Source organism: Diuraphis noxia, unplaced genomic scaffold, assembly GCF_037042655.1.
Source record: "Diuraphis noxia isolate RWA-SAM2 unplaced genomic scaffold, SU_Dnox_SAM2 contig0001, whole genome shotgun sequence".
Classification (NCBI taxonomy): domain Eukaryota; kingdom Metazoa; phylum Arthropoda; class Insecta; order Hemiptera; family Aphididae; genus Diuraphis; species Diuraphis noxia.
The window spans coordinates 19,389,673-19,461,761 of NW_028301711.1; the positions used below are offsets into that span (position 1 = coordinate 19,389,673).

At 29.8% G+C, this 72,089-nt stretch overlaps 9 protein-coding genes and 1 pseudogene across 9 annotated transcripts in view; 2 read left to right on the forward strand and 8 right to left on the reverse strand.

The window, feature by feature from the left end:
* Window positions 1–5,462: 5,462 nt before the first annotated feature.
* LOC149060216 (uncharacterized) lies at window positions 5,463–6,691 on the reverse strand (annotated as a pseudogene).
* A 3,922-nt stretch (window positions 6,692–10,613) lies between these two features.
* Window positions 10,614–16,768, reverse strand: LOC149060217 (uncharacterized). The gene is made up of 12 exons (XM_089217500.1): window positions 16,106–16,768; window positions 12,914–13,142; window positions 12,710–12,832; window positions 12,319–12,498; window positions 12,151–12,231; window positions 12,006–12,057; window positions 11,845–11,924; window positions 11,690–11,767; window positions 11,473–11,538; window positions 11,145–11,392; window positions 10,922–11,081; window positions 10,614–10,761 (listed from the first exon to the last, which is right to left on the reverse strand). The coding sequence occupies exons 2-12, from the start codon at window positions 13,110–13,112 to the stop codon at window positions 10,631–10,633; spliced, it is 1,398 nt and encodes a 465-aa protein (XP_089073626.1). The 5' UTR covers window positions 13,113–13,142; window positions 16,106–16,768; the 3' UTR covers window positions 10,614–10,630.
* LOC149060218 (uncharacterized) lies at window positions 13,475–15,835 on the reverse strand. The gene has a single exon (XM_089217499.1). It carries the CDS (start codon window positions 15,617–15,619, stop codon window positions 13,475–13,477), a length of 2,145 nt encoding a protein of 714 aa, XP_089073625.1. The 5' UTR covers window positions 15,620–15,835.
* An 11,772-nt stretch (window positions 16,769–28,540) lies between the features above and the next one.
* On the forward strand, window positions 28,541–28,952 carry LOC149060219 (52 kDa repressor of the inhibitor of the protein kinase-like). The gene is made up of 2 exons (XM_089217743.1): window positions 28,541–28,762; window positions 28,839–28,952. Exons 1-2 carry the CDS (start codon window positions 28,607–28,609, stop codon window positions 28,950–28,952), a joined length of 270 nt encoding a protein of 89 aa, XP_089073869.1. The 5' UTR covers window positions 28,541–28,606.
* A 1,323-nt stretch (window positions 28,953–30,275) lies between these two features.
* On the forward strand, window positions 30,276–31,787 carry LOC149060220 (uncharacterized). Its single transcript, XM_089228335.1, has one exon. It carries the CDS (start codon window positions 30,276–30,278, stop codon window positions 31,785–31,787), a length of 1,512 nt encoding a protein of 503 aa, XP_089084461.1.
* Window positions 31,788–41,270: 9,483 nt separating this feature from the next.
* On the reverse strand, window positions 41,271–43,706 carry LOC107172638 (uncharacterized). Its single transcript, XM_015522933.2, has one exon. The coding sequence runs from the start codon at window positions 43,704–43,706 to the stop codon at window positions 41,271–41,273; it is 2,436 nt and encodes an 811-aa protein (XP_015378419.2).
* A 78-nt stretch (window positions 43,707–43,784) lies between these two features.
* Window positions 43,785–44,600, reverse strand: LOC107171098 (uncharacterized). Its single transcript, XM_015521328.2, has one exon. It carries the CDS (start codon window positions 44,598–44,600, stop codon window positions 43,785–43,787), a length of 816 nt encoding a protein of 271 aa, XP_015376814.2.
* A 4-nt stretch (window positions 44,601–44,604) lies between these two features.
* On the reverse strand, window positions 44,605–46,068 carry LOC149060221 (uncharacterized). The gene is made up of 2 exons (XM_089228347.1): window positions 45,670–46,068; window positions 44,605–45,618 (listed from the first exon to the last, which is right to left on the reverse strand). Exons 1-2 carry the CDS (start codon window positions 46,066–46,068, stop codon window positions 44,605–44,607), a joined length of 1,413 nt encoding a protein of 470 aa, XP_089084473.1.
* Window positions 46,069–57,121: 11,053 nt separating this feature from the next.
* Window positions 57,122–58,614, reverse strand: LOC149060222 (uncharacterized). Its single transcript, XM_089228358.1, has 4 exons — window positions 58,421–58,614; window positions 58,081–58,213; window positions 57,840–58,009; window positions 57,122–57,623 (listed from the first exon to the last, which is right to left on the reverse strand). The coding sequence occupies exons 1-4, from the start codon at window positions 58,612–58,614 to the stop codon at window positions 57,122–57,124; spliced, it is 999 nt and encodes a 332-aa protein (XP_089084484.1).
* Window positions 58,615–70,844: 12,230 nt separating this feature from the next.
* Window positions 70,845–72,089, reverse strand: part of LOC149060223 (uncharacterized) — a 1,512-nt gene continuing 267 nt past the window's right edge. Inside the window, exon 1 of the mRNA XM_089228362.1 lies at window positions 70,845–72,089. This exon is cut by the window's right edge and continues 267 nt beyond it. Within this exon, the coding sequence (XP_089084488.1) occupies window positions 70,845–72,089 (1,245 nt within the window).

Below are 72,089 nucleotides of genomic sequence, written 5' to 3' on the forward strand. Positions count from 1 at the left end.
TCAATCATCTGTAGTTGAATTTTCACACAAATATTCAAGTTTATCAACTACAAAATATATAATTTATTTCAGTCATCCACAAAATTGGAAATCAAATTAATTAATATGAATAAAAACGAATATTATAAAAAACAGTTAATAAAGTGAAATTTAATAATAATTGAAATCGCAATAGGTACATATTATATACATATTTTATAATGTTAATATTCCAAAATACAATATACATACCTAAATAAATAAAAATTAATTGAACCACTAGAAATTATTAATTTTAATAAGTATAAAAATATCTACGTTTGTAAATGTTATCATTTTAGTTTTTATATTTTGTTATACTGGAATGGTACGGATCCTGCTCCCATGAAATACTCTGCGTAAAAATCTCTAACCTCAATTCCTTGAGATCGTACTCCCGGTCCTCTATTAGGTAAACCATCTACCAAATAGCTTGTATCCATGTCCTCGAAATTATACCCATCTCATTTGCGGACAAAGTTGTGTAATATACAACGAGCTTTTATGATGTCGTCCGAAAAATCTGGTTCAACCAATAAAGGCGTATGTTAGACTCTCCACTTATTTGAAAGTACGCCAAATGCACATTCAACCGTCCTTCTTGCTCTTGAAAGCCTATAATTGAATATACGACGAGTATTTGTAAGTCCACGACCTGGATATGGTCTCAGTAAATTTTTGTGCAGCGCAAAAGCTTCATCAGCAACAAAAACGTAAGGTTGAGGAGAGTCGTCGGTATTTGGTAAGCACTTAGGTTCAGGAATATTAAGCTGATTGGCATACAATTTTTTCCAAATGGACATTGCTTAAATACATTCGAATCAGATTCTCATCCAAATGCCCCAACATCAATACACACAAAACTTAAATTTGAATCTACTACAGCCATAAGAATAATAGAACAATACTTCTTATAATTGAAAAAATATGAACCTGAGTTTTGTGGATTCTTACACCTTATGTTTCCCATCGATACTCCCGAGACAATTAGGAAAGTTCGTACTTCTATAAAAATGTTCTGATATATCAAGCCATTGTTCCATAGTCGGTGGAGACATTTCTGTCGGTTGTAATACTTTCCAACAAATTTGACATGTATCTTTGACAATTTGTGCTACTGTACTCTTCCCAATATTAAAATCAAATTGCAAAGCTTTAAAACAAGTTCCAGTTGACAGATATCTATTAAGAGTGGTTCTGGTGCTACAAAAAAAAAAAAAAATACCACTTCGCTGATATGTTATCGTTTTTGAAACCAAATTTAGATAGAAGAAGGTAAATTTAACATAATTATAATATTATATAAAACTAGATTTAAAAATTGACTATTTAGAATTGTACAAAAAAAATTTATATCAGATTTAAATTTTTGATTCTGATGAATGTATTAATTTTACAATAATGTAAAATATTCTTTTTATGTGTGCCACATTTTGCTTTTTTGGGACAGTAAAAATGCTTTACATTCAACAGCATCTTTTCTGGCATGAAAGTGAATCCAGTTGGTATTTTGGGGGGTCAACAATAAAAATTTCCAAAAAGTATTCAAAAGCGTTAGGAAAAACCAAAAATAAGCTAACCAGTTTTCAATTTTATTTTATAGCGTAATAAAAAAGCCGGTAAGCGTGAATCCACAATAATTTGAGCGTCTGAACTCTGAAGTTAAAATGTTGACAAAATTCAGCAAATTCACGAATATTAGCAAATTATTTTGAGCTAGAAATTCATAAAAACTTTTCTATGTAGGTATATCTAAGATAAGAAATTTTTATACAAAAGCTCCCTTAAGTTTTCCTACATTTACCAAAAAAAAAGTTAAATTAATTTTTTGCGAGCGTTTGACGTTAGAAATTGGGCACTGGACACTGGACCCGTCGACTAACAAATTATCGTAGATAGGTATACAATGATTTTCTTATTTTGTTATTATTTGAAAACTATTAAGTTTTAGGTACCTACTTGAAATTTTCATAAAATGTTTATTTTATTATTTTTTACACATGCTAACATTTTTCTATAAAATGTATTGTCACTTTAAAGCTATTAGGTATAAGACATTTACAACTTTCAATTATTTTAGTTTTTTATTCTATAAATGTAAGTACAATTTTATTCGTTAGGTCAAAAAGCTCGAAAATTCAATACAAGGTTTGTGATAAGTGATAAGTGATAAGTAGTTATAATCGAATTTGATAAATAATATTCATCCCCCCCCCCTCAAAGTACCAACTAGATTCAATTTCCTCCCGGTAGAGCTTCTGCAGTAGAAAATTGAATCATTTTGTTTCTTGATTAAAGACGCAACAAACAATTCAAAAAAGCGGGTAAGTCGTGGATGTCGCTCTGCTGTACAGTAAGTTACAAGTGGGTTACCTACTGTAATGGATGAAATTAAATTTGAATCCAATGATATTATATCATTGTATACGAAAAACGATTCTGAGCGGAGACGGTTTATCTGTCTAGGATATATTATGTATTATTAATAATTTTCAAATCTTGGATTTATAAAGAAACACTTTTATGAATTTCTATCTAAGATAATTTGAACATTGCCGTAATTTTTACGTATTTAGTCAAAATTTGAACTTTAAATGCTTATAAAAAAAAATTGTGACTAAATATTTCTTTTATTTTTCAATTGCTATTCTAAAAATATATAATGAGCCTTGTATTAAATTTTCAAATCTTAGAACTAAAAAGAAAAACTTTTATGAATTTCTATCTAAGATAATTTGAACATTGCCGTAATTTTTACGTTTTTTTTTTTTTTTTGTTTAAATTGTGCCTATGTATTCTTATACGTTTTTAATCACTATAAGAATAACTTATGAGGAACTTTGTATTAAATTTTCAAGTATTTTTATTGGGCCAAAAAAATTTTATCGACACTTTAAAAAATGTTTTCAGTAAAATTAAAAATTTCAGTTGTCTAAATATCTCAAAAAAGTCAAAATATTTTGAACATTAAATCATGTAAAGAAAATGCCAATCTAAATAACTGGTAAAATTTTCAAGTATCTATTTGAATAATAACAACTATAAACGCTTATAAAAAATAATTTTGACTAACGATTTTTAATTTTTTTTAGCTACAATAAGAACAACTAATTAGGAACTTTGTATTAAATTTTCAGTAGTCTATAAATAACTCAAAAAAAGTCAAAAATTTTTGAAAATTAAACAGTTAATAGATAACACTAACATAAACATTTGGTGAAAATTTCAAGTATTTACAGTGATTATTTTTTGAATTACAACCATATAAAAAAATCGATTTGGTCGAAAACTTGGTTTGCGTAAAAATACCCTTTCTGTTTTTCTGTCATTTTTTTTTGTTTTTCTCGATTTTTTGAAAACTGCTGGAAAATATTTACTTTTGACCTCTATAACTCACCAAGGATATTCACTTTTACATCAGAAACCACCCCTAAAGTTTGAAATCGAAGCATTATTTCGACTAGTTATGCTGTACACAGACACAAAATAAAAATATCATTGTAAAATCAATACATTCATCACTCCGTTCAGAATCTAAAATGAATACTACACGTCTACACATCATGTTAAAATCAATACATTAATCTAAAATTTTATATTATACGTTTAGTGTAAGCGTCTATAAATATTTTAAAATCATAAAATAAAAAATATTAATCAGAACTAAAGTTATTTAATTTACAGCATATACATACTAAAAATTGAATTCCTTAATATAAATATAAATTATAATTATAAATAATTATTAAATACTTTTCTAAATAGTTGCATCAACTGTTTTCAAAGCAAACTTTTAAACCATCTGGACAAACAAGAAACCACTGACGCAGATGAACATTTTTTTAAATCTTTACTTCCTGAAGTAAAGAAATTGAATGATACCAAAAAATTGGAAAATAAAAGAAATTCATAGTCACAATTTTTTTTTATAAGCATTCAAAGTTTGAATTTTGACAAAATACGTAAAAATCACGAAAATTCACAAATTATTTTAAGCTAGAAATTCATAAAAAATTATCTTTTTAAATCTAAATTTCAAAATTTAATACAAGATTCCTTACAAGTTTTTCAATCTTTATCACTAATAAAAATTCCAGCGGAATTTCAAATTACATTTTTATGAGCATTTGAAATTTAAATTTTTACAACATTGGATTTTCACTTTTAGCGATTTCCTTATTTTGGTGTAACTCTAAAACGAAAGACAGCAGATATTTGAAATTTTCACTGAATGTTAATATAGGCATTTTATATATTCGATAAAATTTTCAAAATATTTAAATTTGTTTTGAGCGGTTTACTGACATTTTAATTTTTCAACTTTTTTAGTTTTTTTTTCTATAAATATCGATAAAAATTTATTTGTTCGGTAGAAAAGTTAGAAAATTTAATTCTAACACATTGTAACAATAGCAGTTAAAAAATATTAAAAATTCGTAGGCACGATTTTTTTTTTACAAGCATTTAAAGTTCAAATTTTGACTAAATACGTAAAAATTACGGCAATGTTCAAATTATCTTAGATAGAAATTCATAAAAGTTTTCTTTTTAATTCTAAGATTTAAAAATTTAATACAAGGCTTCTAACATATTTTTACAATTGCAGTTGCAAAATAAAAGAAATGTCCACTGGAAAGTCAAATTAAATTAATCATCTCTGAGCCAAGATTCACTAGCGCTCCAAATTTTTCAAATATATTACAATTATAGTATATTTTATAATATAATGTCATTTATACCAAAATATGTAACCAATTTAGTATATTTTGGAATATTTCTTAAATTGTGAGAAAAATTGTCTATTTATTTTTAATAGAGTATGGTAGTGTGACGTCACGGCTGCGTATTTTGCAAATGTAGGTACGCTCAGAACCGGGTTGCTCTGATTGGTCCAATTTGAATTGCTGCTATCATTATAATTATTATTATTTTATTATCACTACTAATAATGATAAGAATTGCTGCTAAATAATTTTAATTATTCAAATGTATATTTATATATGATAATAATAATAACGTTACGCTTTTTTTCTTATACATTGTAATTTATTTGTTATTTGTTATACAACATTACAACCTATTTTTTTTAAACTTGAAAATCATTGTAATTAACTATATTGTAATTCGCTTTTAAATATATACTATTATAATAATGTTTAGTTAATAATTTGATTTTATAATATTATTACTAACATTTAATTTTTTCACATCATAGTCAATTTATATAGTCTCATAATCCCCAAGAAAAAGGGGCCTATTATTACAATGGAATACAATATACATAATATATTATATACTCATTTTAAAAGTTCAATAAATTTTTAACAAATTATTAAAAATACAAAACTTGTTATTAGCATTTTATTTTATATTTCAAACAAAAAATAATAAGTAGGTGAACATGAAAGTGAAATATATATTGAATATTTATTAAATTTGTTTGTCTAATGACATTTAACGTTTGCTTGATTATTAGTGACACTTTGTGCTAAGTTATGTTTACGTTTAACCGTTTTTTTTTTTTTTTATTCAAAAGAGAATTTCTTCCTGCAGTACTCTTTTCTGTAGGTGGTCTACCAGCACCAATCCGATGATTACCTTTATATGATCCTCTTCTTCTAGCCACAGATGTTGGTTGTACTCGAATATTTCTTCCTCGTTTAGAACTAACAACTTTACCAAACAATTACCCAATATACTATTTCATTTTTTCATAAAAAAAACATTTATCTTACCTTGAAGAATTATTTATTATATAATCTACAGCTTGAGATGTTGTATCAATGTTTTTAATTTTTTTTTGTAAAAACTGATAAATGTTTTATTGCTGTTTCAGATACATCTTGTTGTAGTAATTCACCAAGTCTATTAATTGAGTTTGTAAAATCTTCCCATTTCTCTGTGAATTTGTCATTTAATGACTGATTATTGTTCTGAGATATTGAAAGTCTTATATTTGGTTCATTTTCAATATCACCATCTTGTAAATTATTTGAAAAATCATTAGAACATAACTGTAAGTTAGTTTTTTCTCTAGCTGTCTTCAAATTTTCTTTTTCCATAATGGAAGTTTGTGGTGTTGGCAACTCATTCAGATCCTATTAAGTAGTGTTTGAAAAAAATTAATATTTAAAATAAATTTAAAATATGTAATGAAGTATCTCAAAAAATGGTTTTGGAGGGCAATCTTTGATTCCCAGAGCTAATAAGGCAAGTTTATACCTTTCATTTAAATCAGTTACTGGGCTATTTGGAAATTCTATGTTATAATGTTGTTTTAATAAAGCTTGGTGTTTACAAAACCCTCCCTGTTTGCCACTGTAACAACTACACCATCCAATAATGGTATTTACATCATAAGTCTTTTTACTATCTTTAGAGCTTGGAACTTTGTATAAAATTCATCAATCTGTAATATAGAATTCGGGTCAACTGATTTCATTTTTGTCAATTGTAGTTCATAGTCTTTTTGATTCCTTCTATTGTAAGCAAAGTTTAATAAACGATTAATAAAGTATTTATCCCAAATTATTGAAATAAACTCAACCAACGCAACAACATTGTATGCTTTAGTACGTTCTAAAATAATTTCTTTCAGAATTCTAATTGTGGCCTCTGAATAATTATTGGTTTGATTATTACGAGTTATGAGATTTTCATTTCTATAACTCATTGACCATTCCTGACTTCTTTTTAAATTTTCATTAAAGCGATCTTTGAATAATTGATTTCCTTCTAAATGATTAATTTCATTAACTACATCTTGAAAATCTTCATGGTTCTTAGCATATACAGCCTAAAAATTGAATTCCTTAATATAAATATAAATTATAATTATAAATAATTATTAAATACTTTCTAAATAGTTGCATCAACTGTTACCTGTTAACAGGTAATATATTACTACTAGAAGACATCAACCATCGCCATTTGGCTTGTAAAAAATGAAATATACAGAGAATCTGAGTGGTTTGAGGCCAAATTTCTTGAATTGCCTTTTTTTCAACCATGAAATCGTCTGTCATTATAATTTTCGGATACTTAATTATGTAAGAAGTAAAAACGGGTTAAGGTCTACAAAGAATAGTGGGAGGGGTTCTTTTGATTGGGATTTTAGGATGTTAGTGACATTTTTTACCATAAACCCATGTTTTTCAATTTCATCTTTAATGTAGTCAGTAGGAATTGTATGGTCCAGATTCCTAATAACAACTCAGTAGGACTTTTCTTCGTGTGACTGGTACGTGTGGTATTCAAGTTTATTCTCGTTGAACAATGATATAACGGCACGGTAAGAACTGGCCGAGTGAAGGTTTATTTTTATGGTTTTTGAGTTGGACTTGCAGAGGAAGCCCTCGTTTTTCGTTATTTGTTCTAAGTTTTTACAAAGAGTGACGAAATTAATCGGAGATGTCAAGAAAATTGGTGGCGGAGGAGGTGGTGGAGGAGGTGACTCGTTGATTTCTGTGCCTGTTACGATATCCATATTATCTATATTATTTTCGTCTGTGTTGAGTAGAGAGTAACGGTTTGGTGAAGAGAAGTGAGGCGGATCGCTTGTTTTTTTTGTGAGAGGCGAAGTAGAGTTGTTGGGTGACCTAAGACCCTAGACCTTAACCCATCTCCAAACAACCAAGACATCTTCAAGATAAACAATTCATGTTTCTCTAAAGTCAAATTCGAAGCCCCACACATCAGACGGGATCTAGTCCAACGCCATCGCTGTCAACAGTACGGCCACACTAAATCATACTGCAATCGTCTGCCTAAATGCGTCCGATGTGGCGATAACCATACCTCAGACCAATGCTCCAAACCCAAGGACCTCCCTGCTAAATGTGCACTATGCAGTAATGCTCACCCGGCAAATTACAGAGGCTGCACGGTACACAAGGATCTCCAACGTCTCCGAAAGAAACATCAACCAAACTCCATCTCAAGAGAAATAGCCCAAAACTCAGATTCATCTCAAATCCAACACAACAGTCATCCTCATCACGAAGCAAGTCAACATCTCAACAACGCACCCACAACTACTCATAACGAGCCCATTAACACCCAGCACACATCATATTCACAAGGCAGTAATAGGTAACAAATCAAAATCAGATTTTAATAATACGAACGACCATATTCCCAATCAAAAATTATCAAACCAACTAACATCGTTCATTTCCGAATTTAAAACACTAATTTCTCCCCTCATAACACTTCTCAATCCTCTAATAACCCATCTTACCTCATTAATAAACAAATTAAGCTCCAACAATGGAAACTAACTTTAAACTCAAATTACTCACATGGAACGCAAACGGTATTACAACCCACAAACTAGAACTCCAGACAATCCTTAGTGATCTTAATATAGACATAGCCATGATATCCGAGTCTCATCTTACCCCGTCAAAATCTATCAAAATACTCGGTCAAAGCAATCACCCCGACAACACGGCTCACGCTCTCTTCCTAAAATCAGTGAAACTTACATCCAAGCAATAAGCATTCTTGTTCCCGTAAATAAACATATAAATCTGACACTCTCTTCCACCTACTGCCCCCCAGGACCTAAAATTAGCTCAGTTAATTTTACAAATTTCTTCGAATCTCTAGGTAAACATTTTATCGTCGCCGGTGACCTAAACGCCAAACACTCCTCTTGGGGTTGTTTTTCAACTAATACAAGAGGCAGAACCCTGCTCAACTCTATAGCCAACTCCAATATAAAAATTCTACCCCCACCTCACCCCACCTATTGGCCTTCTCATCGGAACAGACGTCCAGATATTCTTGATATCTTTATCAGAAAAACACCAAACAACTGCATTACCACGGTCACTAACACTAATGACCTTTCATCCGACCACTCACCTGTTATACTGGAGTTTGAAATACCCTCTGAGAACCCTACCACAAATCTCCAAGCTCCCAAAAAAATACACTGGCCTACTTTTAAAAAACTCGTTGAAATTCGCACTCAACTCAACCCATCCCTAAAGTCAAGTGACGATATTGATGAAACAATTCAAAAACTCACGATAGACATTCAAGATTGCACACACTTGGCAACATTTCATAGTCCAATCCACCCACAAAAATACCCACTACCGAATCACATAAAATTTCTTCTCCAAGAAAAACGAAAAGCCCGGTCCCGGTGGCAAAGACACAAATATCCCATCGATAAACAAACCTTCAACCAACTAAACAACAAACTAAGAAAAGCGCTCTCACAACACAGTTCTAGAACTTATCAAAAATACATACAGAACTTAACAACTCAACACTCTTCCCTCTGGAAAGCGACAAAAAAAATTCTTAAAACCGTTTCAACTCCCTCTTCCCTTCGGAAAGAACATAACACATGGGTTGTCTCAGATACCGATAAAGCAAACCTATTCGGCCATCATCTATCCAAAACCTTCACACCACATAATATAAATCTAAATCACACCCAAAACCAAATAGTCACACAGTCATTGGACTCTGCATTACCAATGTCACTCTCAGCTAAACCCACTAATCCCGGTGAAATCGAGTTTATAATCAAAAAACTTCACAACAAAAAAGCTCCAGGCTACGACCGGATCACAAATCTCACCGCTAAAAACCTGTCAAAAAAACTCTTATACTTCTTTCGTATATCTACAACGCAATGTTACGTTTATCTTATTTCCCCCTAACCTGGAAATTTTCCGAAATTATACTAATTCCAAAACCCAACAAGCCTCCAGATAAAGTTACATCATATCGACCCATAAGCCTATTACCAACTCTATCAAAAGTATTCGAAAAGATCTTACTAAAAAGACTCATTCCTCTTGCTATCTCAGCTAACATTATCCCAGATACACAATTCGGTTTCAGACCGAACCACTCAACGATCCATCAACTTCACAGAGCCCACACAGCATAGATATATTTAATAAAAGCCTATTAAATATAAAATATTGAATATTGAATTAAGAAATATTAAATCAACATTTAAAAATATTTGAATAAATGTTTATTAAAGCTTAATTAAAGTTTAAATTTCATTGTTTGAACCCTTTTGTAATGTTGAACTAACTTTAAAAACTAAACTTTATTTAAAATTGCTTTGTAATACCTCAACAATATTATATTTTAATATTGCATTAAACTTAGATCTTATAGATATGTATTCATTTATTGTATAGAAAATACAATATTATATTATTATAAATACATATAATACTAACAAGTACCTTAGAAGGTGTTTATGAAGGGGTGCAATTCCCCTCTAAAATTTGTCTCCTATTATGCACTTGAAAATTATTTTTTTCATCGTTATTATTATTATACACCATTTATTAAGATTTGTATAACCCCCCCCCCCCACCATACTGAATACTAATACATTATAATATTAAATAAATATTTTACAACAAAATTGAAGAGTTGGATTTAGGAATATAAAATTGTATTATTTTGATGTATGAACAATTTATTATATATTAATTATATACTCATGAATATAATAAAATATTATAGCATGAAAAGAAAAAACTGTAACTTATGGTATTTGTAGCCAATATAAAATTATAAGATTAATGAAAAAAAAAAGATATTACAAAAAATACTGATAAACAACTAATTATATATTTTCAATTATTTTTTCATTTAATCTTTTTACACTAAACGGAGCTTGTGCTAAATGGTATTTTAATCGTTCCTCCATTTCATTTTGGTCGACGTTCTTTACTTTGTTTTGATTTTTAACAGCATCTATAACCAAATACAAATATCTGTAATTTAAGTTATAAAGAAAGGTTAGAATCTAGAACTGCTACCTCATCAGTAGTGGTGTTGCATTAATAGATTTTAATTTTAAGTTCAAATTATATTATATATTTAATAATTAGATATCAAATGGTATTATTCTTACCAAAAATAACTGAACATAAATTTAATTTACAAAACTTCTGTTTTCCCTTTTTGCCAGTAAATGAAAAATTGGATAGTAAGACATCAGTAAATAATTTATAAACTATTCTTTTTATAATAGCTTTTACAGAATTTCCTCCCAAATGTGACAAATCATTTACCTAAAATAAATATTTCATTGTTTATTGTTATGTATAAAAAATTTAAATTAATTATTTGCATACCAAATAGTCACGCATATCTTTATCTCTTATTTTTTCTTCAATAACTTCAAGATATTCAAGATCGTTTATTGGCCAGTTGAAGTCGTCTAAGAATTCATTGTTAGATGAACACTTAATAATGCTGTTTCTTAACATTGATGTACTATCTAATTTAGATAGAATTTCTTTTTGTTGCATACTTAGATGTTTAATGTCAGTTTGAATATATACCATATTTCTTAATATAGACTTTAATATTTTTTGAGTACCTATAACAAGTTTGAAGTTTAAACTAATACAGTTTTAATTGCTAGTAGGTATTGATATACCTATTACGCTATAAACTAACCATTATCAACTGCTGAATTACTACAGTTTTGAGAACCACTGTCAATTGTTTGTAATAGTGTACAACCTATAATAATACAATTGAAAAAATCACTAAATATCACTATAGAAAATCAGATATTTTTGTATGTAAAAAAGTTAACTAATATATATAACCACGGGCTTAGTAGATCTTATAAGGCCGTGAATATAACTTATTATAATATTCTTGTTTTTACTTTTTTTTCTGTCATTGGTATTGGACTTTGTAGATGTTTGTTCAGTTTGTTCACAATTATGCGTAACCTTGCTTATAACTAGAAAGAACAAATAAATAAATAATAATATTATTATAAATCCAACAATTGATTTCAAATAATTCACATAAACCTACAAGGAGAAACTTTATTTTCAATAATTGATATTTCAAAAGATTCTTCATCTGACAGCATGTCAAAATTTATTTTGTTGTCTGTAAATTAAAAGAAAAATATATACAGTAGGCACCTAAAGCTTATAATAATATATAAAAATATATCAAACTAATATAAGTAAATATATTTACATGATTTGTTTTTATCATCACAAAATTCAAGTTTTCTTGAAACTAAAAAGAAAATCAATTGAAATATTTAAACTATTTGCACACTTTGGTAGCTATAAATTGTTTATTGTTTAATACCGATATTTTGGAACATACCTGTACTAGAGATAACTTTTTTAGTACTTGAATCAATTGTTTTTAATGATATTTTATCAATAGATGCACTTCTTATGTGGTCTATAATAATCAAAGTCAAAGTTTAGTATCTATTTATAGACAATTTATTTGGAAATGCTTATTAGCTATCATTTTATAATAAGTTACCTTTAGCAGCAGCTTTTAAAGGAGATGGTGACCAACCACTAATTGAAACAGGTGACTCATCAACTGAAGGCTGCTTAGAAGCTGCAAAATGTTGATGGACTTCAGTTTCGCGTTTCTTTTTATTATTTCCAGGGAAATGTAGAGACTTTTCGGGCAGATTATCAGGGGCAATATAATTTTCTATAAGTCATTAATCATATATACAGTACTATAATTTATTTTAGTAATTAAAATGCAAATAGTATAAATCATATTAGGTATATTATATTGATATACATTAGAACATTATAAAGCTATTTCAATAGATAGTATATAGGTAACCTTGTAAAAATGGATTATATATTATTATTTTAATAAATAATATCAGTTTATTATTTGCTATTATATTTACCTGAAAAAACAGGGCATTCAATTGATGATTTAAGTTTTTTTGTCTTAGGTTTAATTTCATCTTCATCAAGATCGGAAATGTACATTGCCTTTTTAGCCTTTTGTTTTGCAATTGCTAAAGATTCTAAACAAAATAAAAAATCATACATTCACACATAAGATATTATAACTATATACATTATATTTGTAATTACACAATTATTACCTATTCCTGAGCTCATTACTCTTGCTTCTAAATACTCATATTCAATTGTATTTGGTATGCTACACTGCTCGATCAATCTTTTGTTATTGTGAGGTTTTTTTGGCCAAGCGCAAGTACCATTTTTATCTGAATACCAAAATCTTGGAACAGCTGCTACGCTATTATCTCCAAAAAAATGGACAACAGAAAATGTTGCCATTTTTTCAATGTTTGGGAAAACTAAAAACAACTAAAGTTATTTAAATTTAAAAAAATAGTAGCAGGTATGAAAAATTAATTATATCAACTTTCAACAAAATTTAGAATTTTAAAATATAAATAGCAGGAATAAATTAAAAATACCAATATCCTTTTAAAAAATTTAATGCTTAAAATATCAAAACATAATAAGTACCTATTCAAGTTCAATCACTTATAGAGTAATACAGTATTTCATCATAATATTATAATTATTGGTATTGAAAATAATTTTATACAATATTTAAAATTAAGAACATATTTACAAAAATACTAAATTATATAATACAGACAATTAATAACTACAATGTCTTAATTAAAGTACTAATTATTTGATGAATGTAAAATAGGAAAAGCAACTTTACCAAGACTATTGTTTAGAATAACATATTTTGAAAAAGTACATGTTTCTATATCAATTGTATAAAGGTGATTAGACAGTTCATTCACAATAGCTATACCTATTTTCATACTATTAATTGGTTTTTCATAAAACGGATGAATTGTGTTGAATGATTGAGCTACAAATACTTTTTTCTTACTACTTTTATGAACACATATATTAACAACTTTAAAAATATTAAGTTTGCCTCCAAAAGTATAACCTATGTAAGCATCAGAAAATGATTTTACATTAATTTTTATATTATCTTTTATAGCAATTTTAAACTCCGGTTTTATGCAGTCTTCGGGCAATGGTCCACCACTATATATCTTTAAATATTTTATATTGATACTAGACCTAGACCTTGTATTCAATTCATACTCACCAAACATTTGAAATTCATGGTATCGTTTTACAACCTGTTCCAATGGTTTCTCATGTTTTCGTATCATTTTTTTTAGAGTTTTCATATAGTTTTCAAATGGAAAACATGAGCAACTATCAAGGGAACCAAACTTTTTATAGTCATCCACAATGTGCAATAAGTTGTGTACATTAAGTGATATAAATTCCTTACCATATATTTCACAAAATTTGTCAACAAAATATTTTAATATTTTTTCAACAAAATTAACAAGGTCTGTGCTTACATTTGGTGCTAAAAGGATTCGAAAACTAACATGTAAACATAGAAAATGTAAGTAGTATTCATTATTTATAATGGTTTGTAAGACAACTGGGCCTGTATAAAGTAGAAATTGACGAAATTCAGTTGCCTTCCACCTAGCAACTTCATTCAGCCCCCGAGGAACTCTAGAAAAATCACTACAAACTGAAAGTCTCAAAGCTAAAAGTTCTTTAGTAATATCGTTGACTTTTTTACTCTGCAATCTAACCGAAACAGGAGCATTCTTAATACATCCAAGCCACAACAAAATTAATTTTTTTGTAACTCCTAAGCAAACTAGATGCATGTAGTCAATGCTAATACTATTTACTATATCTATACCAGGTATTTCAGTTATAATAGAAACTTCATCAGTCATATGGAATTCTTCATCAGTTCTATTTAAAAAATCTATGTGAGTTCTCTTAGTAATACAATCTGTACCGGGAAAACAGACTCTATGTTCAAAATAAAAACCACTTATTAAACACCTAGTACAGGAATAATAACCAGTATGTCCTTTAGTTTTTAAGATGAAACTCTTTGCAGGTAAATCACAACATATAGCATCTATAATTACTTGTTTTATACCGAATGCTGTTTGAAACCCTGTTTGATATAATTTTTTTGTTTCGTTCACGAATTCTAACAAAAAAGGATTGCAGTTTAGAGGCTTATCTTTACCCCAGTACAACCCAATTAAAAAAACGTGAGGTTTATAAACAGGATGACGAACATATCCAAGTATTGGCCAAAAACAGCTAGATGAACTTTTGGTCAAGGGCAGACCATCAATCCCTACAACTATTTTGATTTTATCTTCAACAAAATATTCATGGTCAGAGTTAGAAATACTCTTCAAACTATTATGTATTGAGAAATAATAAAAACTACCAGGTGTCACTGTCTGTATTTGTAAAGGTTGGACAGATGATTTAGTTTTTAATATAGTTCTGGCATCTACAGGAAAATAATTATGACACTTATGTATTTTTAAAACTTTCAATAATGCACTCAAAGCAACTTGAGAAATATTATAAGATACAGCCCATTTAGCCAAATTATTTAAAATTGATGAATCTGTTTCATTATCTATGGAGTGATATTCATTTGGATATTCATTAGTATTATTTATTTTATTCTCATCATCCTCAATATCAGAATTGGACGAAAAACTAATTGCATCATATTCATCATTACACATATTATTTATCGTACCATCAAGGTGAATTAGATTTGGTACCAGCAAAGAGTTTGATCCGGAATTTAGATCTAAACTGGCACTATAACTAGATACATTTGGTTGATCAATACTTTCTAGTTCACTATGAATAATTTCATTATCCAGTTCTATCAATTCTAATTCCTCTAAATACCTTCTGCGCTTAGTAGATTTGCTAATGGCCGAGTATGACATAATAAAGTATAGAATATACTTTTAAAAGAATTCAATTAGAAGTTCTAATGCAATGAATTTCAAATAGAACTAAAAAAGTAATAGTGAATTAAGGAACATAGAACACAGAGTTCAATACCTAACAATCTGCAATTAGACTTAATAAAATACAAGCATAGCAGATACCCAAAACATTTTTAAATATAATACAAAACTGATAAAATAGGTAATTATTATACTACCATGTTTAACATTAGATACATACATAACATTATAATTTAAAGTGTAGTGTATAATTCAAGTACAACTAAAAATTCATAGATACCTATTAAGTACCAACAGTATAATATATTTAAAAATCAAACTCTTATAGGTTATAGGCGGGTATAAAGAAATAAGATTTTGCCAAAAATCAAAATACCTACATAACTATTATAGGTACTGAGTATACATTATATTATATAAGTATAATAGGCACTGACTTATTACTTAATAACTGTAACTTACCGTATTTTCGATGATATTATAATCCCACAAAAATAAAATAACGCACTGAACGCAGCATGTAATCACAACTCACAAATTTGAAATCACAACGACGACTCGACGACACGACGCAGTGAAATGAAAAAAAAAACCGTTTATAGTGTTAAATGTCGATAACGCGCGTGATGTCCATTACTCCATTACACGCGAATAGCATACGCATACGGGCACACTGACACGACAACTATAATAGACACGAGTGCACGAACACAAACAACTTCAGAATAACCTGATAAGATGGGCCTTATCGATAAAAATAGTTACCACAATAATAATATAATAATATATTAATATGAAATATAATAGTAATGCCCAAAGTATATAATATTAGACATAATACCCGGTTAAATTTATAATAATATTATATAAGCTGATTACACATTAGGCGATTCGAATCCGCGTTTTAAAAACGTCGTAATTATAAATAAACACGGACGATTTACAAACGTTTTTAAACCTAGGACGCTCGCGTCCAAGTGAAACGGGCCTTAATGTACCTATATATTTTATGTCCTACGCGTAAACTTTAGATTTGGCCAATAATTCATAATAATATTTAAAGTTATTTTTATTATACTTTCATTCCTTATAAGTTATAATCATACCTGTGTATCGCTATTTAGTATTTATTAAAATTATGAAAACTGCAGGGACATAATATATACGAAATTATTATATTATAGTAACAATATAATAATGTAATAGATACGCAATATGTTCTCCGCTCATCGGTCTATAGTTTTAATAAATAAAGTAAACACCACAAATATAAACCTGTACAATAGATAACATATATAGAGCGGAATATATATATAATGCGCAGCAAGACTATTATTTAGTCATACAACACTGAATATAATATGTGCAGATCTTTTTTTACGGTACGCTTCCCTTATAATAAGTTCTTTCACTAAAAAAGACACTGAAAAAAAATTACCACCTACTCACATAGAAAATATAATTAGTATATAATTATTATAATATAAATTGGGTTTTGTTATTTATTAAATAATATATTTTAAAAATTAAATCAAGATTCATTTTTAACATTGAATAATAATTGTGTTTGTTTAATATTTAGTTTAATTAATTGATAAAATATTATTATTTAACGATAATTCAATATTAATTATTTTATATTTTTTTAAATGCTTTTAAATATTTAAATTTAAATATGTTTTCTTTAATATTTATTAAAATTTTAATAAATTTTAAAATTTAAATATTTAAAATTTAATTTATAACAAATATTTATTCAATCAGTTTCATTGAAAAATGCTGTGTGGGAGTAGTCGACACTATATCCTCGTCACTAGAAAAAAAACATTACTGTGCTGCCGTCTTCCTGGACGTAGCGCAAGCGTTCGATAGAGTCTGGTTCGAAGGCCTACTGTTCAAACTAAAAAAATTTCTGCCTGCGCCTTACTACCTACTTATAAAATCGTATCTTAGTGACCGCACTTTCATCGTACGACAGAATTCATGTTACTCAAACTACTTTGACATTCTCGCCGGAGTTCCCCAAGGTAGCGATATTGCCCCTTTTCTATACAATATATTCACCCATGACATTCCCAAAACTTAATACACTGAACTCGGTTCCTATGCGGACGACACGGCAATTTTAGCAACCAATGAAAATCACATTATAGCCTCAAGTATGTTACAAAGACACCTCAATATTATACACCTCTGGACAAAGAGGTGGAAAATCAAAATCAACGAAACCAAGTCCTCCTTCATAACATTTACCTTAAATAAAAAAACTTGTCCTCAAATTACAATGAACAGCTTTCCAATCCCTATTTACACACAAATAAAATACCTCGGTCTCACCCTTGACAGTAAACTAACCTGGAATCCTCACATAGTTGATAAACGAAAAGCCCTTAACTCCCGTCTACACCTTCTAAGACCATTATTAAGATCTAAAATGAACATTAACACCAAATTACTAATTTACAAGTCCCTACTCAGGCCGCTATGGACATACGGCATTCAATTATGGGGAGCCGCTAAACCCGCCAACACCAGATCAATACAAGCCTTCCAGTCCATCTGTCTCCGTCTAGTTACCTCTGCTCCTTGGTACATAACTAATTCCAACCTCCACAAAGACTTAAAAATACATACCCTAAATCAAATCTCTAAAACTTACTACATTAGATTTCATAATAAACTCCAAACACACACTAATCCACTAATCAAAAAATTATCATCTAAAACTCTACCCGACAACCCTCAACGAAGGTTAAAAAGAAAATGGTGCAGGGACCTCTTGTACTAAAAAAAAAACCCCCATATTAACCGTCAGTAAATAAAGTATCACGTGCTGGGTGTTACCACTGGGTAATTCCCCAAAATCATATTACTCATTGTTATCTGTTTTGTATTCTTCTATCTCATCTAATTAATGTACATACTTGTTGTATAGATTGTAGATTGTCTTTTTACTCAATAAAAAAAAAAAAAAAGAAGTAAAAATGTTCAGTAGGTGTATATAAAAAAAAAATATTATCACAACATTTTAAATATTCAATGATTTTATTCATTGTTTTTGAAACCTACTATAAATCATTATTAAAAATTAGTAACTTACCCCATGAGTGATATCAATAAGAGCTAATTCTTTAAGGACATAAATGTCATAAATAAGTTTTTTTCTCACTAATATAGTTTTAAAGAATTAGTTAAAGTTAAACCATATAATAATACTTTGAGATAAAAAGTTATTTATTATAATATTATATAGGTACCTTGTACCTGCCTAGTTAAAGAGTTAGTCTTTATTCTCTACCTTCTAGCTATTATGCTATAAGTGTTTTTAAATAAGATTAAATCCAATTGAAGATATATTATTAAATTCATTATACATTAATATTTAATACATAATATATTTGGTTTTCAATGTATTTATTGTTAAATAATGTACTCGATTATAATAAATTTATATTATGAATATTAATTTATTATATAATATAATTGTATAATTGTTTCAACTATTTTAGATTGTTTAATTTTTTAAACATATTTTATAATTTATATACCTAGTGAAATAAACGATTAAGTGGAAAATATAAAAAAATTGAGATAAGTGTATAATAACTATAACTGGTATTATTTAATATAAATAAATAGTTACATATTAGAATAAATATTTATAAAATGAATAATGTTGTTTGGAATACATAATAAATAATTAATTACCGTTAATCCATTGAAACATAAGGGAAAATTATCCATTAGCATTTTAAATTCCTTTTCATAGGCCATAGCCGTTTGTTGCTTGTGAATTAAAACCCCAATTGGCACTGCACCACCCTTTGTAGCTGTTAAGAGAACAGTAACAGATGTCATGGACACATCACAGCTAGAAGTTGAATCCATAAATATGATTTCAGAACTATTTTTCAGTTTTTGTGCTCTTTCATTTGATGGTGTTACAACAAGGACTACCCATGGATCTGTTTTATCCACTACAACATGTATGCCAATAAAGTTTATAAATATTGACTAGAAAGTATAAACTTACTACTAAAGTTTGATGAATTATTAATTCATAAAATGTCTAGTATATAATATTACCTTCCCTTAAGTATTATCTTATTTTTTTATTATTTGCAAAACACTAATGAATTAAATATATTATACAGTTAACATTATATTATAAAAAAAAAAAAATATGTTTCTATCAGTCTTGTAATGAAAATGTTCAATATATTTGTATGTATTGAAAGTAGTTAAGTACTTTTTAATTATGTATTCTAAATTAATATTTTTTTATATTAATAATAATATTATCTAAAGATAGTAGGTATTAAATAGTCAACACATTTGAAAAAAATATTGAGTAATAATCTCTTCAGGTACAATTTATAAAATATAAAAGTATACAAATTATTTATGTACTATTTTTTCATACAAACTGACTTTAAAAATATAATTTAAATAAAGACCATTAATCTAATAATAATATTTCCATGTGTTAAAATTCCTTATTTAAATGCCAAATAAAATAAGATTAAACCTATTACACATTATATATTATAGTATATAAATTATAAATATATTATAATATGTAAAATAAATTTATAAAATAGGTTATGATATAAACAAATAATGTAAGACAATGTTATTATACTACCTTATTATAATACTTAGCCATTTTTATATATTCAAGAATAATACCTTGGTTTAAATAATCTGGGATTTTTTCTTCCAATCTCTCAAAAGGTTCCTTAAAACTTCCATAATTTTCTTCCAAATATTTATGCCACAATCTATATACAGTCCAAGGTCTTGGGTTTAATGCACCATTAGCCAATGAAATTATATAATTTGGAAGAGTACGAAGTCTAGATATATTCTGTTTCATTGCTTGACTAGGAGAAAGTCCATCAACAAAATATTTTAGAAAAATAGATTTTACTTCTGGATCAATAAATAATCGCTTTAGAGCATCAGCACTACCACAGCTATGGCTATGAAAAGGATTAATTTTAATAACAGTGTTTAGAGGAGGGTCTCTTTTTAAGTATTCATCATTTTTCTTAGATCCTTTGGTCACAATTTTTATCAAAATATCAATAAATGCATCACATTTTTGGTTTTTTTTACTGTTTTCCACTTTTCTATGTGAACTAAAACTGCACACCCATTTGTTATGCATTACAAACCTATAAAAGTCAATACATTGTAGGATGATTTAAAATTTAAAAAATTAGACACTAAGACTTTTTACTTTTGGCCCATCAAATTAGATATTCATATCCCATTAGACAATATAAGAAAAATAATATAGAAAAGTGAAAGATTCAACTTTTGAAGCAATTTCACTACTCCAAAGATGATGACTGACATAGAAAAAATATAATTTTAAAATAATATGCATTTATCATTCCACTCAGAATAAATAATTTAATATTTTATTTTTTTTTATATTTAATATTTTTTTTTACCTATAGGTATTAGATACTTATAGGAAAATAAATTATTTCAGCACTCAAATTGCAGGTTATATCTTTACCTAACTAAATACTAGGTAATTAAAATTAACTACTTCAATTGAATTGAAATTGATTATACTTTTAATTTAATAAATAAAATATACTTACCGACTACTATTTCCTTTATTCAACCTATTACCCTGTATCCAATAACTATCATCAAATTTTCCAAATTTCCTAATAAAACTTTTAGCATCATCTTTATCATCCATATATGTACGTAATGTCAACACATTTTTAGAAGATAGACATTCTGAGACAACTAACATAAATTTGGAGCCTTCAAAGTACTCCAATAATGATTTTGTGTATAATGTGTCCTATTCAATACATAATATGAGACACATAATATTACTAAATAATATGAACTAGTGAACTACTATATAATAATATAATATAATATTGAATGCATTTATTAAATACTCAATTATACACTTAGTAAAATATTTGAATTACCATTATTATTAGTTTAACAATTTGTAGGATTCTTCGTTGTTTATTAATACTTACTACCTATATAAAATAGGTTGTAATGTTGTATAACAAATAATAATTAGTATTAATTACAAATTAATTACAATGTATAAGAAAAAAGCGTAACGTTATTAAGTAGTAAGTACTTATTATCATTAATGGTGAAGATAAAAGTAATCTAAATGGTTTAGATAAAAATTGTAAATTCAATTACTATAATATAAGTAATCTAAATATATCTTTGAATAATTAAAATTATTATTGTTATAATTAGCGGCAATTCTTATCATTATTATTAGGCAAACAAATTTAATAAATATTCAATATATATTTCACTTTCATGTTCACCTACTTATAATTTTTTGTTTGAAATATAAAATAAAATGCTAATAACAAGTTTTGTATTTTTAATAATTTGTTAAAAATGTATTGAACTTTTAAAATGAGTATATAATATATTATGTATATTCTGCCCTGCTACCAAGAATTGCAGTAACTCCAAAATTGTGAAAAGTGAGGTTATATAATATTCTTATTAATTGAACGATCCCGCGTCTTTTTTTACTAAGGTAGAATGCAGTAAAAATCACTATAAACTCCTTGAAAATCGATTATTATTTCAAAGATATTCTGGAATTCAGGTAAAATACTAAGCAAAAGTGCAGTAACGCCATATACTAAGAACAAAAGCAGTAAGTCCATGGATTTACTGCATAATTTCTTAGGAATCGGATTTTTAGAAGTTTTACATGCTCTTACTGCATATTGCCTTAGTTATATTGTGTGTTTAAATGGCTTCTTTGCCGTAACTCCATAAAATAACTTTTTGACATAACATAGGCTTCAGGATCTTTGAATTTAGATAATTCTAAGTTCTAACCATGGTTATACTTCATAATAATATTGTATTTGATTAGATAAGATTGATTACTCCTAATCTAACAAGTAACAACTGACAAATATGATACTATCTGACTGTTTAGGCGGTTGATAACAAAACAACACGAGTTGTCGTTACACGAGTTCCACACTTCCTGAACATCTTTTAATGAAGTTGGTTTTAAACAATATATTGACTGATTTATTGTTTACATTTTAATTACTAAAATGACTTCTAGACAACGCGTTTTAAAAATGTTAAATAAAGTCGTGCCTAGAAGAAAATTAAAGTATGATGCTATACAAATTCTTACAACAGTTGATGAATCAAAACCAATATCAAAAAAAAGTGTACAGTTAGAAAAACTAGGTAATTTTAGTAAATAATTTATATTTTATAGTTTTTACATTTTACAAAATGTTTAATCGAATAATTGACTAAAATTAAAATAAGAATTACCTATTTTGCTATAATTTGTTAAGTAAACAGTATTTTTTTATGTATTGATAATATTTTTATTTTTATGTATATTAGTTGGAGTAACTACAACTTCTGAAGAAAGTGAGCAATTTGAATTATTTACAAAAGATGGAAACCCTAGAAAAAGGAAAAAATTTTGTACAAGTCTTAAACAAAGAAAAGAAAAGAAACTGGAAAAACTTAAATGTAAACACCAAGTACTTCCACCATGCAAAGAAACTTGTAGGCATAAATGTATTGAAAAAATACCAGAAGAAAGACGGATTGAAATAAATACTATGTTCTGGAAGCTCGGTTGGACAGACAGAAGAACTACTATTTGCAATTTATGTGAACGCTTAGAAGTAAAGAGAAGACGTGGAAAGTGACAACGTAAAAATAAACAATGTAGTTTTGAATATCATCTGGTCAATGAGTCTTCAATCAATGTTAAAGTTTGTAAACAATTTTTTCTTACTACTCTTGGTTTCAGCAAAACAAATGATAGAGTTGTTTTTGATGTTTTGAGTAAAACTGTTGGTGAGTTGACTCCTCCTTCTAACAAATGGCACAATAAAAAATGTATTAATGTTGAGTTGCATGATTTAGTTAGTAAACACATTGAAAGCTTCAACCCAACTATTTCTCACTACCGCAGAGAGCATGCTCCCAATGTAAGGTATCTGCCTAGTGATGTAAACATAACATCAATGCATAGAGATTTCAATGAAAAAAATCTAGATAGTCATGTTTCATATGATTTCTACAGATTGAAAATTAAAGAAAAACACATTTCATTTGCTATTCTTGGTCACGAAGAGTGTGAGTCTTGTGAGTCTTTCAAGTTGCATGACCATAATGAAGAAAATATTAACTCTAAATGTGACATTTGTATTACAAAAATTGAGCACAGTTATCGTTATAAAAACGCAAGAAAATTGTATAAAGAACACAGCGATAAATCATCAAAACAAAAAACTGAATGCTCTACAACTGCTACAACCGCATATTATTCAGCAGATTTGCAAAAGGTAATAATGTTACCAAGAGTAGACTCATTCAAAAAAGTGATTTTTGTTCGAAGATTAACTGCATACCATGAAAGTTTTGTTCCACTGGGTGACAAATCTATAAATGACACATTTTCTTGCATTTGGCATGAGGCAATAAGTGGCAGAAACAAAGAAGACATTATTAGTACTTACTATGCGTTTTTGATAAGCTTAAGAGATATTCCACATGTAGTGATTTGGCTTGACAATTGTTCAAGCCAAAACAAAAATTGGACATTGTTAAGCTTTTTAATTTTTTTTATTAACAGCAATCAAACGGCAACAAATATTATTGACCTATTCTTTTTTGAACCCGGTCACACGTTTATGAGTGCTGATAACTTTCACCATCAAGTAGAATCATCATTAAAGAAACGAAAAAAAATATACGACTTTAATGACTTTTCAGATGCAATTCAATATGCCAAAAAAGATAAAATCATTGTGAAACAAATGCAAATTGAGGACTTTTATTTATGGAATGATAACAAATCTCAATTAAAAACATCAAAGAGCGCCAATAGAGTTTTACTAAGAGACATCGTAGCGATTAGAGCTGAAAGAAGTAATTTTAATTTACTCTATAAAACAGACCTAAAAAAAAATGATTACCAAATATTAGATTTTCTTAATAAAAGACATTTAAAAAAGACTGCCATGCCAGGACACAAAAATGAACCATGTGGTATTCCAATCACTAAGAAAACAGATATCCTTGATCAATTAAAACAGGTTTTGCCAGAAAATCGAAAACCATTTTGGAAAAACTTACCATCAACAAATAGCAATTGATCAGTTTTTAATAATTGTAAAAATATGTGATTATAATATTATTATCAACTAACTTATGGATCTCGATACAAGTCAGTATCTAGTCACTATCCTGTTAAAACAATATTTTATTAATCTATCTATGTTGTAACAATATTTTATATTAATCTACCTATCTTTCTATATTGATACAAGTCAGTATCTAGTCACTATTTAGTATTTTTATTGTTATTAACTTTTTTATTATATCCACTAACCTATGTTATAACAATATTTTGTTAATCTACCTTTATCCCTTGATACAAGTCATTATCTAATCACTACTTTTGTTGTTATTAATGTTAATATTATTATTATTAACATAAATCAGAAAATAAAGAAATTATGTTTTAAAATGTTTTATTACTAATTAGTGTTTTTATCTAATAAATTTACAAATCAATCAATAATATACTTTTGTTAGGTATAATTATGGTGTTTTAGTCTTTATATTTCTTGTACTTGGGTAATTAATTAATTTTATAAATATAATTAATAGGCTTTTTTTTATTGGGAAAAGATTATTAACTTAATCAACTTTATATTTTAGTTTAACTTAATGTTTCAGTAGAAGGCTGCTGCAGAGTGCACATAATATAATAATTAAGAATTATAGGAATGGATTTACTGCATTTTGTAAATTTAATGTGGGTTATTTCCTAAGTAAAAATGCAGTAACTCCTATAATATGTTTAAAAGTGGTAAAAAACATACAAAAAATGAATAAAGTACAAAAAATATATATCAACAAATAACTTGAACATCTATTAAAAATGATTTATAGAAAAAATCGTAAAAAAATAATAACTTCTGGGTCAAAAATTAAAAAAACCTTTAAACACGATTTCCCAACATTTCACTTTTTGGAGTTACTGCAATTGTTGGTAGCAGGGCAGTAATATTGTATTCCATTGTAATAATAGGCCCCTTTTTCTTGGGGATTATGAGACTATATAAATTGACTATGATGTGAAAAAATTAAATTTTAGTAATAATATTATAAAATAAAATTATTAACTAAACATTATTATAATAGTTTATATTGAAAAGCGAATTACAATATAGTTAATTACAATGATTTTCAAGTTTTAAAAAAATAGGTTGTAATGTTGTATAACAAATAACAAATTAATTACAATGTATAATAAAAAAGCGTAACGTTATTATTATTATTATATATATATATATATATATATATATACCTTTGAATAATTAAAATTATTTAGCAGCAATTCTTATCATTATTAGTGATAATAAAATAATAATAATAGCGGCAATTCAAATTGGACCAATCAGAGCAACCCGGTTATGAGCGTACCTACATTTGCAAAATACGCGTCACGGCTCATTATCATCAAATGCTGATAAGGCTTTTGGTTTCTAACAAGCGTTTTTCATTATATAATTTTAATGAAAACATGATTGTAATCGGACTTCCGACTTAGAGCTGCCTAAATGATAAAATTAAAACAATATCGTATTTTTTGTATGAGAAATACGATAAAGGTTTATATAAAGGATAAATTAAGCTTAAAATGTGGATTATTTACTAAAACTTTACATAAAACAACATAGGTATTGCATACAGTAAGTTTTTATATGAAAACCTAATTGTTTGGAACCAAGCGCTCTTATCAATACTTTTTCTTATATCATCTTTGGTATTTCTATCTAACATAGCGTTTATTCTCTCGCACATATCTTTGATTCACGTATCTCTCTCTATGCGCGGTTCATTCTTTTATTGGTTTATGGTTTCCATTTCGTTCTCTAAACATGGTGGCTAACCTGTAACGCTGGCAGTTGTTTTCTTACTGAAAAGATCAAATCAAACTATACGTTATTCAAATATCCAAATTTCAAGTTTTGTTTTACACATTACACTATTGTAATTATTATTACTAACATAATGTAGCGTCCCAGCATACAGGAGGACAACGGCTGGTGTTGAGGTAGATGTATTGAGTGTAATAAGTATAACAACTTAATTTGTGATTAATTATTAGATATTTATTTGATTACTATGTAAATAAAACACTTTTTATACAAATGATTTAGTTGCAAAATATTCTAAGTCCGAATAATTAAATTGGACTGGTGTCTGGCGTGAAGGTGCTTGCTCTGACTCTAGTGGCTCACGTCTGAATTGGGTCTAATCGGGGCTCTCGTATATATTCCAGATAGTCCTACTCCCTGCGTTTCCTCTCCTATCGATAAGATAAGTATGTGTCCATGGCCGAGTCGCGCAAAAGCGTACACGTGTATTTTTATGATATTGCAGCTTCCCACGCTCGTGCGACCGGTCGGTCCACATCCTGGTTATTCGCGATACGTAATCTCCATAACCAGGTGACATTACTCCTCTCTTTAGATGTGCCCGTCTATACTACGATTTCATATTTAGCATTTCGGAGAATTAAATTTAACGAATCCGATACTACGATTTCACCTCGGGTTTCATATTTAATATTTCGTATAATTTTACGATGCCGAATTTCCGAGAAGTCTAGGAGTTTGGCCTTCGACACAGCTTACAATGTCTACACTAACATAAGAAATCGTACGCCCCAAAGGACACTGACGTACACTTACGTGTATATGCGGTTTTATGTGTTTTAGCGGGACGTCAGTACATGGCAATAATATTTACGTGTCATTTTTGAAATGAACAAATTAAAAAAATCAGTGAATTATAAAAACCTTTTGAAACAATGGATAGAACCACATAACAAAAAAGATATTATTTTAACAGAGGACAGCGATTGTGTGCTGTATTGCCAGGTATGTAATAAAATTATAACTCGATTTGGGAATTTGCCATGTCTAGATATTTCAGCTAACTGTGAAATGTCTAGATACCTATTACAAACATTGTTGTACCATCTGGTAAGTGTTTTGTTTGTATAAATTGTGAATCACAATTTTTGACACATGTGGTCATTGACATAAGTATTCGCTACCTACTAATTAAAAATAATTTACTTACATTTTCAGGGTCTGCAAACAGTTAAAGTAGTTAAAGTAACAAGTCTATGTACCTCACACAGAGTAATAATATTGAAGATATAATATATATAACGGTAACAAGACCAGGTAAGTACCATAATAGGTGAGTACTAACATTTTTGTATGTTGTACAAAATGCGGTTTTTTTTAATCGTAACATGATATTAGTTTAAAAACTAAAATTATTAACTCAGACTTTGTAGTAATATTTTATTTTTTATGTATTTTTTTTTATAATAAAGGAATCGTTTCATCAATCACCATGTCATCCATGTAGCTGGACAGTTTGGCTTCCTAAAACATAATTAAATAGTAATTGTATTAGTTTGAATTTAATGGACAAAATAATTTACAACTTATGCTAGGTTTCTGAACATGTTAAGTACCTACATCAGGGCCGGATTTAGGGGAGGGCTGAGTGGGCTGCAGTCCAGGGGCCCCCACAAATTCAGGGCCCCACCAATTTTATGATACTTAAATTAGGATACAGAAAAAATATTATATTTATTATTTATATATTAAATACTCATTGTAGCCGCAATCGGCTTTAATATTAATACGTTTTTGTATATTAAAACGCCTTTACGGCAGGAAGGCAGGCCACCCAAAATGCTGCACTACTTACCAGTGGCGTACATACGGGGGGGGGGGGGGGTCGGGTTTCGGGTTCAACCCCCCCCCAGGACCCAAAAAAAAATGAGTATTCAAAAATGAGTTCAAACTTTGGCAACGAAAACTTAAATGTCTATCAGAAACGGATAGACCAAAAAATGCAATGGACGCTATTTACATATGTAATGAAGCCATGTACCCAAATATATTTAAGTTACTTAAAATATTAGCAACGTTACCAGTTTCTTCTGCCACTAATGAAAGGACATTCTCAACTCTCAAGAGAATAAAAACTAACTTACGCAACTCTACTTCTGAAGTATGTTTAATTTAAATAATAGTATTAATGATTATAATGATTCAACTTAATTTAATGTTGTAATTAATTTTGATAGGGAAGACTTAATGGTCTAGCTATGCTATCGATCAACAAAAATGATTCAATTACTCCTGATGAAGTGCTGGTTGAACTATCCAATAAAAAAAGGAGATTAGAATTTTTATTATAAATAATTAATAATATAATATATATATAATTCTCTGTATTTACTATGTACATATTAAATAATATTTAACTGCGATGAGTTATGTAAACCTTTGTAATTGTTTTGCTGTTTTGCCTATTAATATTTATACGTGTAATGGGTTTGATTGTTAGGAAAATGGGTATTTTTAAAGGGAAAGTTTTAGTGTTGGTTATTTTTTTTAAACCCCCCTCAGATCAAATTTGAATGTACGCCACTGATACCAGATAACTAATAAGGAATAGTGAAAAATAATAGTATAGTATGTATAATAATAATTGAGTTTGCCAACAAGTAGAGTGTATAATTAAACAAGTGTAAATAATGTAATATATATATAATAATTGAGCTTATGACAATAGCAGTGTATAAGTAATAAATAAATGCAAATAAGGAAAATAATAATATCAGGCCTCACAATGGCTCAGGTAGTAAGGAACAATATAATTTTAGTGAGAATAATTGGATAAAGTAAAAGCTCGTCGGCTATACAAAAAATTATAACTATACGGGGTGATTCTTTTATCATTGAACACTCATTATTTAAAAAAGTATTTACTTTTTTCAAAATATTTTTTTACATAGTTTCAAGTTGTTAAAAAACCAACGTTTTTAATAAAAAATCATATTTTTAAATATTTTTTATCCTTATCATTTTTTAAGTCTTTTACTTTTATGAATGACAACATAGAGTTGTAATATCATATTCCAAAGCAGAATATTTTTCTAATTATTTTGATACGTAAAAATCGAATTTTGGACGAGTAGTTTATGAGTTATAAGCAGGGTTCGGATTTTATAGCATTTGCTACTTATTATAGGATAGAGATAAAAATAGCAGAGTGGGCTATAAATTTGTTTTATACACCAGGGACTCTAAATATGAAATTTTATTTTGCTATTTTTTGCATATTTGAAGAATTTTAGAATTTTAGTGCTATTTTTAAAGTTTTGGTGCTATTTTTTGCTAATATTCTTAATTCAACGCTTTATTTTATATTTTTCATAAATCTCGTTTATATTGAATGACAAATAGTATTCATTAATGCGAGTCAATAAGAAAAATTCCCACATTTTCGTTTCATATTATATAACATGTAATAAATCTATTTTTAAATAGTCCGACGATGTCGAATCTTATCTTCTTATCTGTTATTGTTCCACATAATTGTAGATTCTATAATATACCGTCGACTGTTGTATGTATTTTAGCGTCAGTCGGTTCTCCGTATCGTTTGATTTCGTTTCATATTCGTTCATTACTCGATTGTGTATTATTTGTTTTTCTGTTTCGATATTAAACGTATAATGCCGAAAGATAAAACATCGAACTATTCGAGACTAAGACATTTTGTGTCCGAGTTTGGCGATGAGGTTTTTTCGATTGACGCAAGTATTCTGTCTTGCAAATTGTGCGAATGTAAGGTTAATAGTGACAAAAAGTTTAACGTCACTCAACATTTAAAAACGGATAAGCATTTAAAAGCCATTAAACGGGAGCAAAATAAAATTGAAAAGAAACAGCAGTTACTTACAAATATTCCACAAAAATGTACTTTTAATATCGATCTATGCAAGACTCTTATTTCTGCCAATATACCATTAAACAAGTTATCCAATGTAAAGTTTCGACAATTTTTAGAAAAGTATACTAAAAATAATATTCCAGACGAATCAACACTGAGAAAATTGTACGTTGATGATATTTACAAAGAAACAATCGAAAAAATTAGATCTCAAGTAGCTAATAATCGCATCTGGGTGAGTATCGATGAAACAACGGACGTTGAAAGACGCTTTATTGCTAATGCTATCATCGGTACTCTGGAGATTGAACATTCTGGATCCATTTTTTTACTCCACTCGGAACAATTAGAAAAAACCAATTTTTCTACCATAAGTAAAGTTTTTGACAAATCTATGAGCAAATTATGGCCAAATGGAATACAGCACGACAATGTACTATTATTTTTATCAGACGCGGCACCATATATGAAAAAAGCTGGAAAATCATTAAAAGTGTTCTACTCAAAAATGTTGCATGTCACATGTGCAGCACATGGCTTACATAGAATTGCCGAACAGGTTCGTGACCACTTTAGCACTGTTGACAAAGTAATCGCAAATTGTAAAAAAGTATTTAAGAAAGCACCTACTAGAGTCGAAATATTTAAAATAGAGGCTCCAGGTGTATGTTTACCACCAGATCCCATAATTACAAGATGGGGATCATGGATTAACGCTGCCATTTATTACTGTGAAAATTTGAGCACTGTTCGCGGTGTTATTGAAAAGCTCGATGAAGATGATGCAGTGAGTATAAAAAAAACTAAAAAATACATAGTTAAACCCGGTATTCAGAGCAACCTAGCGTATATAAAATCAAACTTCACAATTCTCGTAGAAGGAATAAATAAACTACAAACAAAAGGCCTTTCTTTAATAACAGCGTTAAAAATAATTGAGGATATCGAAGAATCGTTCAAATCATTACGGGATGAAGCAGGTACAATTGTAAAAAATAAATTTATAACTGTATTTGAAAATAATTATGGCTTGACATCATTAAAACGCATTTCTAAAATATTGTCGGGTGAAGAGGAAAATAGCGAATTAGACGGAGATCTTGAAGAATTGACTAGTGACGATATAGTATTTTTTAAGTATTCACCTATTACATCGGTTGATGTTGAACGTTCCTTTTCGACCTACAAGTCATTGTTGACTGATAACCGCTGGAACTTCAAATTCGAAAATTTGGCAAAACACTTAATTATACAGTGTAACTCAGGTAAAATAAATAAAATATTATTTAATTAATAAATAATAATTACTTGAATTTTATTCTTATTTACTCAGACAATTTTGAATAGTTGCGTACAAACGATGTCATAAACTCATAATTCAAGGTATCAAGTTAATCAGTACACCCAAATTTTTTTAAACTGTAAACGATGATTTTAGTTTTTTTATAAATAAATGATTTAATAAGTTATATGATAAATTGAATAAAATTTTGATTTGTATATATTTTTATTTGTTGCTATTTTTGATGTTTTTAGGGCATATTTATAGAGCATATTTTAAGGTTTTTTTGGTCATATTATAGCGCATATTTTAGGATTTTTGGTGCTATAAAATCCGAACCCTGGTTATAAGTATTTAAAGTTTAGATTGGCGGAGTGGAGTGGTACGGGGTTACCCCGCAAAATGTTTGCCCACTACTCCGCTTGTGAAAACTTAAAATACTTATAACTCATAAACTACTTGTCCAAAATTCGATTTTTACGTATCAAAATACTTAGAAAAATATTCTGCTTTGGAATATGAAATTAAAACTCTAGGTTGTCATTCAAAAAAGTTAAAAACTTAAAAATTTATAAGGATAAAAAATATTAAAAAACATAATTTTTTAATAAAAACGTTGTTTTTTTAACAAACTCTGTAAAAAAATATTTTCAAAAACTTTGATACTTTTTGAAATAATGAGTGTTCGATGATAAAAGAATCACCCGGTATAGTATATATTATAAGTCATAAGACACAATTATGGTCGACCAATACTCACAATGTGGCTATGTCAGGTAATGCGCGCACCGGTTACGTAATAATAATTTAATACAATGAAAAATGACAGCCGCGTACGCGATTAGCTGGCCACAGCCACTAACGATGAATTCAACCACAAAAAGAAACACAGACAGACGTGAACACAGCAGGAATGGATGACTACGAACACCACGACTCACAATGATTGTTGGCAACAATAATGACCACCCTAGACTGGGGAAATAAATATGAAAACATTGACAATATAAATTGTTCGAACGATATTTACCAACAACCAATTCACGAAATCACAGACAACGTGGTTTTCGACAGCAAGCAATAAAATTGTGGACAAGCGTTGACGACACGGAGCTCTATACCTCACCAGCTGCACGGCATAAGGAGAACAACAGAGCGAGCCGTTCCGTCAAACGGTTTTAACGAACCGGTCCCGCAGACAACGTGAAGTACGAAACGAAAGCTCAATGCCACCTACACAAATGAAAACACGCGAACTTATGGAACTGTCGGAAACACTGAGGAGAATGACTAGAGAAAAATGAATACATGAAAACATAACCGAATTTATTTCGACCACACACACACGATACGAAATAACGAAACATTTTAAACCAAAAAATGAGATAACGCTGCACGCACGCACCGGGCAGTTATCACACAACAGCTGTTGTCAACCGCACCGCGGTGGCGCACGATACGAACCGACATTGTGGGTCCCCACAATGCATTCCACCTAGGGGCCACCACATACCAAAATTCGCCCCTGACCTATATCCCAATATGATCTAGGATTTGTTTTAAATACATTTTGGTTAATAAAATGTATAAACTATACTAACAACCATTATTATACAATATATAAATATACCCATAAGTGCCATCCAATTCCTCTCTTTTTATAAGCTTATGTCATGCATATTATATTTTAGAATATCACTAATATCAGAGCAAATAGAAAATGTGATAACAATTTAATTAGAATGTAATCCCACTAAAAAAAGTCATTATTTTACCAATACCAACAGTTATTAAATTTATCAACTTTTATAAAATAATTTCAGAAAAAATTAAACCAATTTAGGGGAACATGGGTCAAAGTGGGGACATCGTAATATCTATCTGTTTAATGTATAAATTTGATAATATTTTTAAATTTATAGCTTCCTTGATCATCTAAGATTGTGTGATAAAAGTTTTGAACTTAACTATCGATTATTTTGCGATTAATCGATGAAAAACTGTTCATGTGCCTGTTATCATTTACTTGATAATAAAATTGTATAATTTGTTATTAACATATTAAATTATTTTGTGCTTTGTTTTAGATGATTTTTTTTTTATTAAAAAGTGTATATTATGAGCTTTATGATTAGCATACTATATTTGACTTTAGATATTTGAATCGAATTAAATCAAAGGCTCTAGGTAAGTTGATTCATTGGGGAAAAGTGGTTTATACCTGAATGGGTTACCTGAATAAATTAATCTATTTTCTTAAATGTAAATTATGCGTTTTTAGAAGGGTTAGGCATTATAAAAGAAAAACCAACCAACATTCCTGGTCTGAAGAATCTATGAAGTCTGCAATATTGGCATACAATAATAAAGACATGGGATTCAGAAAAGCTTTTTGTTCCTAAAAATATTTTAAGTTTATGTAAAAAAATAAAAAGTTACAATTTATGTTATTATTTTTTATGTTAAGTTATACATTCAAGTTAACTATTGTTTTTTTATAAAGAATTTGTTTTGTTTGTCAAATTAATTAAAATATATAGAATTTACATGATTTATTTTTTATTTACCCACTTTGCCCCAGGTATGGGGCAAAGTGGGGTAAAATGTACTTTTTTTTACATCCTTTTCAACTTCGAAAAATAAAAATAAAAATTTTCATAATAAATGTTTAATCATTAACAACAACATAAATATTGTGTAAACAAAATTTGAAATGAAAAAATTGATTTTTAAGTGAATTACAGGCCTTCAAACATTAGCGTCCCCACTTTGCCCCATGTTCCCCTATGTACCTATCTATGTGCTATATGTAATTTTTATTTAAAAACATTATATATAGTTAAGTACTAAAAACTTACTTTTGCCTTTTGGTGCCCCTTAAGAAGCTCCCTCAAATCAGGTTCATTTGGTTCCTGAAATTAAAAATGTTGTATTATATGTACCTAGAATGTATATTGTTATTTATTATTTAATAATTACTATTGTTCTTGGTGTCCACCAACATGGGCTATTGTGCCTTCTTCCACAGGTACGGCATTCTAGAATTACAATACATAATTTCAACAGTCCATAAATTCAATAAAAATAAAATAAGTAAAGTAAGTTTAATTAAATATACAAACCGTTTTTAACTATATTTTTTTGAAGGTATAAACACCGGCCAATGTGGTGTTTATTGCACGTATAGCATTCTTTATGTAAAAAAAATAAATTAATCAAGGAATTAAGTGAAGGAAATTAAACTTTAGGCATGCTTATCGCCAATGTTGTCTTTAAATTCAATAAAAATAAAATGAGTAATAAGTAAAATAAGTTTTAACAAATTTACTAACTTTTTTTAATCTCCATATTGTGGGAATGGTTTACCCTGCAGTGGCCTAAATGTTTTTGTTTGCAGATTTGACATTCTTAAAAAAGTTAAATGTTGTATATTAAATAAATTACCTAAATTAAATACTTATTATACATACTTGTTTTGTTTTGCTTATTTATTTTTTTTTTCAAGTTTAAATCATCTAAAAAAAAAAAAAAAAAAATGAAATCAAGCACTTGAGTAAAGATATTAAATTGTGGGTATGCTTACCGGCGGTATTTGGTGGTGGTACTGGTGGAGGTTTTTGTCCCTCCACCCCATAATAATAATTATGATTTATTGTGGTCATCTATATTACACATAAATGCCAGAATTATTAAAGTAGGTAATTTATTCTTATGCAATTTTAGGCATTCATATCTAACACAACAATTCATATTTCATTTTATTTCAAATGACACTATTGTAATATTGTTTTTAACACAAATATAATTCAGATAGAAATAAAATAATATTATAGTATCAAACCTAAGTTTAAAGTTAACTACATGTTTATACAAGAGATGATGTGCATCTATGAGACCAATGACTATGTAACAACACATATACTTAACTTATTGAATAATTATTTGGAATGAAAATTAGTAAACATTAATTTAGATTTTTAAATTAATTTAAAATTTATAAATATTTTAATTTTTGTGGTATGTTTTATACAAATTAAGTTGTAGAAATAATTAAAATCACAAGTGTTTTTCAATTTTTTATTTTACAAAATATTTCTATGATGTAAACTCGTTTATAAATCAACTTTTGTATGGAACACCAATTAAAAGTTTCATAAAAATCGTAAAATAGTTTAAAGAAATTCTAATTGTATTAATTAATGTTTATGTGTTCACTTAACATTTAAAAAATGTATACTATAATACAAATTGAAATAAAATTATGTGAATATTTTGCTTACTTTTTCGTCGTGATCTAGCTGTTCTTCGTTTGAAGTTAGAATACAAAATCAATGAAAAACTGCTGTAGGTGCATGAAATGTGTGTTCTAAAATCAATTAGCGAACCGTCCCTGATCTAATCTGTATCGCAAGTACCATTGTCATTTTTTTTTAAGATTATTATTATTTATTGCCTTCATACGACATAATATATTTGCGGTTTTTACCTAGTCTGTTCGACGTGGTCTTAATCTTAAATATGGACATGATTAATAACTTTTGGACTTTTGAAATTGCAATAGTTATCCCGATTAATTGTAAAAATGCAAAACTACTCTATTTAGTCATATTATATCAACCGAAAATTAATCTACTGCAGTTAGTTACTAATAATTATAAAAAATAAAATAAAATAAGTACGTATCTTAAGCAGGTGTTACGGTGTTATCGACTGTTACTCTGTTTCTCTCATTTCACAAATCTAGGGAAAAAAAGCCCCGCACCGATTTACATAATTAAATATAATCATTACATTTATCTATGTAACAACTTCTTTAACATAATATCTATAACAATTAAATATATATAATATTTTAAAATACTAATATTAAATATTAATATTTTCAATTTTGTATATATTTTTATGTAATAATTATGGCTTGGATTTATATGTATATACATATTTTTACTGTGACTCCATAAATTAAATTAGGTAAGTGACAAATTCGTTTCAAGCGATTTCCAATATTATGAACTATATTTTATTTTACATATTTTGCTATAAGTACAAAGTACTTTACTATAATTTAATATCACACAATACAATATTTAATACATAATGAAAATGAGTTATGTATTCAGTTAGTACGGGCCTTTTTTATCGTATTTTTATATCGGGGCTTTTTTTCAGAACACCCATTTTATAGTATGATACACTACACATATCATAGCCAATGTTAACTTAATATTAGGTATTATATTTGAAGGCAAATGTATATGATTTTAGTCCAAAAATTATTTAGAGAAAAATACCCCGCATGCCCGTATCATTATTATATTGCTCGTTGGATATTGGATAGTTTGATAGGTACTTTATATGTCTAGTGTCGATGTATATTGTGATCTAATTGTAGGTATATTACCTTATACATTTACTGTATTGAAGAAGTACTCTTTTGGACTTTTGGGGTATTATTTGCAATATTGTTATAATAAGTTATTGCACGTTACACGTAACGAAATAGTACAATACTGGGTCTCGGATATACTTACCACCTATCTTTTTTACAGCTTTCTACAATAATTCACTACATAATATTTCATTTTCAATTATTATTTATGAATTTTGTAGCAATCGAAGTGTTAGTTGTATATTTGAATATTCTCATAAAATTCCCTACATTATCCACAATAATTCTCTAGCTAATGTTATAATGTAACATATACATCAGAGTTGGGCAAAGTTTTATCTAGATAATTATTTAAATATAAAATTATTCGATTTTTCACAACTATTCGAATAAAAAAATAGTCGACTTTAAAAATGTAGTAATAACAAAGAGTATATTGTTATATGTCAATATTTGAATTATAATTAGTTACCATCACTATTATTTAGTAGCTTAGTACCTACTATTTATTATGTTATTGTATTATTGTAATTGTTATTTATTAGGAAATAATATTATTTTTAATTATAAATGATATATATGTATTCTATTATAAAATTATTATTAATACTAAAATAATACGATTATTAAAAAAAATTAATTTTATGTTCATTTAAGTTTGAAATTTAGTAGAATAATCTTAGTTGAAAAATTGTCCAGTATATTTTTATTCGAATAATGCCTTACTCTGGGGCATGTCCAAGATGGTACATTTTTATTTTTATCGCAGTTTTTGATTTAATTTAAATTTTTTTAGAAATCCAACAATTCAGTTGCAGTCTATTTTGGTTTTTCGTATTTAGTTAAGGTAATTTTGTGTTATTAATATTATTATTATTTTTTTTTTTGTGTTTCTTGATTTTAAACTGTTATTGTTTGTTTTTTTAGGGTGACTGCAGAAGTGTTATATTTCGATTTTATAGTATAAGGTAATATAGTTTTTTTAGTAGTTAAGTTAGGTTCTTATTAAATATTTTGTATTTTGTTTTTTTTTTTATTTATTTTTTTTTTTTTTAATCTTGTTCTTTACTTTTTCAAAATGGGACGATTATCAAAACGTGCACTAAAGAATAAAGAATCTAAGGCACGATCTCGTGAAAATGAAAGCTTTCGTGTACAAGAACTTGAAGATAATAAAATAAGAAAAAAATTATGTCTTGTATCTCAAGATGTTATGATTGAAAAAAAAATTCTTAATTTGAAATGTACAAAAAAACGACTGCTAGATCCGGAGAAAAAGAAAAAAATCAGATTACCAGTCGTAAGAGCATGAACAAACAATTACAAGATCCAGTTATTAAAAAAAAACCAGATCACCAGTCGTAAAAGCATAGACAAACGATTGCAAGATCCGGTTAATAAATTAAAAAACCAGATCACCAGTCATAAAAGCATGGACAAACGTTTGTAAGATCCGGTTAATAAATTAAAAAACCAGATCACCAGTTGTAAAAGCATGTTGAAACGATTGCAAGATCCAGTTATTAAAAAAAAAACTAGATCACCAGTCGTAAAAGCATGGAAAAACGATTGCAAGATCCAGTTATTAAAAAAAAAAACCAGATCACCAGTCGTAAAAGCATGGACAAACGCTTGCAAGATCCGGTTATTAAAAAAAAAAACCAGATCAGCAGTCGTAAAAGCATGGACAAACGATTGCACGATCCAGTGAATAAATTAAAAAACCAGATCGCCAGTCGTAAAAGCATGTTGAAACCAATTGCAAGATCCAGTTATTAAAAAAAAACCAGATCACCAGTCTTAAGACCATGTTGATGCGTCTGAAAAATTTTGATTCAAAAAAATTGAATCAGATTTCTAGTAAAACGAACAGATTAAAAAGACTGAAAAATCCAGTTTACAAAATAATGTATCAAATTAAGAATGCACAAAACATGAAAAAGCAAAGGATACCGTCTGATAGTAGTCTTTGTCAAAATGTATCTACTAAAAAGAGAACATCGAATTCTACATCATATAAAAGAAGAGAACAACAAAAATTAAAAGAAACGAGACAGAGAAAAGATGTTTTGATTTCTGAATATATTTTGAAAAGGGCACAAGGTTTATCTGAAAAGTGTTATTCGTGCCATCGCTTACGTATTTTTTAAATGCAAAGTATTAGTTCAAAAATTAATTGCTAGCAATGTGCAAATTGTTATGCAAAAAAGCAAAAAAGGAAACACAACTGCTAACGACGTAGCTAATCCAATGGTCTTAAATAAAATGATAGATAATGATCAAGGGTACCGAATGCTTCACACCGTACAAAATTCACCTTCATATCTAGCTTCAATGAGAAAAAATGTTTTTGCCATGGTACGTCAAGAAGGTCAGCCGACTTTATTTTTAACATTTAGCCCTAGTGAATCAACTTGGGCGGATTTATTAAAAATTCTATACAAGCTACGTTACTCAAAAACATTATCTGATGATATTGTTCTGACTTATGCTCAAAAATCAGATTTAATTCGACAAGACCCTGTTGTTTGTGCTACTTATTTTGATCATAGGTTTAGAGCCCTTTTCAAATTGATTAAATCAAAAAATGTTATTTTCAATGAACACAATGTAAAACATTTCTTTTATCGGGTTGAATACCGACATAGAGGAAGTCCACATGTAAATATGCTATTGTGGTTAGAAAATGCACCTGTTTTTGACCCAGCCAAACCGGAAACATTTAGTGCATGTGTTACGCTAATTAATAAATATATTACATATATGGTAGACAATAGCAGTCCTGCGTGTTGGCTCGCGTTTAGCCTTCTATAATTTTAATAGGGAAGACTGTCACGGCTCAGGAGATAGGCAATTTAATATGGCCTATTGATGCTGTTGAGTTGCTTAAATGTTATCACTAATAAAAAACTTGTGTTGATTAACTATGAAATTTTACTGTACAATATAATTAAAGAACATAGATTTATAACATAATATAAAAAATGTATCGCCTATGTGGCAGAAAAATACAAATAATAATATACACAATATGCCTATGCGGTTAATGCAAAATATATGCCAACTGGCAGAATACTTATAACAATACAATGCAGCCTATATGGCTGAATAATACAAATAATAAATATACAGTATGCTAAATACAACTATAAAGAATAATAATACTAATAATAATATAATTAACCTTTTAAGGCCCGTCGGCCATTGTAATAAATATACAAACTCACTGGTGATAGGTCAAGTAGCTGATTTCGTTCGACCGTGCCGGGGACGTAAAATAATAAATATAAGGTAATACAACCCGCACACGTGCGACTACTTGATCCTATCACAACGCAGACAACTTAGAACCAAACATACACATGACGCCTGCAGTAGCATAAAATGTGACAACGGGAAAAATTGAGAAGATGCCAATAACAAATACGAATGAGCGAATACAACCTATAACGAGGAAATAATTAAATACGAGAAACTAAATTGTCTTTTGAACGATACTCACTAGAGATATGATGATGGGTAAAACAAAAACGTGGTTTATAGCAGGAACAAAACAAGAGAATGACCATTTGACAACTTGGACTTTATATAATACGACAAATACGAGAACGGAGAACATGACAATGCAAAGTCAGAAAAGGAAAAGAAACGACAAAAAACGGCGATCTAAACGAATGAGACTTAAAATACGAAGAATGCCAGTGTCAACACTGGGAACACAACAATATTAGGTGACAAAACCATTGAATGATAGAATTTATCACACATACACTGGGTGGTCAGCACACGACACCAGACACCATCGTCGACCGCGCTGCAGCGATGTGTGATAAGAACAAATATAATAATATAAACGATAAAATTATAGAATTGCCATTTCGGCGCTAACATTTTCTCCCCGCTTTGAAGGTACGCAGGACTTTCAACAAACATGACACATTAAATACAAATATTATATCAACTTATGTCAACTAGAGCTACTACTAGTAATAATACAAACCAATATATAATATTCAGTCTTAAAGATACATGAGATGAAATAATTTGACATAATAAAATAACAGTATGGGCAAAAATACAATAATACATAATAGGCGATGAGTTGATTAGACAAGCTCCTCTTCATCCTTGACATTGGGTAGAACAGCAAGTTTTGTAGCTGGACGCTGGAATTCTCTTCTCGCTGAGTTACGTACAGTGACAACACGCACCACTCCATCTGACCCAGGATGAACTTGAATGACTCTGACCATAATCCACTTCATTGGTGGCAAATTGTCCTCATTTGCAAGGGATCCAACTTCAGTATTGTCCTTTTTTGAGAGCCAGCAACCTCTCTTATGGAGTTGTGGTAAGTACTCAGAACTCCAGCGATTCCAAAACGTCTGAGCTTGTACCTTTACGAGTTCTAATCGCCTTATTCGATTCAAGGGTATGCCAGTACTGTCTGGTTCAGCAGGCAATGTAAGAACACCACCTACCAGAAAGTGACCCGGAGTCAATGCAGTAAAATCTGATGGATCATCCGACATTGGTGATACAGGGCGCAAGTTTAACACAGCTTCTATTCTGCATAGCATGGTGCCCATTTCCTCAAAGGTAAGAAGGCCCATAGTATTCACTTTTAACAAATGTTTTTTGGTCGACTTGACCGCAGCCTCCCACAACCCACCAAAGTGGGGTGCTGACGGTGGTATATAATGCCATTGAACATGGTGATGCGACAGCTCTTCTTCAACTGTACGTTGCCCCTTGATTTTTATGAAGTATGAATATAACACCTTGTTGGCCCCTACAAAATTAGTTCCATTGTCACTGTAAATGTGACTGCAGTGTCCTCGGCGTGCCATGAACCTGATCAGGGCAGCCAAGAATGCATCGGATGTGAGTCCATTAACCAAGTCTAAATGCACAGCACGCGTGACGAAGCAGACAAAGACAGCTATATAACACTTGACGCTCACAACTCTTCTGATGCCACTGCGAATGAGAATAGGACCACAAAAGTCGACGCCTGTACGAGCAAATGGCCGCTCAATATTTACTCGCTCCCGTGGAAGGGGCGCCATTAATGGAGTGATGAATTTAGGACTTGAACGGAAACAGGTAATACAATTCCTCACTGTTTTCTTCGCAATTAACCGCCCACGCAGCGGCCAATACCGTAGATGTATATTAGCTAGCAGGCCTTGTGGGCCTATATGAAGCAATCTATTATGTTCATGTTTAAAAATGAGTTGAGTCATATTGCTCTTGGATGGTAATACTATGGGAGATTTACTATTAAACCCAATGTCAGCATTCGATAGTCTGCCACCCACCCGTATAAGTCCATCAGTATCCATGAAAGGATTGAGGGTGCACAGAGGAATACGTCGCCCTACCATTTTGTCGACTCTTAAATCAAATACTTCTTGCTCAAACGCACGCGTTTGAAGATTTTTTAGCAGCAGTGTAATGGCCTTGTTGATCTCAAGAATGCTTAGAGGGTCAACATGTCGTGTCGAAGGTTCGCTGTTGCGAGCATTGCTGCCAAAACGTAATAAATAGGCGGTGATTCTACTCAACCTTGTCCATGAGGAGTATCTATCATTAAGGAAGAACTCTGTTTGCTCATTAACAACAAGGATGGAATGTATTACTCGAAGTTCAGGCATTTCTAATGGTACAACAACATTACTGGATGGCCAATTACATTCAGCTTGAGATAACCACTCAGGTCCATGCCACCATAAGTTGTTATCGGATAGAGTTTCAGCTTGGCAGCCGCGAGTAATTATGTCTGCCGGATTACTTGTAGTTGGCACATGACGCCACTGGGTGGTACTTGTTAAGTCTAGGATCTGTGCCACTCTGTTCGATACATAAGCCTTTAATGGTTTGTCAGTATTGATCCATGCTATGACAATGGATGAATCAGACCACAATTTGACGTTGCTAGGGCTAAAAGAGATACTGATGCGCTCCAGTTCTCTGGATACCATGCTGACCAATTCGGCTAAAAGAAGTGCACCACAAAGTTCTAGCCTAGGGATAGTGCTTGCCTTTAGTGGAGCAACTCTGGATTTTGAACAATACAATTGACTTTGCCCGGTTATGGTTGATAGAATATAAATGCATGCACCGTAAGCGTTTTGTGAAGCATCACAGAACCCATGCAATTGGACTGATTCACTATTACTGAATGGGACATGACGTGGTATAAGTAACTGTTCCAAAGATTTAAGACTTGCAAAGAATTGAATCCATTTTTGTTGCATTTCTGGTGGTAGTGGCGTATCCCAACTTAATTTCAAGGCCCACAACTGCTGCAAAAAGACCTTTCCTCGAATGAGAACAGGTGACACAAAACCTACCGGGTCAAATACCCGATTGATATCAGATAACAGTGATCTTTTGGTGTGTTGAAGTGGCTGAGACCATGGTTTGAAAATGAACTTGAAACAATCTAACCTCGGCTGCCACACAAGGCCTAGTGTACTTATGGTTTCTTCGTCACTAATTGACAACATATAATTAGATTGACTCTCTGAATTGGACATTTTTGACAATACAAATTCAGAATTAGAACACCACTTACACCACTTCCTATGTGAAAATCCAACTTTATTGAGCTCAGTTTACATCACTTGGTACAGGTTGTAACATTCTTCTTCGGTCTGACAGCCGCTCAATAGATCATCAACGTAAAAATCTTGTTGTATAGCACGCTGAGCAGTTGCATCTTGAACCATATAACTTGCCTCAAGTAAACACCGTGTGGCTAAGAATGATGCAGCTCTAGTACCATATGTGACAGTGAGAAGTCTGTAATCCTTTAATTCCTCATCAGCATTTGATCGAAATACTATTCGCTGTAAGTCACAGCCTGCAGGTGCAACACGGACCTGGCGATACATTTTTTTAATGTCTGCAACCAAAGCATATCTATAAAGACGGAATCGCAGCACAATGGATAACAATTCAGGTTGAACGGGTGGTCCACACACTAATATGTCGTTAAGACTTAGGCCTGATCTTGTAACTGCTGAGCCATCAAACACAACACGAGTCTTTGTGGTTAGGCTGTCGCCCTTGGTCACAGTATGGTGAGGGAGGTAGTAAGTAGGAAGGTCTGTGTCCTTAGCCTCTTCCATATGACCCATTTTAATGTACTCAGACATGAATTTTTTATATTCTTGAGCCAGCATAAGATCTCGATTCATCCTTCGCTGAAGGTTGAAGAAACGCTGCTGCGCCATAAATCTTGAATCGCCCAGCACCTCAGGATCACGCAGAAATGGCAATCGTACCACAAATCGCCCAGAATGATCCTGGGTTACTGTACTAGTAAAATGTGCTTCGGCTATTGACTGGTTTTCCTTGAAACTACAGGTGGGGCGGTCGGTAAGAGCCAGAGACGACCTTGATTGACACTGTATTAATAGACTTGACATGCACCTATGATAATTTGGAGATGGGCATTGAACCAGTTAGCACCCATCCTAAACAGGTGTTATGTAGAACAGTACCCTCTGGTGTTTTCTTGCTTTCGCCGATTAATAGTTCATAAAATATTTCAGCACCAATTAGTACATCAATATTGCCCGGTTCATGGAATCCAGGATCAGCTAAACAGTTTAATATTGTGTCGGGAATGTTTAATTGATGGATATTTACACTGTGACTTGTTAACTTGTTTGTTATTGAGTTGATTACATGAAAATTGATGGATGCTTCATAGTCACTGAGTCGTGAACACATGGTTGTGCTTATCATTGTGCCAGTCTTAGCAGCTACAGATCCAATACCAGCCAATGATACTGAGCCTTGAGTTTCACTAATATGCAGTCTTGATGCACACTCCCTGGTTATAAGGCAGATTTGCGACCCGGAATCCAGTATGGCACGAAATGCAATCTGTTGACCAGTTGAATTTGTTAAGTTGATCACTGCAGTAGCTAACATTATTTGTCTTTGAACAGTAGGATTGTTGTTAGCTTGCTCAACATAGGTTACCATAGATTGGCCTTGCGGTGACGATGGCTGTTCATTTGCTGAAGGAGGCTGGTTGTACGGTTTATCATTGTGCAATTTAGTGTTGTGTCGTTTTCCACACTTATTGCAGTTGCCAACACGACATTGGCGAACCTGGAGCCCTGAATATAAACAATTATAACATAACTTGTTTTTAAAGACTACGTCTTGACGTTCAGTGAGGGACATTTTATTGAAATTTTCGCACAATGCTAATCGACGATGTTCGGGACACACTATGCATCTTCTTTCCTTAGATGGACTGTTGTCCTTTTGATGGGCAAATAAAACCTTTTTTTGCATTGAGCGTTGGCCACTAAGTGGTTTAAGTTGGGTGGACTGATTACCAACCTCACCGACTTCATAAGCAGAAACTCGATTTGCCAGAAATTTTTCCAAATCACGAAATTTCGGGAGTTCCTTTGATGTTTGCAGCAGCTACCATTCACCAACGGTAGTAGGATCTAATCGGCAACATAATAAGGTCACCAACCATGCATCCCACTCATGTATGTTTTGACCGAGTGCCTGCAATGCATCAACTTGGGATACTACATGGTAGTGTAACTGACGTAGTTCGCTGGCAGTAGGTCTATGGACTTGTGGTGTCTGAAATAATGACCGTATATGTGACTGTATAATGAGTGATTTGTTCTCATATCTTTCAACTAGAGCATTGTAGGCTGTGGAATAATTTACATCAGTTGTAGGAATGGTACGCACTACTTCCGTAGCAGGACCGACCAGACAAGATTTTAAATAGTGTAAACGCTGTACATCAGATAATCCTTGGTTGTGATGAAACATCGCATTGAATGCATCGAGGAATGATACCCAATTTTGTAGATCACCATCAAAGGTAGGAGCAAGAATGAACGGAAGTTTCATGGAATCCCGAATGATAGGCTACGATGGTGTACTGGAGGTGTTGAATGAAGCCTTAGAATAGCGCTCAACTAAATCTAAAATCTCAGCCTTAAGTGACAGAAAAAATCATCAACACCAGTTCTGTGATCTAGCATTTCAACCGTAACTGCTGCATGACTTTCAATATCATCTTGACAAGATTCATATTTGGACATATATTGCATTAGACTGTCCAGTCTAGTTTGAAGTTGGTTCAGAGATTTGGTAGCAGGGTCATACTTGTCTATGAATGTTTTAATTGCATACATAGACCTTTTGGCAGAATCTCTTTTGTTGATCATCTTGGTTAACTCAGGCAGAAGTCGTTCGTCGTTGACTCCCATCTTGATAGAAGGTTGAAGATTTTACAATTGTACAATAATATAAAATGACGCACTAGTGATGGAACTAATTAACATATAATATCCACAAACGATACGCCATTAATGTATAATAGATAATTGAGATCTAATTGATAATAAAATAAATTTTTTTTGTATATGCTAGACTAGTAATAGTCGGCATAAAAACTTTGGGGTATATTGATCAGCGATTAAGATCTATACTTAGGGTAAATAAACCATTTGGTGACATAAATATAATAGTGTTTGGTGATTTATTTCAATTAGCACTAGTATTATCAACACCATTGTATGACAGTTTTGAAGAAATTCTGTCTAAATATCCAAGTGCAGTTGAAATCTTATCCATCAAATCTATTTGGGAAACATTTAAGTTCTATGAGTTGACTGAAATAATGCGCCAAAAAGATGACAAAGAATTTGCAATAATGTTAGTTGGCCAAAGGACAGTTAGAAGAAGCAGATGTGAACTATTTCCAAAATTTTATAACCCAGTTAGATGTTACTTTTCAACCACGAGTAATGCACCTCTGGGCTACTTATAACGAAGTTGACGAAATGAACAAAAGAGTGCTTAACTCTATGAATCAAGTAGGTTTCATTTCTGAAGCGATTGATACTGTTGGTCTGCCAAGAACCTGCCACGACAAAAGACTATGGGCTTACCTTTAAGATTAGTTTTAAAAGAAACAGCCTAGTATATGGTGATAGCAAATATTTCAACTGAAGACGGCATAGTCAATGGCTCAATTGGAGATCTCATGCAAATAAACAATGGACAAACTGTAGGAGGTAAAGAAGTTGCTAAAAGAGTGTGGATCAAGTTCGATGAACCAGAAGTGGGGTCACTTACTAGACAGCAGATTAAAAACAAACTGAAACCAAAAGGCGAACACACAGACGATATGTGCAAGTGGACACCAATTGAGATCACAAAATTATAATTTCAATTGGGTAATGCAGAGCACCATAAAGTAACAAGAATGCAATTGCCTTTGGTAGAAGCTTTGGCATTGACGGTACACAAAAGTAAATGTGCCACATATCAATCCGTAGCATTTCATATACCCAAAAAATACTTGAAATGCAATATGTTATATGTTGGATGTAGTCGAGCAACTTCAGCTCAAGGTTTGCGTATCGACTACTTTCCTGCGAAGCCACCAAAACCTTCTTCAAAAGTTGAACATGAGATGTCCAGACTTAAGACATCTAGTTGTGCCCTTAATCCGCGGTTTTCTAGAATTATAAAAGACAACAACCCACTATCATGTATGTCACATAATATAAGGTCATTAAAAAAATATGAAAATCACATAAATGCGGACAACATTCTTTTACAATCTCAACTAATGTTTTTTCAAGAAACCGGTTCAAAATCATCAGACACATACAACATTAATAACCATATTGAATGCTGTAGAATAGATAGTATACACGCCAATGGCAAGAGTGGTTCAATTTATTTTGTTAAAGAATCTATTCCAAATTTAACTAGCAACTCAACACTAATTCAAGACAAAAAAACATGTACACACCTAGAAGCAATTGAAGTATTCATTGAAAATATAACCTACATTAGGATATATTCATCGCCTAAATTTCCAATACAGAAGCTTTGTAATTTCATTGAGCAAGTAGTTTCAACCCTAACAAAAGTTGTTTTCATCGGTGATTTCAATATAAACTTCAATAAACTACCAAAACAACTAGTTCAAATATTAAAGCAATACAATTACAAAATATTCGTAGATGATATAACTACAGATTACGGAACAAGCATAGACAATGTCATATCTAACGTTTAAATTGCAGCTTTGGTGTATAAATTTCTCATTAGTGATCATAGGCCTATTCTCCTTTTGGACAAAGAAACTTACAATGAAATTGAAAAAAGTTCTGTGACAGTTGATGATCAAATTATAGAAAAAGTTGTTGAAAACAATTTGATTGAGCCAAACGTCAACATAATTAATGAAGGCACTCCAGAAAAATCAACAAGGGCCAGGAATAATATTAACTTTGATGATATTGAATTCTGTCGTGTTGATAGTGGCACTGTGATGGTACTTGAAACTAAAACTAAATCAATCGAGGTATGCAATAATGATAACTGTGATGATATTGAATTCATTCATGTCAATAAATGTACTATTATGGTTCCAGAAAATATTAACAGCTCTAATATATTATTAGAGTCAAACGAAAATGTAACTACATCAAAAATTCAAAAAATAATACCTAAGACAGAAAAGCCAAAAAACGTAATATCAAGTAGCATTTGTGGCTTTACAAATAATGATAATGTCTCGTGTTATGCTAATTCTGTCATACAGGTACTTTTTCATTGTGAATCACTTGTACACAAAATTCACAATTATGAACTTGGACCAATAATTCAACAATGCCTAGAGGAATATAGTAATAACAGTATTTCCTCTAACACTAGAACAATCAGAGAATATTTTGACAGCGAGACAATAATGTATACTCAAGTACAACAACAAGATTGTGTACAATTTTTAGAAGCACTTATGAACCGTAACAGACATACATTTGATTCATTATTTGGATTTCAAGAATTGTATAGCAGTCGTTGTAATTTGTGCAGTACAACAACAACCAGTGATGCACCAACGAATTTGATCCTACACTTGGATATTCCACAAGACAGATCACAAACTCTGCAAATATTATTGTCAACTGATCAAAATGTATGGTCCAGCATATCAGACTACAGATGCAATAATTGTAATAACATTGGTGGTTATGAAAGAAAACATCAGATAATATTAGCCCATGAATATTTGATTATTCAATTAAAATTATTTACTACAATTTTCTTAAACGGACAATTTGTTTCCAACAAGATAACCAATTCAAAACTTTGTGGTGTGCCATCTACTACTTTAGAAATTGATGGGGCGCGCTACAAACCTCATGCTGCTATATTCCATATTGGACAAAATACAAGCTCTGGCCATTATTTATTTATTTATTTATTTATTTGTTAACGGGCTGAGCCCTATACAACAGTTTAACATAATACAATAATATATAATTTAAATAATTAATACTATGACACAATTAAATTTATATAAGATAATAACTGCAGAATAATAAGTATAATAATGATAATAAAAAAAATAAAAATAAAATATGTATAATAATAAAATGTATCAGTTTTGATGAACGGTGTTCTCATTGGCCAGCCGCATCATGTCTAACGGATTATTTCTGCCATAGTTGGTAGTGTGCCCAGGAACAACGAAAGGAGCATGGTATCTAGTAGTACGGGATGGAACTTTGAAATTGACTAACGAGAGAAGTGAGGGAGTATCTATACGACCATCAACCAGTTTATTTAGAAAATCTATGTTAGCGTTAACTCGCCTGTCAGCCAGTGAAATGAGGCTGAGTTCCTGCATAACTAAGAAATAGTCGTGGAGAGGATGATTTATTTTTAAGACAAAAGCTGCGCAAGATAAGAACCGTCTCTGAACACGTTCTAGTTGACAGGAGTCAGATACCGTATAAAGGTCCCATAGGATCGATGAATACTCTAATAGTGAACGGACCAATGAACAGTATAAAGTAGCATATCTGAAACAAACACGTTCTAATTGGGTTTCTGCCAATGACACTGTTGTATGGTAACTGTGTTATCAATAGTTGTTATCTTGTATTATATAATAATATCAGTTGTTTATACATATAGTCAGAGTCATTGTAAGACAGAAGCACATGTTAATTGTTAAGTGCAAATTAATAAAATTTATATTATGTATCAGTGTTAAATAATAAATAATAAAATAATAAGTCTATAATAAATAGTACATTAGTATAGAACATAAAACATGGCGCAGTCGAATGGTCAAGTAGTTCCTGCTCCGTCGCCACTAGACATTAGTGAACCAAGTATGGTAATACGTAATTTAAGGTTATTTAAGTCAAAATTTCAACTTTATTTATTGGCCAATGACTTAGATGAAAAGTCAGATAAACTCAAAGTTGCAATACTTTTAAGTGTAATTGGTGATGAAGCATATGAGTTTTTAGAATCTATCAATATTACTAGTGATAATAATCCTGGCTGTGTTAAAAAAATATTTCATGAAATACAACAGTATTATGAACCTAAGGGTAACGTAATAATTGAACAATTTAAATTTTTCCGTCGTTATCAGGAAGAAGGGGAAGCGTTTGACAAATTTTTAAGAGACATACGCAATCTAGCCAAACGCTGTGAGTTTGGTAATTTGGAAGAGAATATGGTACGAATCAGGCTAGTACTGGGTGTCAAAGACTTGGGTCTACAAGAAAGACTCCTAAGAGCACCAGATCTTAGTCTTGAGAAAACTATAGATCATTGCAAATCCGCAGAATTGGCTCGATATCAGCAGCATTTATTAACTGATAACGGAGGATTAGTTGAAGAGAAAAATGTTCAAAAAATTTATGGTGATAAATCGAATAATCTAAAACATTGGAGGAAGCAGTCAAACTCAGCACAAGTAGAGAAGCCGTCAACACCAGAAACTGACCAGTATAACTGTAAGAAATGTGGGTATAAACATGGACCAAGAAGCTGTCCGGCATATGGAAAGAATTGTGCCAATTGTGGAAGACCCAATCATTTTAAAGTAGGATGTAGAGTTAATAATCAACATAAGGTATTGAATATTGGTGAATATTATGAAAATAATAATGTAAATAGTGAGCCTGAGCATAACTTATTTGATATTTGTTCAGTAATAGTATCAAATGTAAGTGAACAGTGTCCTAACCCTAATAATATGAATGGATGGTTTAAGAATATATTAATTAATAATTATGATGTACATTTTAAGTTAGACACTGGTTCGGACATTGATATATTACCTTTAAGTCTGTTTAATAATATCAAAAGGAATGAAATCGTTGAAAAAATTAATTATAAGATTCAAGCATATGGGGGATATGTTATTAAATTTGTTGGGGCTGTAAAAATGAATTGTTTGATTTCCAATCAAAATGTTAAGCTCAGGTTTGTTATTGTTGATGATAAAATACAAAATAAATGTATACCTATTTTAGGACTAGACACATGTGTTAAGTTTGGTTTGGTTGGTAAAATAGAAGTAAATAGTATTAATAGTAATGATGTGGAGAAACAGTTGGTTAGAGATTATAAAGATGTGTTTGAAGGTTTAGGAAATTTTCCAGAGGAGTATGATATTAAAATTAGAGAGAATAGTGAAGGTTGGATTAATCCACCAAGGAGGGTACCAGAATCCATAAAGGGTGAACTTAAAAAAACACTAGATATCATGACTAAAGATGGTGTAATAGTACCTGTAGATAGACCAGGTAAATGGTCAAGTAATATTGTTATTGTTGAAAAGCCCAATAAAAAGTTGCGAATCTGTTTAGATCCGTCAGAATTAAATAAAGTCATAATTCGAGAACATCATTTAATACCAACAATGGATGAGATTAGAATGAGCTTAAGTAATAAAATGTGGTACTCATTGTTAGATCTTAAAAATGGGTTTTGGCAAATTAAGCTGTCTAAAGAGTCCAGCAATATATGTTGCTTTAGTACGCCTTTTGGATATTATAAATTTACTAGGCTTCCATTTGGGCTGTCATGTGCTCCTGAAGAGTTCCAAAAACAGAATCAGAAGTGTTTTGGAGATATTGAAAATATAAAAATTTATTTTGATGACATATTAATTGCTGCTGAGGATGAAAGAACACATGATATGGCGGTAAAGTCTGTATTGGAAAGGGCAAAGTCTGTTGGAATAAAATTTAATGCAGACAAGTTTATCTATAAAAAGAAAGAAATCAATTATTTAGGTATGATTTTTAGTATGGAGGGAATGAAAGTTGACCCGGAACGAGTTGAGGCGATTAACAGTTTAAAAGAACCTAAAAATAAAGTAGAACTACAACGAATTATAGGGATGTTCAATTTCCTTAGGCAATTTATACCAAATATGTCACAATTGATTGCTCCCATAAGAGAGTTGTTAAAGAAAAATGTGCACTGGACATGGACTAACATTCATAGTGAAGTTATAAGACAATTGAAACATATAATTACTAACTCACCTGTCCTTGTTAATTTTGATCCAAAAAAGGAAATAAGTATTCAATGTGATAGCTCTAGTAGTGGACTAGGTTGCTGCTTAATGCAAGAAGGAAAGCCAGTAGCATTTTCCTCTAGGAGTTTAACAGATTCAGAGAAACAGTACCCACAAATTGACAAAGAGATGTTAAGCATTTTGTTTTCGTGTCGCAAATTTCATAATTATATTTATGGATATCATACAAAAATTTGGACGGATCATTCACCACTAACATCGATTTATAAAAAAAATTTTCATAAAGTTATATCAAATAGATTACAAAAAATGAAACTCAAGCTATTGATCTATGATTTAGAAATTAATTATTTACCAGGCAAAGAAATGCATATTGCAGACCTGTTGTCGAGAAATTATATTAATAATGAATTTGACAAGGAAATTAATATTGAAGGGGTAGTACATTCAATTAATAATACTATAAATGTTTCAAAAATAGCTGAGGCTACTAGGCATGACCAAGTACTAGTGAAAATTTTAGAATACTATAATGAAGGTTGGCCAAAGGATAAAAATAAGATTAGTGGTGAGATTCAACATTATTGGAGTCTTCGTAATGATATTGTTGTTGAAAAAGGAGTTCTTTATGTTAAAAATAAAATTATTATGCCTTACAGCCTGAGACGGTTGGCATTACAGCAGTTACACGAAGGACATAATGGTGTGAATAAAACTGTACTTAGAGCTAAGCAGTTAGTATACTGGCCTGGGTTGGATAATGAAATAAAACAATATGTATTGAGTTGCAAAGTTTGTGATAGATTTAAAAATTCTAATACAAAAGAGCCATTACAGCAACACCAAGTGGCTAAACTGCCTTTTGAAATTATAAGTTCTGACATATTGACTTATGGTGGTAAAGATTATGTTATTGTATTTGATCATTATTCAAAATGGCTAGAAATAATCAAAATAAATTTTAAAACAGCTCAAGAAGTTATACAACAGTTAAAAAAGATCTTCAGTACACATGGGTATCCGCAAATAATATACTCTGATAATCAACCTTATTGCTCTGATGTATTTAAGCAATTTTGTGTAATGTATAATATAAAATTACTAACGTCTAGTCCTAGATACCCTCAGTCTAATGGGACGGCAGAAAGAGCAGTACAAACTGCCAAACAAATGCTTAGGAAAGCTGATTTTGAAAAAAAAGAAATATTAGACATTTTGCTTGAGTATAGGTGTACAACTTTACCACAGATCGGAGCTTCACCTTGTGAATTAGTCATGAGTAGACTATTAAGAACTAAGTTTCCAGTAAATGAGAATACTTTAAAACCTAAAATTCAAGTTAATGATGAAAACAGAATGTTAAACTATCAAGCCAAATATAAAGACTATTATGATAAAAGAACTAAATCCAAAGATGAGTTTAATGCAAATGATGATGTGGTTGTAAATGAAGGAAGAGTATGGTTACCTTGTAAAGTTTTAAGTAAATTAGATAATTATCCAAGGTCATATGTGGTCAAGCTACAAAATGGGCAAATAGTCAGGCGCACATCATATCATTTACGTCACACAAAAGGACAACACTATATTGAAAATTATGAAGACAATGATGATATAATATTAGGAGTAAGTAGTAATGAAAAAGCGGTGAGTGAGGAAAAAATTAAAGATAGTCAAAGTAATGAAGAAGTGGTGAATGAGAAAAAAATTAAAGATAGTCAGAGTAATGAAAAAGTAGTGAGTGAGGGATTGAATGGTGAAATAACAAAAACAAAAGTTGGAAGAGTAGTTAAAAAACCAGCCAAGCTAGATATTTATGATCTCAGTAATTAATCAGTATTATTAATTGTTGTTTTTGAATGTAATTATTTTTATTGTCATTTATATCATTATTTATTAATGTAATTATTATTATTTGAAATATTGTTAAAAAAAAAAAAAAAAAAATTTAAAATGTAAATCATAATTTATTAGTGTATTAATTGTTCAAAACAACTGCTAATGTATCTATTGTATCATTCGTATTTTGTATCTTAAAGGGAAGGATGTTGTATGGTAACTGTGTTATCAATAGTTGTTATCTTGTATTATATAATAATATCAGTTGTTTATACATATAGTCAGAGTCATTGTAAGACAGAAGCACATGTTAATTGTTAAGTGCAAATTAATAAAATTTATATTATGTATCAGTGTTAAATAATAAATAATAAAATAATAAGTCTATAATAAATAGTACATTAGTATAGAACATAAAACAGACACAACAATTGCTGAAACAAGATGGCCAAATAACAGCAAAGATGTATATGTTATCGTTCTAAAAAAATATAACAAGACTTTTAAACTAGAACATACAAAAACCACAAACTAACCAAAAATAGTATATATTTAAATATTACATAAAATATTAACTGTCTGACTAAAGTAGCATTTAAAAAGGAACGTGTAAACCGCCAACTAATTACCCACATAATATTATTATTATTATTATTATTATGTATGAGTTGCCAGTCTCAGGCCTGGATAAAAGTGTAAGAGAGCCAACCTTATAATAATTGTTTATTTTGTTTTATACAAGCAGAAATTCTGATTTCATTATTATTTGCACTTGAGTATTTATCATAATGAATTAACCATTGACCCATTTGTATTTTTTTTCAATCCTTTACAAACCAACGATTTAAATATTTTAACATAATCTGTTAAATTACCAAAGGTGTAACATTATATTTTGTTACCATGTTTAAATACAATTAAAAATTTGCAATATTTTGATATACTGTTGGCAATTTATCTTAATACTTTTCCAATTAATATACAACTAATAAACATATTTAATTTAAATGTATATATTCATAAACTATAGTACTCAGCAAAATGTATACATATCACCACACTAATTATTATTACTAAAAACCTGAATGAGACTTTAGGTAACTACTATAAAAAAAACTATTGTTGTTATGTTTATACTTTTTATATTAATTAATTTTTTTTTTTTTTACAGATATTCGAAATATTTAAACAATTTGAAGTTTAAAAACATTTTAATCTTTTAAAGGCCTTATTTTGTTTAACAATACAAAATGTTTGTTAATGTTTTATTATACTAAATCTTGTATAAAGTCTTCATTGCTTGATATATTTTGTGAACTTGTAATTAAACAGATGTATCAATCTACTATAATATCATCAAATGTAATAAATAATATAATTACTTAAAATCATTAATTTTCCAATAGTTAATTGTTCTGTTACAAATGATTGTAATTCGGTCAAGTTTATTTGAAGTAGCTTCACAGTAAGGTAAAACCAATTTTAGATGTTAATTTCGACTAAAATTAACAAAATATAACCTCACTTTGCAGAAATAATCAAGGCTGGGCAAGTTAATGAATTTTTTTAACTTAAGTTAAGTTAATTAAAAAAATTTTTTTTTTATTATACATTTTTTTTTATAAACATGTATCACCTTATAACGGGCTAAGCCCTTTTATACATAGATAAAACAGGTAATATGGTTTACAAAGCGAGAGAAAAAATATATATAAATAATAATAATAATAATAATAATAGTAATAATAATATACATAGGTATTAAGGTATGCAATTAAAGATATAGATACATGAAGATGTTAAAGTGAACAGTAGTTATTAAGTAGCAATGGGATAATACAGTTTATGGGCATTTCAAAAATAATAGATATGACAGAGCTAACTAAAAGAGAAAGTGGGGTCCAAATTGGCATTATGCATCATACGCCTCATAGGCTCATTTAGTAAGTAGTTGGTGGAACAAAAAGGGACATGAAATGTAGTAATGGAGCGGGTGGAGCGTTGGGGTACTTTAAAATTAATTAAGGATAGTAAAGTCGGGGAATCAACACTACCATCTAACAGTCCATTCAAGAACTTGGTATCCATAATGCGCCTGCGTTCTGCTAGTGAGGCTAGATTAAGTTGAATAGCAACTGGGGAATAATCATGCGGTGGACATTCGATGCCTAAAAGGAAGCTGGTAAATCCCAAGAACCTTTTTTTTCCGTTTTAACCGACGACGCCGCGGGATCTGCTTTCGCATTGCTTCCGCGGCGCTAAATTCCAAGAACCTACGCTGTACCCTTTCCACCTGGCAAGCGTTGTCGGCCGTGTGGGGATTCCAAATAATGGCACCATATTCAATAATTGGCCGGACTTTATGGATTATAAGTCTAAAATTTGAGGAAAATAATTGTCCTTCATTAATTAAATATTAAATTTAACTTACAACCATAGAAATAGTACCAATATTAATTGTGAACAAGAATCATAGATGTACACAAATAAGTACTACATTAGTCGAGTACAAAGAAATAGTATATCTGTCATCTGGTGCATATGAATGCACTATAATACATTACTTATATATCAGTTGTATTGTAATTACCAATTAGATACTCATAAACTAGTAAATATAGGATAAATATAGGTATTTCAGGTATTTGTAATTTAAATATCGAATTAAAATACTAAATAGTAAACATACATTTATAACTTTTCTTTATTAATATTTAAAAATAAAATAATGATTAACTTTTAAATCTATACCGTAAAGTAGCAATTAAATTTTAGTAAAAGAGTCATCTCGAAGTTTTTATCAGCCATTGATCCTCTACGTTTATTGAATACCTGCCCTCTTGCACTAAATAATCTTTCAACATGTGCTGAAGACGGGACAGCAGTATTGTATTTTATAAATAAATTTTTCAATATTAATGGCAAATCTAAAGGAGATTTAATACTGGAGTTCGACAAATAATTATTAAGAATTAGTTCTGCGTCATTATTGCCATCAAATATAATATTTGTATTATTAAAACTAAAAAAGTCATCTTCTGAATCGCTATTATGGTTTTGTAATTGGGTTAAACTAGAATCTGCAATTACAGGATTTCTTTCAATTTGTTCAACATTTTCAGATATGTATTCTAATAATGCATTTTTAATGTCATCGCGGTTGTCCAAGTTAGTCCAATTTAGTTTGAACTTAGGAATTAATCCAGCTGCCACTTGACATGATTTTGAGCACATATACTTATTAAACCTGAAAAATAATATAGGAATAATTTATTTACAAATTTAAATAATAATAACTTTATATAATGTTTTGTACCCTATTTAATATTTTACTGTGTGCACCAGACGTTTTAAAAATATTTTTATATTAAATACAGCAAAACCTGGTTTTAACAGTTATTTGGGTACATAACATAACATTTTGACAAGGAAATTAAATGCATTCAAATTTCATAAACATTACCGCTTGTTTAATCCTTTTTTCAGTGCAATAATAAGTGGTTTACAAGATACTACATTGATATTTTCATTTAACGTTTTGTGGACTGCACTAATTGTTGTTAGTAAATACCCAAGTGAAACATGTTTATCACCTTGCAACAAATCTAAAGCCTTAGCTATTGGTTTCATAACCTAAAATGAACAGCGGTATTTAATATTTATATATATATTCATTTAAAACATAAATATTAAATAATATTTACATCACAATATTCTTTTAAAAAAGTAACTTCACGAGGAACTGAAATAGAAGATAACTGTAAGTGATTGCAAAGTTCATTAATTTTGTCAATGTTCTTTACAATGCAGCACATTGCATCATAATACGAATTCCATCTAAAAAAACATTCAGTTTTGTCAATCCAAGTAGGTATAAATTAAATATTTTTATTTTTATAATCAAAACAATTTTTCTTCATTAAAATTGACTATTATAGAAAATAATAGTTAATGAATATAGTTATGTTACATGAGGATGAGACTAATGTAATGTAAGTTATATATTATAAGGACAAAGGGTTTTTAATTTAAATAAATAATTACCGAGTGGCATTAGGCGTAATCAAATAACGACCAAGGTGTTCTTTTATTATATCAGCGCTCAGTGTAGATTGATTTTGCTTATTGAATATTGCTTGACATTTTGCAAATACTCTTCTACTAATAACTTTATAAGCTAAATCCTTTTCAGCCTCAATGACATCAACAGTAGCAATCAAAGCGTGTGCGCGGCACATCGTTGGTGTGGTGGTAATGAAAAACTTAAAGAAGATTCTAAATTATTGTTTTCTAAGACATATTCTGTAACTTCAACTGTCATGGGGTGTTCATTATTTTCAGAATCATCCATATCTTCATCAAATATATGTGTAGTTAGTACTGGTTGATTATCAGTTCCAAAAACTCTAAAATAAGCCCCTAAAATATGCCCCTTTTTAAGCACCCCTTAAACCCTTAACAGTGCCACGCCTCGAATTAAACGCGGCTGTTCTATTAGCCCGGTGGCTAGGGCATATCCGTGATGTTCTCGCATCGCAGTTGAATATAGTCGGCCTGATTCGAGATACATATAAGGTGTACATTTATTTGTGATCATGGCTATAAAGTCTATACTCACTATTCAGATACACTATGAGTCTATTGACTTTCAGTCTATACTCTATTGATACTAGTACCTATAGCTGTGCTTCTGACACTTTGTTGCTCGATGTGATAGGAAATATTGCAATAGGATGGCATGTGTGATTAGAATAGATCAAAAGGTAAATCAAATATCAAAAATTAGTGTAATTACAACTTTTTAATAAGTATAAAATAATATATCATATTCAACAAAAAATAAAACAATAAAATATTAGGATGTATAATTTCCAAATTCTACTACATCATTTGAAATTTCAGTTTCAGTAACATCGGTTGCTTCGTAATGGTACATACTGATATTACTAGAATCTATCATAGACTTGGTAGGTTTAAAATGAATACAAGTTGTACGTTTAATATGTTCACTTGAAAGTAGTAATCCATTTAATGACTTGACTTGTAATCTATTTCTAACTTTCGTTTTTATTAAGTTTACTTTGGAAAAAACTCTTTCACAATCAACAGAAGAATGAGGTAAACTCATAATCTTTAATACAAAACCGGCCAGATTTTTAAATTTAAACTCACCATCACATTCCCAGTTGTACAAGAACGTCCAAAACTCATCGACATATTTTATTGATTTTATATTATCACTTAAATCAATTATTTTGAGCTTTCTCCACTCTGTATCAATTACTTGAAGATCAAACTTGGTATATTGTTCAGAAATTCTTGGAACTTCATTATTCATTGAAGCCAAGGAAACGAGACATTCCTTACTCATTACAACTTTTGGTTGAAAGTTGTAGAGTTTGTTTAATAAGGAATTATTAAAATCATACCTGAAAGTAAAAAGAAGTAGTAATTAAGTAGAAAGTAAAATCAAGACATCCACTATATTTTAATAATAGTAGATACCATATTTTATAATTAATAACAATAACAACATGTTCACTGGTTCAAGTACCTTTTTTTGATTTGTTTACAGGAAACAATTAAAAACTGTCTACATTTGTCATAAAATTCGGTTAGCATTTGTTTATTTGAATTAATTTCAGGCTTTTGCACCAATGTCATTACATTAAACCCTAAATATATTTCTTCGTTCCTTAAAAACATGGTTCTATCCTGAACATCACAATTAAATGGATCTGGACACTTCTTTATGAATGAATATAACAGCTCTGGTAGACAAAAAAAAAATATTTACTTAGTACCTAATACATATTTATACAAATGTTATTCATAAATTGGTTTAATTTAAATTTATGTTATTTGTTTATTAACTACCTTTATATGTTTCTTCCATTTTAGTATGTAGTACAGCTATAACACTTTTTTCACTCTGAAAAAGTTTATTCAAATTGACAAACTTTGGTAATACCCACTCCAAAAAGTTGTAAAATAAAAAAAATTTTGGATCATTTAAATTATTGTATATGGTTTCTGCCATTACAACACGTTCTTCTAATCTATAATAAAATAAGTTTTTATACATAAATTAAGTGTTTTCTTTTTATAAAAGTAAGTTTTAACTACCCATGTAATCTGAAAAACATTTTAAGAGGTTCCCACTGCTCTAGAATTCGCTGAACTACCATCAACAAAGACAACCATCGTGTTTGTGATGGTCTTAATATTCGGTGTGGGTTAACATCACAAAATATTTGTAATTCTTTGAATTGAGCAATTCGTTTACAGCTTTTTTTAAAAAAATTGTAAACATCTCGAGCTAAGTCTTCACATCTTATAATAATTTAAAAAACAAATTAATCATACTGAAATATTTTATAAGTTACTGTATTTGTTCTTACCGTCGAGGCAAAATTGTACAGGCTTCACTAGCACACAACGCTAGTGAATGGCAAATACATTTTTGAAGCATTGCTCCTGGAAAATCTTCCTTAAAGCGACTTGCCACCGAATTCCAATGTCCAAACATGGTATTACAACCGTCGGATGCAAAGCCGATTATATTTACAAGTAGAACATTTTCATTTTTGAAAGAGTTAATTACCTCAGTACAGGGACGGACTGGCCCGGTCCGCTGGTCAGCGATCGCGGACTGGCCTGTCGGCCGTAATGTATACGTGGATCACTTGTTACATTTATTTCAAAAACTACGATTAATAAAATAATCAATTTAATTTCACAGTGGATACAAGAGGAAATTGGAAAAGAAGTAAAACAATCAAAATTTTTTAGTTTACTCATAGATTCCAGCCAGGATGTAAGTGTAACCGATCAATTGGCTGTATGTGTCCGTTATGTGATTCAAACTGAAGTAAAAGAACGGTTAATTAAGTTTTTACCAATACAATCATCAAAGGCAATCGATTTATATAACTTAATTAAAAATGTTTTAGAAGATATTGGGTTATCTCTGTCTAATATTGTAAGTCAGGCGTACGATGGCGCCACGAATTTAAGTGGTATTCACATTGGTTTACAAGCTCTCATTAAAAAAGATGCACCTCAATCTATTCACACACATTGCTTTAGTCATCTTTTAAATCTTACACTTACACAAGCTTCTGATTCGTGTTCAGAAGCTATAAATCTTTTTGGATTACTGGATCGTTTGGCTGTATTTTTTAGTCAATCATATTAAAGAATGGGAATATGGAAACAAAATGTTATTAAAAATTCTGTTGGAAGTGAAAAAATGTTACGCCTTTAAAAAATAGGACAAACTAGGTGGTGGAGCAGAGATGTTGCGTTAAATAACGTATTTGATCCATTATTCACACCAACTAAAAAAAAACATAGATTTATAACAGTAATCAAAGCATTACTAGCTGTTGCAAATGGTAAAGATTTTGATCTTGGTGCAAAATCAGAAGCTCTGAATATTATAAACAACTTACTGAAGTTTGAAACTATATTGATAGCGTATGTGTTCCAGTCACTGTTCGTTTTAAGTTAAACTGCATCATCTTGCTTACAGTCGAAAAAATTAAATTATACCCAATGATATAAACTGTTGCATAATTTAAAAGCAAATTTAATCGAAGGAGTTAATAATTTTGAAATTATTTTTATAAGAACTACTGAATTTATTGAATATTTACAAACGATTTTGGAAAAAATGGATGGAACAGATAACATATTTTGGTCAAGTACTTTTATGAAAAAAAAAGAAAGCATTTTAAAAAGAAAATGTCAGGTGAATTGACAGCAGACGAAAGACTAGTCGATGAAAAGAAATTGTTTGAAGTTGAAGTTTATAAAGTTGTTTATAACAATGCTCTCACTAAATTAAGCAATAGGTATGTTCTAGTATGATTATGTTTTGAAAATATTAGTTTTGTTAATTTTTTACTGTTATAGTTATATTTTTTAGTAACATACTTCTTTTACTTGTTTAGGTATATGATCAACGAGGATCTAATTCAAGATGCTGCATTTTTTTATCCAAGAACATTTTCAAAATTAAAAACTCCCGGATTCATGTTTTCAGAAGGATCATTGTCCAAAATCGCATCCATGGCCAATGTCGATGTTTTAGATATTCAACGTCAGTTGATAGAATTTGCTCAAAATTACGAGGCCATATTAAATATAGATGCTAGTATTCTGTATCAAAATTGTAACGATGAATTTTTCGAAGAAGAAAATGAAAACCACGCAGATATGGAAGATGATTTAAAATGTGCATTATCCGAAAATAATCGTTGTAAATCGTGTATTTCATGTGCATTCCTATATGTATACACATTAGTGACTCATACACCAAATTACAATGATTTATATACGGTATATAAGGTAATATTAAGTTTAGCTTTTATTCAAGTAAGTTGTGAAAGGAGTTTTTCAATACTTAAATCTATAAAAACTAGACTTAGGTCAACTCTTTCTAACGACAAATTAGAAGCATTCATGTTTATGAACCTTGAACGTGACAAAATTGTACCTCATGATATTATAATTGATCGATTAGGCGCCACTTCCACTGAAATGAAAAGGATGCTTATTGGGTAATTTTTATACTTACAAGAATGTTCAGTTATATTTCATATTTAGTGTAAATAAATATATTATTATCAGAATTTATTGTATTTGTATATTTTATTTTTATTTGTTGCAATTATTTATTTAAGAATAATCATTATACTGACAAAAATATTTATAGATATGCATTAAATATTTGTTGTATGATGTGATTCTTGTAAATCTTGTTTTGCTGTCTACATATCAGATCTGTTAGTAGTCTGTTCGTGGGGCGTGGGCTAGGCCGTGGTACAGTAAAATCACAAACATTTGTAGCCAGTCTTTTAATATTATCATATTTATGTAAGGTAATAACTAATAAATAATCATCAATTACTGTGAATGATAATTGATAAGCAAACATCATAATTGAATAGTAATTCGATAAAAAAAAATTTACTTTATTATGTTTATTCTTTTTCCGTAAAAATGGCCCGAAGTATTACAATCGCTGACTGGCCTGTCGCCAACCCAGTCCGCCCCTGCCTCAGTATATATCTTACTGGCAGTTGCACCTTCGTTCGCTGAATTTGAATCTTTAAACTGTAACCTTAAACTAGGCCACTTGTAACCTACTGTACAGCAGAGCGACATACACGACTTACCCGCCTTTTTTTTTATTGTTATTGTATTTGTACAAGTATTTATATTTTGTATTCATTTTACAATTTTTTGTTTTTTAAACAGTTTACACATTTTTTTTGTACTTAGAAGTTAATAAAAAAAGAATACAGTTTTTCATAACGTATCTATAAACAAGTCTTATTTATATTTTAGTTATTATAAAATATTACAGGTAGGCATACAGATACAGTTTAGTATAATAGACGTATAGTACATATTTAGTGATATGTATATGCGTAATCACATTTATGAAATGTTGTCCATATTATAAAAAAATATATAAAATATATTTATTTATAAGTTTTTTTTTAAAGAATACTTTAATATTTTTAATAACTTTTTTATAATTTCAGACAATTGAAGGTAAATAATACATTTTCTTGACTTACCTTATAGTCACCGTCAGACTAACCTCCGGACTTAAAGGATTACGCATATTTGTAATTTCTTTAGTTAAATGTTGACGAAGCTTAGCTAAGCGTTCGTCGAATGATTTAACCGACATTCGATAATACTCAAAAAACTTTTCGGGATATTTACGTATATTTTTGTAAAATTCTGAATTTTTTTTATTTTTTTCTCTATCAGAATTTAAGAGGGGTACCCAATATCTTCGTTTTGAAGGAATAGGTTCATCGAATTCTCCAGCAGCTTCTGCTGCACACAACACTTTTAAAAGTGTTTTATTGGACATAGTATCGACTATCGACCTCGCGATACTAAGTCTAGATTGCAACTAAATTAATTTTTCATTCTAAATTAATTTTGAGTTCCCAAGTTTAGACTTAGAAAATTTTAAAAATATACCATCCGGTCACAACGCAATGCAACGCATCGTGTGGCCCGATATGTCATTGCGGCGTCACCGCAATTTATTTTGACGCATGCGGCAATAACGCATCGTGTGGCCCGAGCCTAAGGGTCGGGCCACACTGCGGTACTTTCGCCGTTGAGTCCGAACGGTTTGCGATATAAGAAACCCTAGACGCCACAGTGCGGGTTTCAAATACGGCGCTCTTATTGGTTGATTTCAAATTGACGCGCTTTTTCATATATTAATATGAATTATTATTATTAATTATTACTATATATTATCTTATAACTTAACAATTACATATTATTATAATATTACTGTTCTATGTTATAATATAAGTATATTATAATATTATTGCATAAAATTTACATGACCCCTTAATAATACACCTACATTATCTGAAAAACTTACTTTGATTGGTAAACATAATCATGACATCAAAACCAGTGTTAAAAATATACAGTTTTACCCATTAATTTATTTGCTCATTAATATAATTTTATTTTATATTTTCAATAACTGAATAATTAATGTTTGTAACACACTTCAATGAGGGTATGGGGCATTGGGGCCTATTGTGTCTTTTGTGTTTCTTTAAAAAAAATGTCCTAATTGCTTTGATTCATCTGTTGCAACATTGATCATTTTTGCTAATAGTAAAGTTAATAATACCTACTAGGTACAACTTAAATTTTCAATATTTGAACTTAGATACAATCATTGTAAAATAATTTAAATACCTATTTGTTTTTCATTTCATATACCTAGGTAATATTATAATATTACTGTTACCAGTCCTATAAATATGAATATTATATTATTTTAATCATTATTATTTATGATATTCAGTGATATAACTAACAAGTAATTATACGAGTCTAGGACATCTCGCCGCCACCCGACTCGCCACCACCCGTTTCGCCTACGGACATCTCGCCGCCACCGTTTCACCGACGGAAATTTAAAATTTCAAAATATGTTTTCCCAAAGATTTTCATAAATGATTAATCAAAACATTTAAAACCAATGTATAACATGGTAGTGTAGTTTTTCACTGATCATCTTAGCTTATATGTATAGGACTTATAGGTAGGTAGGTATCTACAATTAAAAATAAATTGAATAATTCGAATTTGTAGAAAAACTGTGCTCCTTAATTTTTTGTTAATAATTTTGGACTTAGTGCAAACATTTTTCCCGATCATAAAGTTTAAAAGTTCAAATTTTGACACAGTTCGTCAAAACAACACAATTATATTGTAGTTAATAATTCATACAATTATTTTCAATTTTAATAGCTACGGCTTGAAATTGAAATAGGTTACTTTTATATTGTTCTTATTACAGAAATTTAAAATTATAATCATATCGAATATCTACACAATATATAAATAGACAATTTTTATAGGAATTTTATATCCAAATTCCTATTAAATTGGTTATAACCATTTTCCAATCTCTCAAACTGTTCTGATTAAAGGTCCTTCTCAACATTAATAAGGATTAAAAATCGCTATCGCGATTAACAGGATTGTTTTAACACTTTTGGCATTTTTTACTCAACACCGAAAAAGAAAATTACAGAAAAATTGATCATAAAGACACTATACTATAAATATTTATAACCAATGATATAATTAATAAATTTGCTTGTACAAAATTCCGCATTTCCGCCATAAAAAAAGTACTAATATTTGATATATTGTTAGATTTTTGTACATTTAAATGTTGTCATATTTTTATGACCAGTTATAAATATTTCGGATATTTTAAATTTTAATTGTGATTTTTTTTTTTATGAAAAGTATTATTAATGATATACCTACGTTACTGTATTCTTTTATAAATTTTACTTATACAAATACTATTCTAATAATTAATGGCGCAATAGGTTGATATGCAGGGATGGGAGCGGGAAAAATTAGTAGCTTGAGCCTCAAAAATTTTAAATACATTATTACTGTCTATTGCAGTGGTGTACATTGTTATCACCCCTATTTTAAATTATTGTGAATTTTCAATTTCAATGTTAAGTAAGTATTATGCTTACTATTTAAAAAAAATTGTATAGGATATACATATTGTATATTCATTGTTAAGAACGATAGGTATAATTTATTATTTTGTATGTATAGACCATGATAGACTAATTCACAAAAAAATAAATAAATATTACATGAATGGAATATGGCCAATATAGGGATGCTGATTGAAACATTTGAAGGTAGGTAACCTGTTACCTGTATATTGTTTACCCGCTTATATTAAATTTTAAAAAGTTTAAAATTATTATTTTTTATGATCTGCATTATTAATTAATATATGCATTTTGTACATGTATGTTTTTATATTATGATTTTTATGAGCATTTGTGGTACCTACATATTACTATAATAGTTAACATAGCTCCTACATTTTGTCTTTGGCAGTAAATAGTAAAAGCTTAATATTACCTACCTAATTAATAGATAACTACTTTAAATCATTACATTGATTGTTAATATATGTATATTTATTTAATTATACACAATAAATCTATTAACATTTATTAGATATTAGTACAGCATTTGTACTACCTTCTATTATCAACCAAAATTAAAAATTAATACGTATGTTTTTAGTTATTATAGATAACTTTATCTATTTATTATAAATTTAAAATTAATTAAGTTATTTATCAAATATTAGTACTTTTTTATGGCGGAAATGCGGAATTTTGTACAAGCAAATTTATTAATTATATGATTGGTTATAAATATTTATAGTATAGTGTCTTTATGATCAATTTTTCTGTAATTTTCTTTTTCGGTGTTGAGTAAAAAATGCCAAAAGTGTTAAAACAATCCTGTTAATCGCGATAGCGATTTTTAATCCTTATTAATGTTGAGAAGGACCTTTAATCAGAACAGTTTGAGAGATTGGAAAATGGTTATAACCAATTTAATAGGAATTTGGATATAAAATTCCTATAAAAATTGTCTATTTATATATTGTGTAGATATTCGATATGATTATAATTTTAAATTTCTGTAATAAGAACAATATAAAAGAAACCTATTTCAATTTCAAGCCGTAGCTATTAAAATTGAAAATAATTGTATGAATTATTAACTACAATATAATTGTGTTTTTTTGACGAACTGTGTCAAAATTTGAACTTTTAAACTTTATGATCGGGAAAAATGTTTGCACTAAGTCCAAAATTATTAACAAAAAATTAAGGAGCACAGTTTTTCTACAAATTCGGATTATTCAATTTATTTTTAATTGTAGATACCTACCTACCTATAAGTCCTATACATATAAGCTAAGATGATCAGTGAAAAACTACACTACCATGTTATACATTGGTTTTAAATGTTTTGATTAATCATTTATGAAAATCTTTGGGAAAACATATTTTGAAATTTTAAATTTCCGTCGGCGAAACGGTGGCGGCGAGATGGTGGCGGCAAGATGTCCGTCGGCGAAACGGTGGTGGCGAGATGTCCGTTGGCGAAACGGATGGTGGCGAGTCGGGTGGCGGCGAGAATGCTCGGTGGCGAAAAGGTGGCGGCGAGATGGTGGCGGCGAAACGGTGGCGGCGAGAAGAGCAGGTTCGTAATTATACTGTGGTAATTTCTATGCCTTAAAATTGGACATTTGAAATATCATTAAGAATGGTAATAATAAATATCTGCAGTTATAAATTATTATTTTTATTCAGAAAACAAAAATGCAAGAAAATTATGTGGAATAAACACTTAACAATTTTATAATTTATAATACCCAACTAGGTATACATAATGGTAATAACAAACAAATTACACTTAATTTTAATAATTTGGTAGTTAATTAATAATTATTCAAATTTTATGATGATCTGCCGTGATAAGTAGCATTCATTTGGTTTCTAATAATATTATGGTTAAGATTATGAATTCTTTTTTTAATTTTACTTTTTTCGGCTTTTGGAGGTCGCCCAGATGGAACCTTTCTTGAGCCTCGGGTTAATCCTTGTCTTCTCCTAGAAATAGCAGTCGGTTGAACTTTAATTTGGCCTCTTCTTTTGTTAACTGATGTAAGACTTCTATTTATATTTACAAGAAAAGATGTTAGCTGTTGTGTATTCTTTATACATTTTAATTTGATAGCAAACTTTTCTCGAATTTCTAGTGGAACATGCATTAAATAGTTTTCCAATCTATTGAATTCATTTTTTATGTTTTGTTTTACAGTATTGTTCCTTTCAGTTTCATTTTGTGTATTAGAAACATCAGTCAAATTTGAACAGTCTTCAAAGTTAACACTAATTGTAACTATTGAATCATTACTTAAAGTAGGATCATCAATATTAGTAGATATTGAAGTACTTTCTTTAAGAGCATAAAACCAGTCAGTTGAGGGACATCTTTCTCCAAGTGCCAATTTCCCGAGTAAATGTCGCTCTTCAGATGTTACAGGTGGTGCATTAGGAAAGGGTAAACTAAAATTTTTATGGAGCCATGCCTGATGTTTACAAAAGGCTCCAACAACTCCTACAGAACAATTACACACTTCAATACTTATATTAACTGAACATCACCTTTTGATGAACTAGGTATTAAAAATAATCCATTACCTAGATTTTTAATATCTTTTACAGTTATATTAGACATTTTTTTGTATAGTTCAGTATATTTTCTTTGGATTTCATCCTTACGAACATGTGCTTGGTCTAATATTCTATTGACAAAGTATTCTTCCCATACTTTTGAAACTGATTCAACTAAAGCAACGACATTGTATGCTTTAGTTCTGCAAAGAACAATTTCTTTTAAAACCCTTATCGATGCTTCAGCATAATTGTTAGTGTTGTTTCCACGAGTTAATATACTTAAACGATATAATTGAACCCATTGTGTTCTTCGTTTGTAAAAATTTTCAAAACGTTTTACAAACTTTGGAAAATCATTTGATAATTTTTTAATATCAAACACTGCTTCTTCCAAATTCTTTTCAATGTCTGCATACATGACCTGTAAATTATGTCATTATATATTTTAACAGCAGAAACTTAACTATTAGTATACATTTTTTATCTTTTTGATGAAAATCTAGTGTATAGGAAACGAAAATTAGAACATCTACTTTTCAGTACAGTAACATACAAAAATATTTTAAAGAAACCTAAAATAGTAAATAATATATGTTTGACAAAATATGTATATAAATAATAATTATATATATTTTCATGGACATAAAAAGCGAAGGAGAAAGACAAGATATGTAATATTTTTAAATTAGAAAATGAATAATTGTTTTTTTTTATTCAATTCAGCATTTAAATAAAAATATATGCCTATCATTTTAAATTAACCTTATGTTGTTTTTTTTTTACTAGGTATGTTCTTATATTTTATTATGAACTAATATCTAATAATATAAAACTGTTGAAATATAATTAAAAGCGCAGTAATGAGGGATTTTGATTTTTAGATAACTGAATTCCTGAATATGCAATGTTTCAACTAGTAGGATTAATTGATTATAGGTACTTTTCTAAATAACTCCATCAAAGACTGCCTTTTGTCCTGGAGAATTTGATTTTTTGTGTCAGTTAACCAACGCCATTCTTTCTGACCTACATGAAAATGGCATAATAACTGCTCGCTAGTTGGCCCAACTTCATACAATGCTTGTTTCTCAGCATCCGAGTCGTCTGTCATGAAAATATAAGGTGCCTGAAATTATATAAATTATATACAGTGATTATTCAGCATAATATTAACAATCTACATGTTTATAATTAATACAAAATAAACTTACATCAATATTCCCAAAACATTTTGGGTATATTAACTTTAAAAAACCAAAAGCTGTTTTATAACTTTCAGTAGATTGCCCAGGATGTAATAATAGTGCTATTGGTACTGCCCCAGCTTTAGTTACTGTCAATAAAATAGTGAAGGTAGTCTCTAAAGTATTACAACTACTACTACTGTCACAAAATATTACTTCTTTTGAAGAACTCAACATTTGAGCTCTTTTCATTACTGATGTTGCAACAAGAACAGTCCAATTATACTTTTCCTCAAGTATATTTACAGAAATTCCTAATAAATAATTATAAATATTATGTAATCATGTTGTTTATTCATAAACAGGGTTCGGATTTTATAGCACCAAAAATCCTAAAATATGCGCTATAATATGACCAAAAAAACCTTAAAATATGCTCTATAAATATGCCCTAAAAACATCAAAAATAGCAACAAATAAAAATATATACAAATCAAAATTTTATTCAATTTATCATATAACTTATTAAATCATTTATTTATAAAAAAACTAAAATCATCGTTTACAGTTTAAAAAAATTTGGGTGTACTGATTAACTTGATACCTTGAATTATGAGTTTATGACATCGTTTGTACGCAACTATTCAAAATTGTCTGAGTAAATAAGAATAAAATTCAAGTAATTATTATTTATTAATTAAATAATATTTTATTTATTTTACCTGAGTTACACTGTATAATTAAGTGTTTTGCCAAATTTTCGAATTTGAAGTTCCAGCGGTTATCAGTCAACAATGACTTGTAGGTCGAAAAGGAACGTTCAACATCAACCGATGTAATAGGTGAATACTTAAAAAATACTATATCGTCACTAGTCAATTCTTCAAGATCTCCGTCTAATTCGCTATTTTCCTCTTCACCCGACAATATTTTAGAAATGCGTTTTAATGATGTCAAGCCATAATTATTTTCAAATACAGTTATAAATTTATTTTTTACAATTGTACCTGCTTCATCCCGTAATGATTTGAACGATTCTTCGATATCCTCAATTATTTTTAACGCTGTTATTAAAGAAAGGCCTTTTGTTTGTAGTTTATTTATTCCTTCTACGAGAATTGTGAAGTTTGATTTTATATACGCTAGGTTGCTCTGAATACCGGGTTTAACTATGTATTTTTTAGTTTTTTTTATACTCACTGCATCATCTTCATCGAGCTTTTCAATAACACCGCGAACAGTGCTCAAATTTTCACAGTAATAAATGGCAGCGTTAATCCATGATCCCCATCTTGTAATTATGGGATCTGGTGGTAAACATACACCTGGAGCCTCTATTTTAAATATTTCGACTCTAGTAGGTGCTTTCTTAAATACTTTTTTACAATTTGCGATTACTTTGTCAACAGTGCTAAAGTGGTCACGAACCTGTTCGGCAATTCTATGTAAGCCATGTGCTGCACATGTGACATGCAACATTTTTGAGTAGAACACTTTTAATGATTTTCCAGCTTTTTTCATATATGGTGCCGCGTCTGATAAAAATAATAGTACATTGTCGTGCTGTATTCCATTTGGCCATAATTTGCTCATAGATTTGTCAAAAACTTTACTTATGGTAGAAAAATTGGTTTTTTCTAATTGTTCCGAGTGGAGTAAAAAAATGGATCCAGAATGTTCAATCTCCAGAGTACCGATGATAGCATTAGCAATAAAGCGTCTTTCAACGTCCGTTGTTTCATCGATACTCACCCAGATGCGATTATTAGCTACTTGAGATCTAATTTTTTCGATTGTTTCTTTGTAAATATCATCAACGTACAATTTTCTCAGTGTTGATTCGTCTGGAATATTATTTTTAGTATACTTTTCTAAAAATTGTCGAAACTTTACATTGGATAACTTGTTTAATGGTATATTGGCAGAAATAAGAGTCTT

What these genes read in the sequence shown, in the direction of transcription:
- LOC149060217 (XM_089217500.1), bottom strand. Translation starts at nt 13,112, where the DNA reads ATGGCAACATTTTCTGTTGTCCATTTTTTTGGAGATAATAGCGTAGCA. An exon ending in AAAAGTTATCTCTAGTACAG is followed by an intron (nt 12,058 to 12,150) that starts GTATGTTCCAAA and finishes TTTTCTTTTTAG; the next exon opens with TTTCAAGAAAACTTGAATTT. An exon ending in TAATTCAGCAGTTGATAATG is followed by an intron (nt 11,393 to 11,472) that starts GTTAGTTTATAG and finishes AACTTGTTATAG; the next exon opens with GTACTCAAAAAATATTAAAG.
- LOC149060218 (XM_089217499.1), bottom strand. Translation starts at nt 15,619, where the DNA reads ATGTCATACTCGGCCATTAGCAAATCTACTAAGCGCAGAAGGTATTTA.
- LOC149060219 (XM_089217743.1), top strand. Translation starts at nt 28,607, where the DNA reads ATGGACGCTATTTACATATGTAATGAAGCCATGTACCCAAATATATTT. An exon ending in TACGCAACTCTACTTCTGAA is followed by an intron (nt 28,763 to 28,838) that starts GTATGTTTAATT and finishes TAATTTTGATAG; the next exon opens with GGAAGACTTAATGGTCTAGC.
- LOC149060220 (XM_089228335.1), top strand. Translation starts at nt 30,276, where the DNA reads ATGCCGAAAGATAAAACATCGAACTATTCGAGACTAAGACATTTTGTG.
- LOC107172638 (XM_015522933.2), bottom strand. Translation starts at nt 43,706, where the DNA reads ATGTCCAATTCAGAGAGTCAATCTAATTATATGTTGTCAATTAGTGAC.
- LOC107171098 (XM_015521328.2), bottom strand. Translation starts at nt 44,600, where the DNA reads ATGTCAAGTCTATTAATACAGTGTCAATCAAGGTCGTCTCTGGCTCTT.
- LOC149060221 (XM_089228347.1), bottom strand. Translation starts at nt 46,068, where the DNA reads ATGAAACTTCCGTTCATTCTTGCTCCTACCTTTGATGGTGATCTACAA. An exon ending in ATGAGTGGGATGCATGGTTG is followed by an intron (nt 45,619 to 45,669) that starts GTGACCTTATTA and finishes GGTGAATGGTAG; the next exon opens with CTGCTGCAAACATCAAAGGA.
- LOC149060222 (XM_089228358.1), bottom strand. Translation starts at nt 58,614, where the DNA reads ATGTGCCGCGCACACGCTTTGATTGCTACTGTTGATGTCATTGAGGCT. An exon ending in ATTACGCCTAATGCCACTCG is followed by an intron (nt 58,214 to 58,420) that starts GTAATTATTTAT and finishes ATGTTTTTTTAG; the next exon opens with ATGGAATTCGTATTATGATG. An exon ending in TTTTAAAAGAATATTGTGAT is followed by an intron (nt 58,010 to 58,080) that starts GTAAATATTATT and finishes TGTTCATTTTAG; the next exon opens with GTTATGAAACCAATAGCTAA.